The 72,089-nt window shown below is 43.3% G+C and overlaps 3 protein-coding genes and 2 long non-coding RNA genes across 6 annotated transcripts; 2 read left to right on the top strand and 3 right to left on the bottom strand.

The window, feature by feature from the left end:
- Positions 1-26,931: 26,931 nt before the first annotated feature.
- LOC133733090 (uncharacterized) lies at positions 26,932-30,142 on the top strand. Of its 2 annotated transcripts, XR_009857489.1 has the most exons (6): positions 26,932-27,522; positions 27,648-27,816; positions 28,106-28,182; positions 28,641-28,803; positions 28,942-29,020; positions 29,827-30,142. It is a non-coding gene; the product is annotated as an uncharacterized LOC133733090 (long non-coding RNA). The 2 variants fall into 2 exon arrangements; XR_009857488.1 differs by lacking the exon at positions 27,648-27,816.
- A 16,334-nt stretch (positions 30,143-46,476) lies between these two features.
- LOC133730656 (uncharacterized) lies at positions 46,477-47,256 on the bottom strand. The gene has a single exon (XM_062158208.1). The coding sequence runs from the start codon at positions 47,254-47,256 to the stop codon at positions 46,477-46,479; it is 780 nt and encodes a 259-aa protein (XP_062014192.1).
- A 9,741-nt stretch (positions 47,257-56,997) lies between these two features.
- Positions 56,998-59,757, top strand: LOC133734300 (uncharacterized). Its single transcript, XR_009858217.1, has 2 exons — positions 56,998-59,384; positions 59,548-59,757. It is a non-coding gene; the product is annotated as an uncharacterized LOC133734300 (long non-coding RNA).
- A 708-nt stretch (positions 59,758-60,465) lies between these two features.
- LOC133730655 (uncharacterized) lies at positions 60,466-62,997 on the bottom strand. Its single transcript, XM_062158207.1, has 3 exons — positions 61,206-62,997; positions 60,959-61,077; positions 60,466-60,864 (listed from the first exon to the last, which is right to left on the bottom strand). The coding sequence occupies exons 1-3, from the start codon at positions 62,995-62,997 to the stop codon at positions 60,466-60,468; spliced, it is 2,310 nt and encodes a 769-aa protein (XP_062014191.1).
- A 1,657-nt stretch (positions 62,998-64,654) lies between these two features.
- On the bottom strand, positions 64,655-66,210 carry LOC133732346 (carboxylesterase 15-like). The gene is made up of 2 exons (XM_062159881.1): positions 65,438-66,210; positions 64,655-65,155 (listed from the first exon to the last, which is right to left on the bottom strand). The coding sequence occupies exons 1-2, from the start codon at positions 66,100-66,102 to the stop codon at positions 64,849-64,851; spliced, it is 972 nt and encodes a 323-aa protein (XP_062015865.1). The 5' UTR covers positions 66,103-66,210; the 3' UTR covers positions 64,655-64,848.
- Positions 66,211-72,089: the final 5,879 nt, after the last annotated feature.

The raw sequence follows: 72,089 nt of genomic DNA, 5'->3' as shown, positions 1-72,089 counted from the left end.
ATTTCCGATTACCCAAGGATTGTAGGTTAGCCACTAATCCCCGTGGTACGATAACTTTGGGCACAATATTTCCCTATCTTGACAACGATACGTACGCTTGCGTAAATGTGTATCAAGTCACGAGCTATTATTTGAAAATTTTGCTTAATATATAAACAATTGTCATTCAGAAAAACTCAATTATTTGAGCTAACCTCAAAAGCTATAGAGATAATTTTATTACATTTCTACGCGATAAAGTATTGGATCCTCGAGAAAATCCTTTTCAATCAGCACTAAATAGTTACTCCTTAATATTACACCCACCCATTAATTATTTGTGAACAGAAAAAACAAAAAGGTAGCAAACATAAGAGAAAATTCACTCACTGGATCACTGGGTCAGAACATTGTTCACTGCTTTTTTATGTTTGTTTCCACTTGTTGGATCTGGGTCACTCGGTCAGGACATTGTTAATTCAATATTCTATTAATTTATTTATTGTAAATGAGAAATATATGATGTAAATAAATAGTAATGACGAACATTTCTTGAAATTGGTGTTTTGGTTGCACATGGCCTGGCCTCTGTCAAATTTAGGACTCGGTAATAAAATTTGCCATGCAATGAGTTCGTGAGAATTTTCAGAAAATTTTTCGGACATCCGAGCTGTTTACACTAGGCCAGAAATTCAATCAGACAACACATATTAGACGACAGCAAACATTTTATATGTGCAACTTATGCTAATGCTCGCCTTCCTATCAAATTGAGGTCCATTTAGTTTGAAGTAATGCGTAGTCAGTTTCTACATCAAACACAGTGGTAGTGCTAACTTACGTTCATCCAATCAATTAGAATCCGAAAAGTAGTCTAGTCCTGTCCAATGATGTGCATGCAAGTCCTCTTTTGAGGAGATGAAAGATGACCTAGGAGACAACAGGGTGTGGGATTCATTTTTCTATTTTTAATCTAGCCCTTCAGTAAAAGATTAAAATAATCTATCTTTTGACTCTTGGATAGAGCCTTGCCATATCGCCATTCCCTATCGTGTCATCTCCTTAGCAAAAGTGAGGAATTTTATTGTGACAACACAAAATTCGTCGCAAAAATTTGGCAAATTTGAGGAAATTTCAGTTGTCGATGATGATCCCATCAGTGACAACCAATTTGTCGCATAAAGTAAGTATATGCAACAAAATTTACAGTTGTTGCCCATTTGACATTATGAGACACCCAATTCCTCACAAAATGTCAATTAGACGACAATTTCTATCAAGTGTCGGTTAATGTTTGTGTGACAACTTTATCATCATTGCAAAAGATTAATTAGGTGACGACTTCTGCGAATTGTCACTTAATATTTATGTGACAACTAGATTTTTGTCGTTGAAGAATGATTTAGCGACAACTTTTGTCAGTTGTCGGTTAACATTATATGGCAACCATAACTTCCTCGCTGAAAATCAATTGGGCGACAACTTTAACGGGTTGTCGCTTAATGTTTATGTGACTACTTGAACTTCTTCACTAAAAACTAATTAGGCGACGAATTTGTGAAAATTATAATTGGTATATTGATGATCATTACAATTCAGAATATTACAAGATATATAGGAAAACAATCTACCTTCTATGGTATGGAATAATCTAGATCCTAAGTATTATCACAAAAATAAATTACAACGATTGACAAAATGTGAAGGGATACAATTAGCATTTACACCTAAATCTTTCCATATCATGAGAGATTCTCAATACTCCCCCTCAAGTTGGAGAGTGAATGTCATGAAGTGCCAACTTGGAAACTAAAGATTCAAAACTATCTCTTCCCAATGCCTTTGTGAAAATGTCTGCGATTTGTAGAGAAGAAGGAACATATCTAGTAGAAATCAATCCGGCTTGTAGCTTCTCTTGAACCACATGACAATCAATCTCTATATGTTTTGTTCTTTCATGAAAAATCGGGTTGGTGGCAATATGTAATGCAGCTTGGTTGTCACAATACAAAGAAGTAGGTTTATCATGAATGATCTGAAAATCTTGTAAAATGTACCTCAACCAAGTTAGTTCTCGACAAGTCATAGCCATAGCACGGTACTCGGCTTCTGCTGATGAACACGCCACATTACTTTGCTTCTTAGATTTCCACGAAATCAATGAATTACCAAGGAAAACAGAATATCCAGTTGTTGACTTTCTTGTTGTTGGACAACTTGCCCAATCTGAGTCACAATAAGCTTTTAAAGCCAAATTATTTTCTGATGGAAAGAAAATGCCTCTACCCGGATTTCCCTTAATAAAATGCAATACTCTCATGGCAGCTTCCGTATGAGGTTTCCTTGACTGATTCATGAATTGGCTAAGAATCCGAACAGAATACACAATATCTGGTCTTGTCACAATGAGATAAATGAGTTTCCCAATCAATCTCTGATAACGTGTGGGATCTTTAAGAATTTCCCCATTTGTAGGTGTGAGCTTTAAATTTTGTTCCATAGGAAAATGACATGGACGTGCTCCTATAAGACCTGCATCAAGTAGAATATCTAATGCATATTTTCTTTGAGAAGCGAAAATTCCTTTCTTGGACCGTGAGACTTCAATGCCCAAGAAATATTTAAGATTGCCAAGATCCTTTATGCGAAATTCCTTATGAAGGAATGCTTTTAATAATTCAATGGCTTTGGGATCATTTCCAGTGAGTTTAATATCGTCAACATAAATGAGCACAACAGTGAAAGAATTACCAACCACACGTGTAAATAATGAATAATCAGCCTTGGATTGCATGTAACTAGTCTTTTGAATAGCATTGAAAAATTTGGAGAACCAATTTCGGGAAGCTTGTTTGAGACCATACAATGACTTATTTAGTCGACATACCAGATTCTCCCCCTGTCGACTGAATCCAGGTGGAGGAAGCATATAAACCTCTTCATGAAGGTCACCATGAAGGAATGCATTTTGTACGTCCATTTGATGAAGCAATAGCGAGGAGACACCTAAATGTGGTGAGCTTGGCAGTGGGTGAGAAAGTCTCACAATAATCCACTCCTTCAACTTGGGTGTAACCCTTGGCAACAGACGGGCCTTGTAACGTTCAATCGTGCCATCTGAATTATACTTGATCTTGTACACCCATTTGCAGCCAATGGGTTCCTTGCCGGGAGGAAGAGGAGTAAGGCTCCAGGTGTTGTTAGCCTCCAAAGCTTGAATTTCAGACGTCATTGCTTCTTGCCATTGAGGATTTTTTATGGCCTCTGCAAAACTATTAGGTTCCACATTTCGAGTAATATTGGCAATAAAAGAACGGTGAGATGAAGAAAAACGGTGATAGGAAATGTAATTAGAAAGTGGATAACGCGTACCTTTATTAGGAAATGGCCACAAATTATGACGATGAATCCTCCTGGGTAGGCAACACAACATGAGAACAAACATAATCTTTTAGTTTGACATTTGGTTTTCTAACGCGTTCTGAGCGGCAAAGTGCAGGGACAATATCCTCATTTGGTACTGGAGGAGAAGAAAGAGGTGAAGATGGTGATGAAGGTGAAGAGTTGTCAAATGGAGGGGATGAATGATGTGAAGATGGTGATGGAGGTGTCTGATCATTGGGATGAGTCTTATGGTCAGACAAGACATCTGGAGATAAAGAATTGTCAACTTGAGGAAGGGTATGTTCAATGGGAGAAACCCTAGATGCAGACAAGGATTCCTGAGGAATATCATTTTCAGGAATCACATTAGGAAGCACTGCATCATGAGGCTGCAGAGAAAGATTAGGAGAATCTTGCTTATAAGGAAAGATATCCTCATGAAAAACAACATCCCTGCTAGTGAAATTTTTTTTGGTAGTTATATCATAAAGTTTATATGCCTTTTGACTGAAAGGATATCCAACAAATATGCATTTATGAGCACGAGGATCAAATTTGTGTTTGCGGTGAACATTAGTGGCATATGCAAGACAACCAAAAACACGAATATGAGAATATTGGGTAACACGTTGAAATATTTTTTCAAATGGAGATTTACCAGACAAAAGTGGTGTAGGCAGACGGTTGATAAGATAAATTGCTGTGAGAACACATTCCGCCCAAACTCTAATGGAAGATTAGCTTAAAAAAGTAAAGCATGGGCAATCGTGATTATATGGCGATGTTTTTGTTCCACAACTCCATTTTGTTGGGGTGTGTAAACGCAAGAGTGCTGATGAATGATGCCATTAACTTGAAAAAATGAACGCATAGATAAAAACTCACTTCCATTATCAAAACGAATATGTTGTACCTTTTGATTGAATTTCATCTTAGTAAAGGCAAAAAAAATTTCAAAAGATTTTGAGTTTCAGATTTGGCATGCATAAGATACAACCAGGTACATCTGCTAAAGTCATCCACAATTGTCAAGAAATACCTTGCACCGGGATGAGATGCAATTTTGTGAGGACCCCAAATATCACAATGAATGAGAGCAAATGGTTTTGTTGTGGAAATAGTACTCAAATTGAATGAGAGACGTGTTTGCTTGGCTAATGGACAGACATCACATACTTTATCTACACTACAAGAAACACTGGGAATTGTTTTGGTTAGCAATTGCAAGCGATTTGGAGAAGAATGACCAAGACGTCGATGTCATAAGGTGGAAAAAATGACTGAATGATTGGCAAAAGAAATATGTGAAGGTTTAGTGGCTAAATTTGGAGTGAGGTAATAGAGACCATTATGCTCCCTACCCAAGCCGATTATCTTCTTTGTAACCAAGTCCTGCAAAAGACACATATCAGGAAAAAAGGTGATGAAACATTTAAGAGATTTAGTAAGCTTGCTTACTGAGATAAGATTAACCTTAAAATTTGGAGAATAAAGCACGTCATTTAGACGAAGATTAGAATTAAAAGAAAAATCCCCAATTGAATGAATAGGAGCATGTTCACCGTTAGGTAATTTCACATGAGGAAATGAAGGTGTAGGAACAAGATTTGATAAAGAATTAGGAATTGACGTAATATGATCTGTTGCCCCGCTATCTATGATCCAATGATTAAGAATAGAAGAGGAATGTGGTAAACCTGTATCATTTGCTTGAGATGAAAAAATAGCCTTACTCTTTACCAGTGCCATAATTTGTAGGCATTGTTCAACGGTAAGATTGGGAGCAATTGCTTGAAGTTTATGGATGGTAGAATGAGCAGCAGCCATGATAAACAAAAGGAGAAGTTAAAAGCTTCTCAAAGAAATTCCAACACTAGTTGAAAATATTTTGAAATTTAGGTCCAAGAGCGTTTTGCTTTGATACCATGTGAAAATCATAATTGGTATATTGATGATCATTACAATTTAAAATATTACAAGATATATAGGAAAACAATCTACCTTCTATGGTATGGAATAATTTAGTCCTAAGTATTATCACAAAAATAAATTACAACGATTGACAAAATGTGAAGGGAAACAATTAGCATTTACACCTAAATCTTTCCATATCATAAGAGATTCTCAAAAGAATTCTACTAGTTGTCAGTTAATGTTTATGTGACAACTTTAATGTTCTCGCAAAAGACCAATTGGGCGACGAATTTTACAGGTAGTCGCTTGATGATTATGTGACAACTTGAACATCTTAACTGAAATCCAGTTAGGCGACGACTTCTACGAGTTGTCGGTTAATGTTTATGTGATAACTTTAATTTTCTCGCAAAAAGCCAATTAGGCAACGACCTCAACGGGTTGTCACTTAATGTTTATGTGACAACTTGAAATTCCTCGCTAAAAACCAATTAGGCGACGACTTTTATTAGTTGTCGGTTAAAGTTTATGTGATAACTGCAATTTTGTTGCAAAAGACGAATTAGGTGACGGCTTCTTTTGTTGTCACTAAACCTTTGTGTGACAACTTGAACTCTCTCGCTGAAAACCAATTGGATGACGACTTGTACGAGTTGTCGGTTAATATTTATGTAACAGCTTTAATTTTTTTAGAAAAGACCAATTAAGCAACGACTTTTACTGGTTGTCGCTTAATAATTATGTGACAACTTGAACTTTCTCACAACCTACCGATATATCATAGAGGAAAGTATCTTATCTTTCACCATTTCTGCGAAATTTCTCTAATATCGTGAAATATCTGTTCGAAGAGAAAAAAAATATTAGATATATCCCAAATATCTAATATATCTCCGAGGTGAATCCACTCATAGAGAGGCAGAAAATCGCCTAATAGAGAGAGGCAGCTCTATATGTGTGTGAAAAAAACCTCAAGGTGAAATCTCTTAAAGCCGATCTGGACGAGGTGAAATCACCTCAAGGTAAATCTAGATGAGGTAAAATCTCTCAATGTGGATTTGGGTGAGACGAATTCCCTCAAGGTGAATCCGTGTGAGGAGAAATCTCCTCAAGAAGAACATGGGGAATGAGTAATCCCCTCAAGGGGAATATAGGTGAAGAGAAATCCCCTCAAGAGGAATCCAAGTAAGGAGAAATCTCCTCAAGATGTCGTACGCAAGGAACTAATTGCGTCGGTTATTGAAAATGCAACAAACATCCAAGCCTCGCATATGGAATATGCGGCGTAAACAAAGCCTCGTATATTTAAAATATAACAAATATAAAGTCTCGCATATAGTTTTTGGCAACACACTTGTGAGTATCACAATTTGTGATATGCGAGGAACCAATTGCGTCGTATATTGAAAAAGCGACAACCATGTAATTTTGTCACTTTTGACAATCAGTAAAACACATAAGGCGACAACTGGTTGCGACAATCCAAAGTTGTCACATTTTCAATTCAGCGAGAAATTTAGACTTTTTAAGACAATTTTGAGTTGTCGCCGATGACATTTTCTCTTGTAGTGAGCAGTGCGCTGTGCACATAGAAATTTGGTCAAATAATGGAACATTTTGGTAGCAACCATCTAGGGGTACGTTGAGGGTTGTTTTCTCAAATGTAATATTGCTCTTTGTTCTTAATTTGCTGACTGTATGCTTTCAAATAACAGAGTCAATGCAACCATTAATTACCGGACTATCTCTCCAAAGGATTTAGCAAAGTCTCTGCTTTCAGAAGGGGGCTGGTCGAACACAATTTCTTCCATTTACAGTGGTAGTTTTTGAAGTTTTTTTGATGTCTTAGACTTTATAATGTCTCGTTTCAATGAACTGCTAGAAGAACAAATTCATCTCTCTGAGTTTATATATATTTTCTTTTTCACTCTATTTATAATTCCTCTTGTACTCTTGATTTGATCTTATAGACACACACACACATGGAGTCGTTCAGAAGGGGACGTCTGTAAAACAGAAAAAGTGCGGACGTCCATCCTCACAGCTGCATCAGGTGCCGACGACGGCGCTGCTCTTGCCCGACGGAGACCCTGGGCATCCTGGACGGCGTCACCATGAAGATGAAGGCAAAGGCGATCGAGGTTGAAGGTCTGGGCGGCTAGCCCTCACGCACCATCAAGGTCGACTGTAAACTCATAGCAGACGAGTCCACCGGCAAGAAGAAGCTGAAGATCGAAACCTGGTCTCTGTCCCGGAAGAGCAGCTTCATCGAGGCGAGATGATGGATGACGGATGGACATCCACACTTTTTCAGTTTTGCTGACGCCCGCTCTTGATCTATTCTATATATATATATATATATATATATATATATATATATATATGTTTGTATGTATGTATGTAATGTATGTATCTTTCTTCTTTTCCGTAGTGCCCTAGAAACAAAGTTCATCAGCCTTTGGACCTTGCTCTTGTCTTCGTTGGTACAGAGGTAAGAACACTGGATATCCTTCTGTTATCATGTGACATTCTTTATGTGTTCTAAATTCTAATGAAATCCTTTTTATATTTGCTACTTGTTACTATAGCTAGAGAAATATGCAATACTGAGTCAATAGTTTCATATGATTCATGACATCTTGTGCTAACTTAAATTATCTTGAATTGTTTGTAAGCTCGAATTTAATCTGGCAATTCGATAGCCTGTGATGAAGTTTGTCAACTCAAATCATCACGTCTGGAAGGACTTCTAGTTGTAAGTTTGTCTTTTGTTCTTCCTCTTTTAGTTATTCTATGGTTAAGTATTTGTAGACAATGCTTCTAGGGACACTAATGGACCAAATTGCTGCTATTGTTGCTAGTGCTGCATGACATTTTTTTTATTTTTTATTTTTTGGTCTCATCCATCTTTCTTACTTATAGACAAACTGTACCCTGTCATTTCTCAGGTATCTAGTTTAAGTTGGTGGAACCAAATGTCTGCTAAAAAGATTTTTTTTTTTTGGTCAAAAATCTCTGCTAAAAGTCTGTTTGTCCTCTACTAAATGTTTAATCTGTACATGCATAATTTGAACTAGTTCTTGTCCTTGGAATTATTTCGTTCGTGCTCCTTTGCGCCATAAATGCAAATATAATTGCACATGTGTGCATAGACCTTAATTTTTAGATTTGTATACGTAATGGTGAATATGCATGGTCCTATGATTTTTCTGGGGACAATTCATACGTTTACCTTGTTCACCCCCTTGTCATTACACAATTTTCACCTTAAACTTTGATACTCTTAACAGTTCTTTTGAGAACTTACCCTTTAAGGATCATCTCTGCCAAATATCAAACAAATCAAAGATCACTTCACTGTCCAATTATATCAAACAAATGGATGGTTTTGGCAACAATTAAGATCATCATGATGAATTGTTCATTTGTTTGACACACAGATGACTAAAAGATTTTATTAATGGTCTGTACCTACATGTGCATTTGCAAGCATAATTAGCTATAATGAGCCACACTCATGGTACCACCAGCGGTACCGACTCCTGCCAAGGGAGTGACCTACGGAAACACAGCCAGGCGGGCTACCGCCTGAGCCCCGGATTGGCCCCAGATCACCGCTGACGCGCCTCCACGCGTCGCGCCAAGATAGCATTAGAAGCTCCAGACGCTGGGAATTGAAGCACATCAATCCCACATCGAAAACAAAGAGAAGATCAGCTCTCTCCTCACCTATAAAAGGTTCTATCATCTCTCCTCATTAATTACGCATTTACTACTCATTTATTGTTATGCTGTCTATATGCATTGACTGACTTAGGCATCGGAGAAGAGAAGACCGCCCAATGCGGTCTCCCTCTGACACCCTGTCTTTCGTTTGACAGCTAGCGAAGATCACCAAGTCCTCAGAGTAGCGGTCCGCCCACCGGACCCGCGTTAAACGAAGGTTTGGCTACCGCCGAACTTTGAGAATTAACATTGGCGCCGTCTGTGGGAATCCTTGAACAAAAGGTCATCCCACCACAATTACCATGACTAACGGTAGCGGGGGAAACGCTGAAGAGCAGGCGGACCAATCTGCCATTCCCCAACCCACCAACCCAGCGGTAGGCATTAACCGCACACTATTCAGCACCCCAGCCAACCCCGGCGGTGAGGCAAATCCAAGTAGCAGCCGCCTACCGGCCCAAGATCTCACCGTTCTGTATGAGCTGGCACTGGCAGACCTTCACAAGGCGAACAGAGAGCGCGAACAAGAGCGCAAAGAAAAGGCCGAGGCCCAAAAGCAAGTGGCCACATTAATGTCGCGGTTCGATGAACTAAAGAGGACGCTTGAGGCAAACGCCAACCCAGCGCGAGGCGAACAATCACGGAGCACCAGACACAGCCGGCCTAATACCGGCATATTGGTACCGGCACCAATCGTGCAGATGCAGGTCCCGCTGGACCCACCAGAACTATTGGGAATGGGACTGCCCCCCGTGCCCCAGCTAATGGTGGAGCAGGAGGCAGAATAATTGTCACACACCTACCGCTCGGGGACTAGGGCTAGGACTGAGGGAAACCCACCTACCCCCAGGCGAGGACCAGTACAACGGAATATCCGGATAGGCCCCGCTGGCGACGCAACGGCCCAAATACTGGAAATGATGCAACAGTTGGAGCAAAGGTTAATCCTGGCGGAGTCGGGCTCCCCAACGCCAACTTCAAATCCGCTTTTCGCGTCCAGGCCAGGACCATTCACCGCTACGATCTTGCAGGCTGTCAGGCCGGCGCATGCAAAGACTCCAAAAATGTCACATTACAGCGGTAGGTCCGATCCCTTCGTCCATATGGACACCTTCAAGAAGGTCACCAACAATAAGGGATTTGATGACGCCACCCTGTGCCACTTATTCAGCGAAACGCTGGACAGTGAGGCAATGAGTTGGTTCTTTGAATGTCCGCCGGGATCTATCGACTCATTCCACGCATTATCGCACGCCTTCCTATCTCGGTTCATCCTACTGTCCGCCGGACACCACAACACAAGTCAGTTTTTCAACGTCAAGCAGGGTACGGAGGAAACACTGAAGGCATTTGTCACAAGGTGGCGGGCGGCAGCATCTCAATGCCGCGATCTTGATAAAACAATGGCTTCGGCGGCTTTCAAGCAGGGACTCCTCAAAGGGCCATTCCTCTATCACCTCAATTACAACCATCCAAATGCAGTGTACGACCACGTCATGAGTGAGGCGGTCATTCATGCCCAGGCAGAATTCATCACATATGGAGAAACCCCACCGCCACCACCAACACCGGCAAAGTCAACACAACCCTCCTCCAGTCATCAGGAGACCGCTAGCAAGACCCCCGCTGTCCCGCCAACTGATAAGAAGAGAGAGTGGCAACAGGGCCACTACCAGAACAAGCGGCAGAAAGACCAACATCATAACAAGGGCAACCGCCCACCACACGGGGATAACTGTAACAAACAGACAGAGTCCTCTCAGCGGTATGCAGTGTTTACAGTTCTCAAGGCCTCGTATGAGGAAATATATGATCAGTGCAAGGATCAGATCCCACCGCCACCCCCAGGAAGGTACCCAAAGACGGTAAAACCTAGAAACACCGACAGGTGGTGCAAATACCACGAGGACAGCGGTCACAACACCAACAACTGCAATGCTCTCAAAACGGCCATTGAGACCTTATACCGTGACGGAAAGATGGAGCAATTCAAGGTGCGCCAACTGCCACGAGTGATCGCCCACATTGAGCCCTTGGGCCGCATCAACACCATCGACGGCGGTGCTCCAATCACCAACATGTCTCATAGGGCAAGAAAGCGCTATACCCGCGCTAACCACCCCAAGGAAATCTGCAACATCCGCTATGAGAGATCCGCTAAACTCCCAAAGTCTGGCTGGGAGCCTATTACCTTCTCGGAAGAGGAGGAGCGCGGAGTGCATCTACCCCACGACGATCCATTCTTGATCGACGCAATTCTCGATAAATGGTCAGTGGGAAGAATCCTGGTAGATAGCGGATCCGCTGTCAACGTCATATTCAACGGTTGTTACAACCACCTCAAGCGGAACAGAAAACTACTCCAAGATCATGAGCCACTGCTCAGCTTCTCCGGTGACGTCACGCAACCGCTGGGGTCCGACTACATGCGGCTAATTATTGGCACTAGTCCATGTACGGCGGAGGTACATACAGAATTCATAGTTGTCGATTGTTTCAGCTCGTATAACGCCATCATTGGCCGACCGGCACTCAACAAGCTCAAATGCATCATCGCCGGGTACATGCTTCTCATGAAGTTCCCCACACCCAACGGCACGGGCTGTGTGAGGGGAAGTCAGCAATTGGCACGAGAATGTTATTCAACAACTATAGCACGGTCAACGCGCCGCCATGAAATCCTGACGGTGGGAAACCAGGCACCACCACCAAATATCTTCGAGGACCTTAGAGATGACGAGAAGAATATGTAAAGAAGGAGCCGGTCAACCCAGAAACGTCGTTGAAGGTTGTCTGCATCTCGGACGAGCACCCTGAGCGGACAGTCCGCATAGGCGCCCAATTAGACCCAGAGGTGGCGGCGGAACTCACTCAATTCCTATGTCTTTGCGTGGTCGTACGAAGACATGCCAGGTATCTCCCCTGAAATCATCACACACAAGTTGAGCATCAAACCATCCTTCTATCCTATCAAACAGAAGCGGAGGGCCTTTGATGAAGAAAACTACCGTGCAATAGGAGAGGAGGTTGCCAAGCTGCAGGGCATTGGGTTCATCCGCCAAGTCATCTATCCCCAGTGGATTTCCAACCTGGTTATGGTCAAGAAGCCCAGCGGAAAGTGGCGGATGTGTGTCGACTTCAAAAATCTTAACAAGGCATGCCCAAAGGATAGTTTCCCACTACCCCGCATTGATCAACTGGTTGATGCAACCGCCGGACATGAGCTCCTTAGCATGATGGACGCTTTCTCCGGCTATAATCAGATCAAGATGCATCCCGGTGACCAGGAATGTACCACTTTCACCACCGACAAGGGCCTATACTGCTACAATGTTATGCCTTTCGGTCTGAAGAACGCCGGCGCAACTTATCAACGACTGATGAATGCCATGTTCGCGGAACATCTCGGAAAAATAATCGAGGTCTACGTGGACGACATGTTGGTCAAGAGCATAAAGGCCAGCGGGCATGTGGCAAACCTTAGAATCATAGTAACCATTCTCTTGGCCTATGGTATGGGCCTCAACCCAGAAAAATGTTTCTTCGGCGTCACCGCCAGCAAGTTTCTGGGTTATATCGTCAGCAAGCAAGGCATAGAGGCTAACCCGGACAAGGTGCAAGCCATCCTCAACTTGATGGACCCTGAGTGGAAGGTGCACGTCCAGAGCCTCCAAGGCAAGCTAACCGCCCTTTCTCGAGTCATCTCCAGACTCACTGACAAATGTGCCCCATTCTTCGAAGTCCTGAAAATGACTCACAAGAAAGTCATCAACTGGAACCCAGAGTGCCAAGCAGCGTTCCAGAGCCTGAAAGAGTACCTGGCGGCAGTCCCACTTCTTTCCATTCCTGTGCAAGGAGAAACACTGTACATATACCTAGCGGTATCAGAGTCAGCGGTAAGCTGCGCCATTGTCTGGCGGAAAGGCCAGGAGGAGCTCCCAGTGTTCTACGCCGGCAGAGGCATGAACGGAGCAGAAACAAGATATCCTCCCTTGGAGCAACTCGCTCTGGCACTCATCGTTGCCGCCAGACGCCTCCGCCAGTACTTTCAGGCCCACACAATCCATGTGTTAACCAATCAACCGTTGAGACAGGTAATGCAGAACCCTGAGCATTCAGGGCGCCTCAGCAAGTGGGCCATTGAGCTCAGCGAGTTCGACATTGATTACAAACCAAGAACCGCCATGAAGGGCCAGGCGGTGGGAGACTTCATTGCTGAACTCACCGAGCGTCAACCCAGCACGGGGACAGAGCCTGGAACGGAAATGGTGACCGCTGAAGAGCCAGCTCTCCAGCAGTCAGACTGGAACCTGCACGTGGACGGCTCCACTAGCGCCAAGGCCAGTGGCGCCGGAGTCATCTTAACAAGATCAGGGGGGCTGAGCGTGGAATATGCGTTGAAGTTCAATTTCAAAGCCTCTAACAACATGGCGGAGTATGAAGCACTCATTGCCGGGCTACTCCTCGCCATCGACTCAGGGGCTGACAGTGTCAACATCTTCAGCGACTCTCAGTTAGTCGTTAACCAGGTCAACGACAGTTTCCAAACCAAGGACCAACAGTTAGCGGCATACTTGGGGTACGTCAAGACATTGCTCAAAAAATTCAAATTTCACACCATCACACAAATCCCCAGGGAAAAGAACACCAAGGCTGATTCTCTGGCGAGACTGGCAACCGCTCAGCCACACCAGAGCCCAGCGGAATCAAGGGTGGAATGTCTTGACAAGCCAAGTATCACAAAAACCCTGGCGGAGATCTTCAACATTGAGGTCAACCCCAGTTGGATGGACGAGATCATCGAATACAAGCGCAGTGGCACATTGCCAGAGGATAAAGTCAAGGCGCGACAGCTCAAGCGGAGAGCAACCCGCTACAACATCCAGAATGGCAAACTTTACCGCCAGGGGTTCACTCAACCCAACCTCCGCTGTCTTACCCCAGAGGAGGGAAACGTCGTGCTGGAGATGGTACATGGCGGAGAGTGTGGAAACCACTCGGGCGCCAGATCCCTAGAAAATCGCACAATGCGACAAGGTTACTTTTGGCCTACTCTCGGCGATGACGCCAGGAGGGTATCGAGATCTTGCCACAAATGTCAACAATATGCTGATCTCCCGCATGCCCCGGCGGAACCACTGTCGGTCATTATCGGTCCATGGATTCACTCAACGTGGGGCCTGGACTTGATGGGAAAGTTCCAAACCGCCAAAGGCCAGTTCAAGTACATCATTGTTGCCATCGACTACAACAGCAAGTGGATAGAGGCGGAGCCACTGACTTCACCCTCCAACCTCCTCACCTCGGCTAGTCTGGCGGCAGACTCCAGCTGAAGGATCTCAACCTTCTCATCCTTGGTAGCCACCCGATCTTGCAGCAGGGACATATCTTGCTCCAGCTTGGAGACATGACCATTCCGCTCCAGGTCCCGCTCAACGGCGACAGCCAGCTTGCCGCGGGCATCCGCTGCATCACAGTCAGCCTTGGTCAGGCGCCGCTGCACGTCCGCCAACCTGTCCTTGTCCTCCCCCAGCTCCCTCTGAAGACCCTTCACCTCCTCCCTGAGCTGCCGCTCGACCCGAGGCTATTTGGAAGCCGCCAAGAACATCTCGTGCAGTCCAACCGAGAGATGCCCAAAGGCCGTGCTGAAGGGCGATTGGTCAACGGCGGTTGAGCGTACAATCCCCTCTAGGCCGCCAAACCCGCCGCTCGCAGAGGTGGTAAAGAAATTCCCGCTCATCGTCATTCAAGAACTCTGCGTACGCGGCAAACGAGTCCAGGTCGCTCGCCGGCACCTCTCTCTCAGCGACCACGGGCGCCTTGAGAGGAGCCTGTCGTGCCCTCTTCTGCTGGCGGAACCCAATGGTTTCCACATCATCCCCTTCCTCTTCCCAGCCAGAGTCATTTTGGCGGCGCCTTCGCTGAAGAACCCGTGTGCTTCCAGCGGGAGCAGGCCTCGATCCCCTCAGCGGCGGCTCCAACCCCGCAATGGTGACAGTCTCCGCCGACGGCACCGTTTTCTCCTTGTGTGCCCCAAGCCGGTTGGCAGGCGCCCTCTCTTTCAGTGGCACAGTTGCAGAAGGGCCTTTACTCCCGCCGATAGCCCCACTAGCCATACCAGTCCCTGCCTGAACGACGGGCGAGCCGTCGCTACCAAGATGAGAGTGGTGCGGCATAGGTAGCACCACGGGAATCTCGGATTGACTTAGCACCAGCGTTTCCGCCAACCCGGAGGCGTACATACTCTCCAGAAAATTATCGATCTCAGCACGATCCATAGCCTTAGCAAAAGCGTCGCGGCTCGCTTTGTTACCTGGCGGAGATTCTAAAAAAAAAAAAAAAAAAAAAAAACGACTTAGCCTGGGGCAAACTTAACTAAGGCACACTATGGCGGAGATTGCTTACCAACGGCACGAGTCAGTTGTTGATCGACCAACACTTCCCAACCAGTGAGAAGGCGAAGGTCCAGAAGGTTGCGATTCCGCCAACAGCCTCTGATATGTGCCACACGACACTCTTCTTCACGAGTCAGGTTATAGCGCAGGCCCGCTACAAAAAAAAGTAACCATTAGTACAAACTACAAGGAACACAAGAAAAATCTCCAACTTTGGTCAGCGGAGACCGACACAACCTCAGATAGGCTGAAACTCTGACTTAATCCTAAACGTCGGCTCCCCCTCATTGGATCCCGGTATTCCCACCCCGCCGTGGCAATACAGAAGGTACCCCACCAATAGGACATGGAATCCTTCATGTTCTCAACAAGCTTGGGCGCCCCCTGGCGGCGACTCAAGTTCACCTGCCCTCGGCAACCTTGGCGCTTCACGTACACTAGCTCGTAGAAGTGTAGCACCTCCGCCACAGTTGGCCCCTCACAACCGGACAACCGCCATAACGAGTTCAGCGCCATCATCAACCGCCACATGTTGGGACAAATCTGCCCAAGGGCGAGGCCAAACTCGCACACCAGGATTTGGTGATTTGGCAATAACAGAAAAGACACTCCTTGGCAGAAGATCGCCTCATGCACGGTAGCATACCCCGCTGGCAGGATCGAAGCCTTTTCGTCCGTCGTCGGCGGGCGCAACTTCACTACGCCCTGGCCACCAAAAAATCCTCTTCAACCGGTTGACGGCAGCAACGGTCATCGACCCTCCCGCTTCGTCAATAGGGGTGCCGTCACGGAGGACCCACGCTGACTCAGTATCCTCCCCATCCACCTCTCCCCCATCAGCGGAGCAGCTAGCAGCACTATTACTCGCCAACCGCTCTTCACGCCTATTTCGGGCAGCGGCAGCCTCCCCCGCCCTAGAACTCTCTGGACGCGAAGCACGACCCATAGCTACTTCCCAGGGTATGGTTTGTAGGGGCTCGATCTCTAGCGGTTCTGGCAGTGAGGTTCCTGCATGGGCAGACGGACGCAACGAGTCAATAAAAAGTCTATCCGCCACGCTGAACGACATGTCAGACCCGGAGTCCTCACTGCTTGAAATTTCTACGACGTTAGCCATCCCAAACCCTAAAACCCAAATCAGTAAGTTCACACAAGATCTAACCTATCCCTATATCAGTTGCATCAAAAAACATCAAGAACAATTACCCAGAAAATTTCAAAACAAGAACAAAACGCACACTCAACCCAGATTCGACCATCTAGCAAATCCCTAAACACCAACCCTCTGCCAAACACCATAAACCTACCCCCAAAGTTCACTTTACACCCTCGGAACACACCGGGGGAGAACAAATCATACCCCAAAATAAAAACAACAAAACCCAGAAACTAGCAGTAGACAACACAGATCCAATGAAACAGGAGTGGGATTCGAGATACCAACCTCAAGGAAAACTCTGTTGTGATCGAGAGCGCTTGTCTTCACCGCTGAAGATTTCGTCCCCCCAGGTTCGATAACTCCACAAATCGCAGACGAACAGAGCTTGAAGACGACGACTCAGGTTTGAAGTTTTCGCAGAAGTGTCAAATCTCGCTAAGTTCCCCCCTTTTATGTCAACGTCAAAGAATTCTAGGCCGTCCACTGAAAAACGACATTACGCACCAGCCGTACACGTGTCCCACGTCTGCACTTACTCTCCGGATTAACCGAGGCGACGCCTCGGTTACAAAATCCATAATTACTCGCATTAATGGCGAGAAGACGGGCAGCCTGAGGAGGCACGCCTCCAAACGCTAACCCTTTAGAAGCCGGCCACGTGTCGACCACCATCAGACGAAGCGTCTAATGGAAGTAACCACTTAGGAAGAGACTACCAATCGTCGGAAGTCTCCGCTAAGCGAAACTCCGCTAGCGGAACTTCTCCCTTGTCACCTCCCAAGGGATAAAGTCTCCGCTAAGCGAAACTCCGCTAGCGGAACTTATTCCTTGTCACCTTCCAAGGGACGAAGTCTCCGCTAAGCAAAACCCCGCTAGCGGAATTTCTCCCTTGTCACCTTCTAAGTGACGAAGTCTCCGCTAAGCGAAACTCCGCTGGCAGAACTTATCCCTTGTCACCTTCCAAGGGACGAAGTCTCCGCTGCGAAACTCCGCTAGCGGAACTTCTCCCTTGCCACCTTCCAAGGGACGAAGTCTCCGCTAAGCGAAACTCCGCTAGCGGAACTTCTCCCTTGTCACCTTCCAAGGGACGAAGTCTCCGCTAAGCGAAACTCCTTAGCAGAACTTTTCCCTTGTCACCTTCAAAGTGACGAAGTCTCCGCTAAGCGAAACTCCGCTAGCGGAACTTCTCCCTTGTTGTTTCTGGTGGCTTTCTCCGGGTACTTCACACAGAATGCTATACCGTCTGGGGTACCGATCCAACTCCTAGATCCTGAATCAAGAACACAGCGTTAGAGGGGTAAACCGTACCGGACGGTTTACACCTCTCCGATGCCTAAGTGAGAAACTAATAAATGTATAAAGTAAATAGTGGATGAAGGAGTTATTACCCGTAAAAGGTAGTTGTACTGATGCTTTAATACTCGAGCATGGGAAAGGAGTTTCCCCTATCTTCGATGTGGGACGCAGGTTGTTCTCCTGATGCCTCATCACCCTTCTGCCGTGTAACCAGATGAGCTGTGCTGGCCTTGCCCCGGGCCTTGGGTGCCCGGGGTGACATCCCATATGAGCCCCGCCACGGTGGGTCGTGAACCCGGCCCATGGCATAGTAGCTGGGAGTACCGATGAGGCCCAGCCGATAGTGCCAAACCTAGTTAAGACTTCCCTAGTATGTACAAGTCCCCCAAGTTCCCGTTCAAGATGTTTCTTGGGTGGGGACTTATTATTTTTAGTCACAAGGTTTGGCACTAGTGTGCATGTAGGGAGTCCTCCAAGTTCCCGTGCAAGAGATGTTTTGAGCGGGTTACGCTGTAGGTAGCTAATCTACAGTGCTCCCAATTTAACCTGTAAAGGTTAAAGGAAGATCTCTGGGTACCTCTGGAGGACTTGAGCCTTTGATACCCGATGGGATAGGATGAGGACTTGAGCCTCCGGTACCCTGAAGGGTGAATGAGGGCTTGAGCTTCCGGTACCCGGAAGGGTGAATGAAGGCTTGAGCCTCTGATACCCGATGGGGTAGAATGAGGACTTGAGCCTCCGATACCGGAAGGGGTAGAATGAGGACTTGAGCCTCCGGTACCCGGAAGGGTGAATGAGGGCATGAGCCTCCGGTACCCGGAAGGGTGAATGAGGGCTTGAGCCTCCGGTACCCGGAAGGGTGAATGAGGGCATGAGCCTCCGGTACCCGGAAGGGTGAATGAGGGCTTGAGCCTCCGGTACCCGGAAGGGTGAATGAAGGCTTAAGCCTCTGATACCCGATGGGGTAGAATGAGGACTTGAGCCTCCGATACCCGATGGGGTAGAATGAGGACTTGAGCCTCCGATACCCGATGGGTTAGAAAGAGGACTTGAGCCTCCGATACCCGATGGGGTAGAAAGAAGACTTGAGCCTCCGATACCCGATGGGGTAGAAAGAGGACTTGATCCTCCGGTACCCGATGGGGTAGAGTGAGGACTTGAGCCTCCGATACCCGATGGGGTAGAGTGAGGACTTGAGCCTCGGATACCCGATGGGGTAGAAAGAGGACTTGAGCCTCCGATACCCGATGGGGTAGAAAGAGGACTTGAGCCTCGGATACCCGATGGGGTAGAAAGAGGACTTGGGCCTTTGATACCCGGAAGGGTTGGTGGTGCATGTCAGCCACGTGGGGCAGACTGGGCTGTGCAATAAATGCCCGTCTCATCAACTGACGGTTTTCGAGATGTGGGACACGTGTAGTGATCCTGTGGTTGAAGGCTTTTCGGCTTCAAGGGCCATGATGCTTTGGAGATTGAATTTAAGAGGGAAACTGAATGTTTCCCTTCTCACTATTTGTGAATTTCTGAAAAACGCTATGTTTCTGTGCTTTGCTTCTTTCTTTCTGCCTGCTTCTGTTGCTATCTCTATGAGGAGGAGAGACGAAGGCTTTGAGGCTCAATCTTGGGGAAAACTTTGGCCAGCAGAGCGACTGTAGAGAGAAAAAGGTAAGAGAATGTGGTTTGGGTTTTTGCAGTTTGCTATGTTGTTTGCTTTGTTTTTGGGTTTGCATTTTTCTGGGTTTTGCTTGATTTGTGTGGGATTTGCGTTTCTTCGCTTTTGCTTGTGTTTCTGGGTCTATTCCGAATGAGTAGTGTGTGAAAATCGCTACAGCCGATTGGGTGTTCTGGGTTTGTAGGTGTTTCTGGGGTTTTGCTTGAATTTCTGGGTTTTTGCTTTGAATTTCTGGGTTTTTCTTTGAATTTCTGGGTTTTGCTTGAAGTGGGGAGTGATCCGCGCTTCAACATGGTCTTAGATCTGGTTAGGGTAACCCTTGTGTTTCTGATTCCAGATATAGCGAATCTTGAGGTCCCGGTTGTCATAGTTCTAGGATGGAATCAGAAACCAAGGCCGGAGATGTGGGATCGTCATATCAGTCTTCTGGAAGGCAAGCGGAAGCGGATATCGACCGGTACCTGGCTCGAAGTAGAGCTGGGAAGGAATTAGAGGAGAATACCGGGTCCTCGACTGGGGTGTTCTCGGAGAGTAGTGAGGAGTCTGATGAAGGTGAGAGCGAGGATGGATCTGCGGAGGCACCGGTAGTCACGGTGGCAATTCCAGAGGGCATCCCGAAACCTAGGTACACATTAGTGGACGGGACCGTATGCGACGAACCCGGGAGAAGCATGACAATGAAGGAGATCATCGCCATGAGACTGAAGTGGGGAATACCGAACGAGGTAGAGCTTAGGCCTCTCAAGGCTGGAGAAATGGCTGCGAATCCTCCCCCGGGATGGGTGGCGCTGCACGAGAACCAGCTCCACCAAGGGCTATCGTTACCGCTGCCCCGGTGCCTACAGTATCTGTTGCGGATGCTGAATCTGTCACCGGGGCAGTTGACTCCGAATGCAGTTCGCCAAATCTACAGTATGATGGCCATGTGGGACTTGTGCCAGCAAGGGTGGCCTTCCATAAATGAATTTCGCGCGGTATACAGGGTTCTGTATTCAAGGAAGCTGTCATGTATGGGTACCGTGACGTTTGCCGCCAGGGACTACGAGTCGTTAGTTACCGATATGCCTACCTCAATGAGCAAAAGGTGGAGGAATAAAGTATTTCTAGCTGCGGGGCGGTGGCAAATTAAGAATAAGAAGTGACACCTGACCGGTACCTTTCAAGCTATCGGGGACCAGGCGTACGCATTATCCGAGGTGGAAAGGAAGAGGATAGCCCGGGTATACACTGTTTGGAGTGAGGATGAGAGAAGCTCTTATAGATTCATCCGGTACTCTGTACTTTATAGGCTAGGGCTAGGGAGACTTCTCGGTGAGGCCTATATATCTGTTAAATATGTGTCATTCTTGTCTTTTTACCTTAGTGACTGTAGATACCTCTACTAGCAAGACTAGTTTGCTATCTCACCAAGCATAAGTAACACGCTCTTTGGGACACCCACAAGCCGTGGTGAGGCCCAACCGCTACTTGCATCTTGTAGCCCTATGTTCAAGCTACGCTACGGTATCCGGAAGTCGCAAATCCGTCGCCGGGAAGCCACCTTTCCGGCCTTGCCAAGTTGCCTTCACAAACATGCTTTTTAGACTAGAATAGTGATTTCTACATCCCACATCTAAGAAAATCTAAATGAGGGAGCCTCCTTCCCCTATAAAAGGAGACTCCTTCTCACTTATTCGATATCCAATACTCCATTACATCTTTTGTAATCCCCTTGGGCCGCAAGGCTCAACACACTAATGTAACATTCAAGTGGACGTAGTTTCCCGCTAAGGCGGGAAACGAACCACTATACATCTCGTGTCACTCTCTCTCTCTCTCTCTCTCTCTAAAGCTAACTAGAGATCCCACGGATCACTAACGTTAACATTGGCACAATCTGTGGGAAGCCAACACAAAGGCTTCGTCACCTACCACGAACTTTGACCCATCGGGGCCGGTCAATGCTTGGTCAACGCCCATCTAAGCCGGTCAACGCTGAACCACAAAAAAAAAAAAAAAAAAAAATTCTATTTTACTCTCGACACCCAAGAATTTGCTCTTGGTACCCAGCCTTCTTCTTCGATTACATCCAACAGCCAAGCATCCGCTAAGCTTCATCAGCGGCAAAATTCCTCCGCTAAGCTTCATCAGCGGCACCGACAAACTTTCGCCTAGAATCGGCGTTCAAATCACCCTGCTTCGTCGTTGATCACCACTCTTTGGTGTTCACCTCCCCCACTGCTCCACTTTGGCTACTTCATCGTTGTCAGCCTTTACCAATGGCAAAACCAAGCTTCTTCAACAAAGCACCATCAACGGCAAACTTCTTCCGCTAAGCTTCAACGGCGGAGCCGCCAAGCTTCCTCCGCTAGCCTGGCTTAGCCGAGTTTCAATTTTCTGAACTGTACACCGCTGACCCCAAGCTCCTCGGTGATGGCAGCAGCGTTGCAATTCGGCGATCATCAACAATATATCATCGAGCAAAATTCCAGTCCGGTCCAAGTCTCCGCTGACTCTCCGCTGAACACCAAATCCTCAGCTAGCTACAACACCGCTAGGATACACCGGCGGCAAAACCTCGGCCAGCCGCAAAACCGACGGCCAAAGCTGCTCCACCGTCGAGCACCTCTGCTCCATTCAGTTCCAAATCTCCGCCCAACTCCGAGGCTCCGCTCCGTTGGACAACGGCTCCGCCGTCCATGATCTCCTGATGGCCCAAAGCTCCACTCTGCTGGCCGGATAGCTTCACATCCGAGCTTCACCGCCGAGAGATTCACCGCTGAGCTTCACCGTGAAGTTTCACCGCTGGTCAAAGGCTCCGCTCCGCTAGACAAAGGCTCCGCCGGCCAAGAGCTCCGCCGTCCATGATCCGCTCATGTCCCAAAGCTCCGCTCCGCTAGGAGCCACCGCCGACCAAAGCTGCCACCGCTAGCCATCCTCCTTCAGCAACCTCCGCTGGCCAAAGCACCACCACCGCTGGCCAAAGTTTCAAACTACTTGACTGGGTACCCGTCAATCATTCGATCTGGGTATATGGCTGCTTGCTCAGGCACTGATCGACAACTCATCTGCTCCAAGCACCTACTTCGCAACACATCCTCATCTTGTTCCAGTACCCGCAAGGAGAGTGGGTCGTTTTCCTTTTACTTGTCAGCCCAATTGCTAAGGGCAGCCGGAAAACTGGATTTGGATATTCTCCCAGCCATGTCAGTCAACTGAACTGAGATAAGTGTTTCAAAGCTCTCCCTCGCATAAAGCCAAAGCATGTTTACATGCCTCTTATTATAATGGTTTGAAACATGTTCACAATGCATATAGCTTCTAACAGCTGTAATATGCTATGCTTTGTTTATTAAGTGTGATACTGTAATTTGCTATGCTCTGGTGTAGTGCCACATATCAAGGTGCATGCTATACTTGTCTTCTTATGCGCATAGTCATGATGCCTCCTCACACATGAATTTATCAACTACCACATCTATAGGATAATCACATGACCGGCATGATTTCACTCTTGGTTCACACCTCTATATATATATATATGCTAGTGCACACTTGGCTCTCCATGCTAATATATTACTGTAGCTTCACATGACTCTAGCTTACAGAACACATACATTATTCTAGGTTCAAACCTTTACAATAATCTTGCCTATATTTCCAAGGTACATGCACTGACATGTCAATTACTTTAAGTCTATAACCATTCACACGTGCAATTATCCTCTTCAATCACAATGACTACATATTTTCAAGAGCATAATAGGCACAATTCACATGGCAACATCAGGACATATCTGCCTTACCCCATATTAATCATTTCCTTTCTTTATTATGAGGGAAACTCGAATTAAATAAACCATGCCAGGTAGTGGTGCTAGCCAAAATTATCAAAGTCCTACTATATGATCAATGTACAATTACATTGTACCCTTTTGTTATATATACGTGATCATTTCCCTTTTTTATATGGTCAATTTAATCACACTCCTGTCACTTGAAGTACAACATTTCTCATGCTTTTCCCCGCCCAAGTGCAAACAAATAATCCATTTTGTTACTTGGTCAGTTTATTGATATGGATAAAATGCTAATCATTTACCTTATGTTAAGGAGACGCAGTCACCGAGTACCGCTTCAATTAACGAGGCTTCTACTAAGGAACTTCGTCGGAGCAATGGAGCGTCATGCTTGGATAACTCCAACAGGATTTGAGGTACCTATACCAATTTCTCCTCCAACTCGCTCCAAATCGGCATAAGATAAGTAACTATATCTTCTCTTTTACACTCTTTCAATTAGAGCCTTTGCCATGACTATACATGTCTCCATGACCCTTAAGCATGCCTACACAATGTTATTAGCAACTTTACTACAAGTACATGCTACACACATACATGCTTAAATTCACTTTCATGTGACGTTCATCTAGAAGCTTGTGTCACTTACGACTTAATTAAACATGCTCGGATAAACGACTAGCTGGCTCGGGTTATGACTCGCTTGGGTATCGAGTATGGCCACGACTTGTGCTTGGGCCACGCCCCGCATGCTCGCACAACGCCTACACACTCAACTACACCCAACTTGCTCGATCATGTCCAACATGCTTTACTTAAGCCCCAAGTTCACAAACGCTTCATACCCTCACCGGGACTCCTCCCACAATTTTATATGGACACCCATTACACTTGCCACTATCTATTGTGCGTGTTATATGGCCATAAGATCCACATATACAACTACCAACATTTTACATGTTCATACACATTAATGGAATATTGAATTCTTCTACCATTTGTTGCTCACTACAAATCGAATTCTTTTCGCATTCCATTAATACGGACGGTAACCAATACAACAAGCATTCTACATATGCGCGTTTCTTTTTGTCTCATTGTGCAGGATTAAACGAGTCCCTTCTTGCTTAAGGAGTTCGGGGACTTGTAGGGGCTCCGTGTCGCCCGGTCACTTATGCTTGATGACTTCATGCTTATAACTCCCTAACCAAGAAGCTCCTCTTGCTTGCGGACTTCGGAGACTTGTAGATACCTCTACTAGCAAGACTAGTTTGCTATCTCACCAAGCATAAGTAACACGCTCTTTGGGACACCCACAAGCCATGGTGAGGCCCAACCGCTACTTGCATCTTGTAGCCCTATGTTCAAGCTACGCTACGGTATCCGGAAGTCGCAAATCCGTCGCCGGGAAGCCACCTTTCCGGCCTTGCCAAGTTGCCTTCACAAACATGCTTTTTAGACTAGAATAGTGATTTCTACATCCCACATCTAAGAAAATCTAAATGAGGGAGCCTCCTTCCCCTATAAAAGGAGACTCCTTCTCACTTATTCCATATCCAATACTCCATTACATCTTTTGTAATCCCCTTGGGCCGCAAGGCTCAACTCACTAGTGTAACATTCAAGTGGACGTAGTTTCCCACTAAGGCGGGAAACGAACCACTATACATCTCGTGTCACTCTCTCTCTCTCTCTCTCTCTCTAAAGCTAACTAGAGATCCCACGGATCACAAACGTTAACAGTGACTAACTTTCGGACTGATTGTAGTAAAAGCGCCGAGAAGGAAGCCCCGGAAAGGTAAGGAGGACGACAGAATGGACGACAACCAGCTGATGGAAATGTTGATGGGCCAAGGAGAAGACGCCCTTCACATTGAAGTCGACCTGGGGTCGAAGGCTACGGGTCGGTCCGTTGAAGAAACCCTGCTGGAGATCGCTGATGCAGGATACGGGGAACCTGACCCTGATGCTCCTGTGACCCAGGTCGAGCATCCTTCTGTTGGGGATGTCATCACTATAGCCGATTCCGGAAGGGAGAAGGTACCGCCCTCCGTATCTCTTTCTTCTCGGTCCACTGGAAGCGATGAAGCCTTGCTTCCCGGTGAGAAGAACAGATCACATAGGCACCGGCACCGGAGCGGGGATAAGCAGGAGGTGACGTATACCTGCCGGGATGTTAAGGTATCCAGGGTGAAGAGGCAAAAGAAAAATCATCCGGGACCAGAGTCGTCGATCTCGCTTGGCATGCTGTCTCCCGCCATACCGGTAATCCCCAAGAAGCCCATCAAGCAACTGTTGAGTGAGTACAGGGTTGCTGACAAAAAGTTTGTGCGGTCCATGCTCGGCGACCTGAAGGACATAGACCTCGACCGGGTGCGGGCCAAAGATAATACCCCTTAAGAGAATCGCCGCCTTGCCCGGGAGTCAATGATGCGGGTATGGGTTAGCTTTACCCTTTAGTTGTAACTCTATATATATATATTTTTTTTTGTGGTGTAGCTAACGGTGTGCTTGCAGGCACTTTACAATGTGTACGCGATTGACGCCAGTGAGGAAGATACGCACCTGAAGGAGGAGGTCAGCAGTCTCTTCGGGCAGGTGAAGTATCTGCATGGGGAGAAAGCCAAGCTGGAGAAGGAGCGGGATTCCTTGAAGAAGAAGATTGAGTCCTTGACTATGATGGTTACCGAGCTGGATGCGGCAAAGCAACGAATCGCGGAGCTTAAGGACGAAATGTCTGAGGCGAGGGATGAGGTGAAGAGTGCTCGGGACTCTGAAAAAGAAGCTGCAGAATCTGCCACGTCATGGAAGGCGAGGGCAGATCACTTGGAGGAGCGCCTTCCCTTGGAGAGGCATGAGGCCGTGGAGGAGTACAAGGGCTCCCAAGAGCTTATGGATATGCTGATTGCTGCTCAAGACAAGGCCGTGATTATGAAGTTCAAGGAGTGGGTGGCAGCCGGGTATCTAGATGAAGCCAAATTCCGGTGGGGGCTTCTTGAGAAGAAGAAGAAAGATCAGGAGGCGGCAGCCAAGTCTGGTGCCGGTGGATCCCAGAGTGCCAGCCGCGACCAGTAGTCCTTGCATTTCCCCTTCTTCTTTTTTATTTTTTTTATTTTTTATTTTTTAGTAGAAATTATCCTTGCCCTGAACAATGGCTTAATTCCTTTGCCTGGTAGTCCAGGCTTTTTGTGAATGGAAATTTTTTGAACTTGAATGGGAATTGGAAAGGAATTAAAATTTCTAGGATTTTATACCTTGCTTTAAGCATTTACTTGCATCACTTATTATCGGAATAGAGTAATTGACAATAGCTATGTCCGGAAATGCCCGGTGTAGGTAAAAAAAATGCTAGAAATGGTCTGAATAATTCATTTTTCCATTCAAGTACCACATGGTGGTTAATACAGAATGAGTACCCGATGGGTAGCTTGCCATAGCTGTATGGTCAAAAAGCAAAAGCTAGGACAAGATGCTCCGGGAGCTACTTGTAATAGTACCGTAGGCGCTGGGTATTCCATGGATGCCGGGAAACAACTCCGTCCATGTCCCGGATGTAAAAGGTTGCGGGGCCTACTTCTTCAATCACTACAAAAAAGAATTGTTTTAGCTTCACCAATTTGCGTCGGCCTTCAATTGCCGTCGCCAATGCCTCCTCTTTTGCGACGGCAAAAACTGAGGGGTCGCGATTGTGCAAAATATTTGCGACGGTAACAACTGCCGTCGCCACTGGGCGTGGCAAACCCAATGGTTTACTTTGGCAAGAGTTAGCCGTAGTAAAATACTAAGACGTTTTGCGACTGTAAAAGACATGCCGTCGCATTTCTTCAATTCTCCCGTGGTATGAAAACCACGACAGTCGCCCTCTGCTCAAAAAGAAAAGAAAAAACTCTCTCAAAACGGAGGCCGATCTCTTCGTCTCTCTTGTCCTCCCTCTCTCTCCGTCATCGCAAATCCCATCTTCCGCCAATACTTCTGTCTAAGCTCTTCCTTATCGGCAAACCAGATTGGGGAAATCTTTTGGGGGTATCGTTCAGATCTAGATCCCTCACCTGCAAAAGAGTCAATTGGGTCGCATATCGTAAACGACGTCGGTGAGTCAGTTTCCGGGGAGCTCTAGCTGGCTGGAGACCAGAGCTAAGATGGGTTTCAGTTTAGGATTCTTGGTCGGCATCTTTGGAGTTCTAATTCTCTCTCATGCCGCTTAATCAACTGTTCAGTGTAAGCCCCTAAACTCCCAATATATACAAATAGATATATGAAATTGAATTTCAGAACAATAATTGTAGGGTTTCATTGTGATTGATAGTCAGATTGTTTTTTAGATTGGTTTCATTTGGTTACAGATAAGTTGATAGTTGAAGATTATGGAGGAAGAGTTTTCAGGACCTCCAATCACTGTAAGATTAGGAATGCAGATTTAATTAGCTAAAATGGGTCTGGTTTGGTTTTAATTGTTGACCTATCTGAAAGTGAATTACTGGGAATACAGGTGGTGGCAAAATTGGTTCTAGGGTAAGTGTTGAGTTTGCGGGCACGACTCACTTTTATGGGTCTGGTTTCTGTTTTCGCAGGTTTCTGTCCTCTGTTTTCTTTTAATTAATTAGCATAGCAAATGATCTCCAAAATCCCTAAAAATTTACCGGTATCCAGTTTAGTATGTTAGCTTAGTGTCTATAAAATTTCATTGATATCTGAGTAGTTTAGGTTATGTTTTTTTTATCGTTTTGGTTTCTGGTCAGAGTAGTTAATCTGTTTTATGTTCATTAGTTTAGTTGTTATTCAATCTTCGTTTTGGTTTCAGAACTTGTTGTAGCAGTGTAAGAGAAAGTCATGATTGACCAATGTGAAGGATTGCTGGCTTCAGCAGTAGCTATGCAGGTATAATAATGTGGCCATATGTATTAACAAACTGTGAAAATACTTTTCTTTCTTTAGTAACTCAGTCTTTAATTAGTTTTTGAATTCTAGCTTGTATATATATTCATCAGTTGAAACTATGAATGACTAATGGGATCAATAATAAGATGAATAGATAGCACAATCTCGACATGCATAATACATGAATTGTTAGTCCAAAGGGCTCATTACAGCATACATTGAATTGAATTGTCAATGCTTTTGTTAGTTCATTTATGATTGGTCAATAATTCATTTATGGCGTAGGAAAAGATCTTACTTACATTGGATATTTGTCGAATAGGCTGATATGTTCTCATCAGTTGAATGGCATATTAGGTAGTAGTTGCTTTAGAGCATAGTCTGTTTCAAGAGTGATTTAGAAGCCTTGCCAGATTTAGAGCATGGTCTGTTTTTGATTATATACATGATATTTCCAGATTAGGTTTTGGCTTAGAACATATCACTCTGGTTGGCTTAGAACCTACAAAAGAGTATCAATAAATTTTTTGTCGCTGGGTATCAAGAAAATGATAAAGAAATATGTCTGGTACCAGGTTTTAGAGACTAGCTCAACTCCTTCCTAGACACTTATTTTTCTGAGTAAGTTCTACTCTGGTTTATATGCGGTTAATTGTGTTTCTGTTTATGTGCATTAGCAACTCTTATCGTCAGTGATTTATAGGCTTCTATTGTCTCTATTTTTGACTTTATTACCTTGATGTTTTATGTACATCACAGATATGGCATGGGTCCCATCTACTTTGATGAAGGTGCAAGGAACTCAAGACGACACCAACTGGAAACAAGAGCATTGGATGTATGACTACTCTCTCTATGTTTCTAATATAACAAATTTTGGTTAAGTTTTTCCAGTTTGAAACAGCTCCTGGAAATCAGTTTACATTTTTTGTTTCATTACCATGCGTATTGTAGTTTAAATGTTGCTTTTGTTTGAACCTTCCAATTTTTGTTTCCTGCTAATACTACCATGCTCAAGCATTGAAAATCTTTAAATTGACATTGGAGCAGTCATTAAACAAAGGAGAAGGATTTGCCTCATCTGTTCAAACCTGTAAGGAATGATGCATGCTTCAGTTTGACCATGGATATGCAAGTAGTGTTTGTATAATTGAAATTATGAGATTTTGTTGCTTATAATTGAAAGAATAAATGCCTGAGATTTTGGTTTTTTTGCTGGTGATGGTCACATATTTGCAAAACACATTGTTTTTGTTATTTCTTAACATGCATTTGAATCACCTTGATGATTCTCCCCTTTTCCTTCCTTACATTATACACTTGCACTGTCGATTCCTTATATTCTTTGGAAGAGTCAGTTTTAGCTGTGTGACTACTGTGGTTTGATACTTGCTGGATGCACTAGAAACTTTTAGTTCCATTGCAGCTCTGGGCATTGATTTTCTTCTAATGATTAGCCTTTGGTGTAGGTTTTGATAGAGCTCTTTATAACCTGAATTTCTTGAAGTTACTAATATGGCTCTCTTAAGAACTATTTGTTTTCTCAGTTTATCTGCAAACTTGCTGCTACTTGCTACATATTCAACTACTGGTATCCATTCTTATTCCCTTCTGCTGCATTCTTACTTTGTCTTGACTAATTAGGTGACCTTCTGTGAGGAGTCGAAAGCAGTTAATTAAAGGATCTGCAGACTCAAAACCAACAAATGCTGTGAACAAGGAACTAGCTAAAGATGCGGAGTCTGAACTGCAATCATAGACAAGTTTTTTGCCAAGTTTAACCATTTTTTGAAATATGCACATATACACCTACTTGGTTAGCATATTTTGAAATCTGGCTAAAGTACCAGATTTTGGATCATGTAAAACAATGTCTAATGTAATATATAACGCACTTATATAGTGTACCTATTTCGCTAGTTTAATTATCGTTTGAGACTTTGTTGGCTCTGTACTTATAGATTATCTTGTTTGCATAATTAAGTAATTAAACAGAATGTCAATTGTATGTGTTTTGTAACAAAAAAAAATAATATTTTTTTATTTATTAATAATTCATATTTTGCGACGGCATTGTTTCCGTCGCAAAAATTCAGTTGCGGTAGGTGGCGTCGCTATTGACCTTTGCGATGGCGTAGTTGCCGTCGTCAAACCTCAAGCTACGGCGTAATTGCCGTCGCAAATAGCAATGGCGACGCCCTCAACGACAGCGGAAAAATTGCCGTCGCCATTGGTCTTTTGCGACGGCAATTTGACTTTCCGCGACGGCATTGTGCCGTGGCCATTTGAATTCTTTTTTGTAGTGAATGATCTCGTAAGGGCCTGTCCAGGATGGATCCAGTCCCCGGGGCTCTGGGTAGACCTGCTTCATGACCCAGTCCCCCAACTTCAGTGTCCGGGATTGTACCTTGGCATCATAATAACGAGCTATCCTCCGCTTGTTTGCCAAGTTATGCATGTGCGCCACATCCCGCCGTTCCTCGAGTAAATCAGCATCGAGCTGTAGGCCCTCTGAGTTGGTACCCGCATCGAAGTATTCGATCCTGGGACTCTGTACTTGTGTTTCAATAGGGAGAACCGCTTCAGATCCGAAAGCCATGCAGAATGGGGTCTCTCCAGTGGCCTCCGTTGTTGTGGTCCTAATAGCCCACAAAACTTCCGGGAGTTTAGCAGCCCAAAGACCCTTGGCTTCGTCGAGCTTCTTTTTTAGTATCTTCTTGATTATCTTGTTGACAACCTCGACCTGACCGTTGGTATGGGGGTGAGCCGGGGATGCATAGAGGATCCTAGTGCCCAGGTTTTTTGTGTAAGCCCTCAACTCATCATTGTCGAACTAGGTACCATTGTCCGTGACTATGGTGTCCGGGACTCCAAACCTGCAATAGATGTTCTTCCATAGGAAGTTCTTCACTTTTTCCGTGGTGATAGCGACAAGAGGTTCTGCTTCTACCCACTTTGTTTGGTAGTCCACAGCGACAATGGCGTATTTGAAATGTCCCACTGCTGTGGGAAGTTTACCGATTAAGTCCAGGCCCCACTAACAGAACGGCCAAGGTGCAAGGAGGATGGAAAGGGCAATGGGCGGTGCCCTTGGGATATTTGCATACATTTGGCACTTGTGGCAAGAACTAGATATTGTTTGAGCTAGGGCCGACATGGTTGGCCAGAAATATCTTGCCCTTAGGGTCTTGTGTGCTAAAGACCGGGCTCCAGCATGATTACCGCATACACCAGCGTGTGGTGTATGTCCTTCATTATTTTGTGACCGTCCTCCGGTGTTACATACTTCAGGTTGGGGAAACAATGACCTCTTCTGTATAATTTACCATTCATGATCGTGTATCGAGCTGATCTTAACTGGAGTCTCCTGGCCTCGACCTTATTGTCCGGTGCTAGACTGTCGACCATGTATTTCAAAATTGGGTCCATCCAGGAGGCTGTGTGATCCACCGTAAATATTTCTGACACCGTTTTAGAAGTGCTAGGCCTCTCTAGTATTTCGACCTTAGTGGCCCCGTAGGTAGGACTTGGAGAAGTTGCCGCGATCTTAGCAAGGGCGTCTGCCTTGTCGTTCTCTGCTCTCGGTATTTGGGTGAAAATGTAGAAGGTAAATCTCTGAACCAATGCCCGGGCTAGGGCCTGGTAAGAGGACATGTGTGGCTCCTTTGCCTCAAAGTTACCGCTGACCAGGTTCACGACTAACTGAGAATCACTGAAGATACTAAGGTGCTGCACACCTAGTTCCCGGGCGATCTGCAGACCTTCAATGAGCGCCTCGTATTCTGCGGCATTGTTGGATGCCTTGAAGGCAAATTTGAGGGCGTACTCGTAGACTTGATCGTCCGGGCTAATTAACAGGATACCGGCACCACTTGTCTTTTTGTTAGATGCTCCATCAACATACAGTCGCCAAGTGCTTGGTGGAGGTGGGTCTGGGGCTGGTGGTTAAGGTGATCCCAGGGGTGGGTTATGAGAGGGAATTAACTCAGAAATAAAATCTGCCGCGGCCTGGCCTTTAATAGCTGTCCGGGGCTGGTACTTGATATCGAACTCCCCCAGTTCAATGGCCCACTTAATTAACCTGCCCGATGTCTCTGGCTTCTGCAAAACCTGCCTCAATGGGTGATTAGTGAAAACGGTGATCGAGTGTGCCTGGAAGTAATGTCTAAGCTTCCGGGCCGATACCAGGAGGGCCAATGCTATTTTTTCAATGTCCGGGTATCTGGATTCTGCACCCGTGTAACCCTTTCCAGCGTAGTACACCGGGTACTCGCAATCGGAGTCCTTCCTAATCAGAGCTGAGCTCACGGCTGTCGAAGATGCCGCGAGATATATGTAGAGCATTTCTCCTTGAACAGGTTTGTAAAGTAGAGGTACCTCTGACAAGTATGCCTTCAGGCCAAGAAAAGCAGCCTCGTGCTCAGCGGTCCAAGCTATTACCTTGACGTGCTGGGTTTTTAGCAGTCTGAAGAAAGGAGTACATTTGTTCGTCAGCCTGGAGATGAATCTTGACAGGGCGGCTACCTTACCTATAAGAGATTGGACCTCGTTCCGGTAGGTTGGGGATACCATGTCTAATATAGCCTGCACCTTCTCTGGATTGGCCTCAATTCCCCTGTGGCTAATGATGTACCCGAGGAACTTTCCTACCTCGACCCCAAAGATGCACTTCTGTGGGTTAAGCCGCATACCATTGCGTAATATGATGGTGAAGACAATTGACAAGTTAGTTATATGATCCTCTGAGGTTAAACTTTTTACCAGCATATCGTCCACGTATACCTCCATGATAGTACCGATCACTTCTTCAAACATGGAGTTGACAAGTCGCTGATAGGTGGCACCTGCATTCTTCAATCCAAAAGGCATGACCTGGTAGCGATAGAGACCTTTGTCTGTGGTAAAGGCAGTGTGCTCCTCGTCTGCCGGGTTCATTCGAATCTGGTTGTACCCACTAAACGCATCCATGAAACTGAGTAACTGGTACCCAGCGGTGGAGACGATTAGTTGGTCAATTCGCGGGAGTGGAAAGCTATCCTTAGGGCATGCTTGGTTGAGATTTGTGTAGTCCACACACATGCGCCATGATCCCGAAGATTTCTTTGGTACCATGACCACGTTGGCTAACCACCGGGGGTATGTCACTTCCCTGACAAAGTTGATGGCCATCAACTTCTTCACCTCAACCTGGATAGCCCGGTACTTATCGTGTGTGAATGCTCTTCGCTTTTGTCTTACCGGTGCCGAGAAAGGAATAATGCTAAGATTGTGCGTGGCGATCTCGGTTGGTATACCGGGCATGTCCTCGTATGACCAGGAGAAAGCGGATGCGTTAGAGCGGAGGAACGAGATCAACTTTTCCCTGATAACCGGAGACAGCCTGGTACCAATTTTGACAGTCCTGTCCGGGAACTGTTCTGATAGTACTACCTCTTCAATGTCTTCCACGGTACCGGGCCGCTCTTCGTCAGAGTCGGTATCATCTCTAGGATCCTCGTTCCTGTTCGTCAGAGGGTTAGTAGCTACGGGCAACATCTCAGACTTTCCCTTTCCGCGAGATACAATCAAAGAATAGCATTGCCTCGCCGCAGCCTGATCACCCCGGATGGTGGCGATACTGACCGGGGTTGGCACCTTCATCATCAGCATGTGACCTGCAATGAAGGTTTTCAGTCGCGAGAGTGCCGGTCGACCCAGGATAGCATTATAGGATGAGGCGCAGTCAACTACAATGAACTCTGTTTTGATGGTTGAACAATTCGGACTCTCCCCCACCGTGATCGATAGGTAATCTGATCCAAGTGGCTAGACGATGTCTCCTGAAAAGCTAATGAGGGGCTCATTATCTTGTGACAGCTTGGCTCTTCCTCTGTTCAAAGCTTTGTATGCGTCGCGGAATAATACGCTAACCGAGGCCCCAGTATCTACGAGTACCCGGGACACTATGTAATGGTCCATTTGGAGCGTGATCAGGAAGGGATCATCATGCGGAATCTTCAGATCATCTTCCTCCTCCTGCAGGAATGTGATAGATTTCCATCCGGTACCTGTATCTTGTTGCGGGGCTTTGTGGAAATTGAAAACTTCCGGATGACCGAAACTAGAATTTCGCTTCTTCCTCTGGGGAGGTAACTCTTTCGGGCCCCCACCGTGGATCGTGAAGATCTGGCCGTACAGGTCTATAGCTCTTATCTCCTTAGCAGGCAGGTACCGCTGAAGCTTGCCCCTCTAGACAAGGGACTCGATAGTATTTTTTAAAGCCACGCATAGATTGGTATTGTGTCCGCATCCTCATGATATGTGCAGAACCTTCCGGTATCCTGCTGGGTAAGTTTACTCTTTGGGAACTTCCTCGGGGGTGGTCCAGGTATCTCATCCTTGTTCTCGTTCCAAATAGTCTCGTATGAAGCGTTGAGGATAGTGAACACCTCGTATCGGGGTGGTGGTGGTGTCCGCGGGGCTTGCTATGTCCTTTGCTCCCGGTGAGGCTGGGTGGTCCCGTAACTGTTGGACCTGGACGAGGATTCTTTGCTTCTCTTGCTCGAGGTATGGGGTGACCGGTCCTGACTATGGACCCACTCCCTCTTTCGTGGCTCATCCTGACCGCCGGGGCCGGGGTGGAAACCCTTAGTTCTGGTCTGGGGGTGTCCCCATACGTTTCGAATTCAGCCTGGGCATGTCTGATGGCCGTAGCCATCAGCTCGTCGTAGCTAGCCGGAGGGTTATGGTTAATCCCGTAGAGAAATTCTCCGCGCCTTAAGCCCCTCCTAAAAGCCAGCTCAGCCAGTTCCTTATTAAGGTCCCGGCACCTAGCGGTAGCCGCCTGCCATCGATTTACAAAAGACTTCAAAGTTTCATTTTCCCCCTACTGGACCTTTAGCAGGCCTTTTGGTGTGTGTATCCCATCGGTACGTAAGATGAATCGAGCTACAAACTTGTCAGCTAGCTCCTTGAAATTCCCTACAGAACCGGCCGGCAGTTCGTAGAACCAACTCAAAGCTTCCCCTGATAAGGTCTCCTAGAACATATTACAACACACCTCATCTGTATATCCCTTGGCGCTTGTTTGTCATCGGAAAGCCTGTAGGTGCTGGTATGGGTCCCCAACTCCCGTATAGTCAATCTTAAGTGGTTTTGATATATTCGCTCGAATGGCGCCCCTAACTTGTTGGGTAAAAGGACCCGGGCGGTCCTCGTAAATGGTCAGGGCTCTCCAGGTGTCCCTATTCTCTGTGTCCTCTACCCTTGCCTGCAGGGCATGCAAAGAGTTGCTCATTTACACAAGCAATGTTGTGTTTGCATCGGTTACCGGTGAGTCACTTTGAACTGGTTGTGGTAACAGTGGTGGTGGCAGATGCCTCAGGTTTTCCGGGAATATGTCTGTCGGTATCTGGATAATTCGGTGGCCGCCTTCCGTTACCGGGGCAGCATTTATGCCTGTCGCTACTTGGGATGCTCTGGCCAGGGCCTGGGTAAGTGCCTCATTGTGCTGGTGTCTCCTATCCAGTGCTCGGGCCAGCGCAGTGTTTTCATCTTCCAGCTCCTGCAGTCTCTGTTGCGAAAGGCGGTTTGTTTCCCTATCGGTACTCTGTTGTTCCCGATCAATCCAGGACTGTTCCCTGAAGGTTGCGATCTCTGCTCGCATAGACTCCAACTCTGATACCGGGGCCTCTTAATCTGGGGCCTGCGGTTGCTGGATGATTGGTGGATTGCCCGTACTCTGCGGGTCCAAGAATCCGAGACCATGCGTTTCTCCTCCGACACCTGGCGTTTCTGCTGATGACGTACCCGGAGAGAATATCAGTCCCCGGGCGACACTTCTGCCCACTTTTGCTGCTCCTTCCGGCTCGGTCATGATTCAGGCCCCTATCTGGCGCGCCAATGTTTCTGGTGGCTTTCTCCGGGTACTTCACACAGAATGCTATACCGTCTAGGGTACCGATCCAACTCCTAGATCCTGAATCAAGAACACAGCGTTAGAGGGGTAAACCGTACCGGACGGTTTACACCTCTCCGATGCCTGAGTGAGAAACTAATAAATGTATAAAGTAAATAGTGGATGAAGGAGTTATTACCCGTAAAAGGTAGTTGTACTGATGCTTTAATACTCGAGCATGGGAAAGGAGTTTCCCCTATCTTCGATGTGGGACGCATGTTGTTCTCCTGATGCCTCATCACCCTTCTGCCGTGTAACCAGATGGGTTGTGCTGGCCTTGCCCCGGGCCCTAGGTGCCCGGGGTGACATCCCATATGAGCCCCGCCATGGTGGGTCGTGAACTTCTCCGATGCGAAACTCCGCTACCGGAACTTCTCCCTTATCACCCTGCAAGTGAGGCAGCTTCCGCCACACGACATACCTCTAGCGGAACTCCCTTTCCATCTTGCAAACTGCGTACTTTGCTGAGCACAACACCGCTCACTAAGATACCGCCAAGCACGTCCCCGCGACGCTGCTTCCTGCTTACTACCAGCGGGGGGATTTCCGCCAATGGCGGCTCCGGAGGCAACGCCTCATTCTGATGACGACCGCCACCCGGCGTTGCGGTCAGATTACGTCCCTCCGGGACACGGGGACTAGTCAACAGTCTACGACGGCCCTGATCAGGCACATTGACCCCTGTCACTTGGGTACCAAAGATTGGGCTCGCTACCCAACACCCTCTGCTCCGCGCAGCTCCCCTCAACAAACAATATACCGACCATCCGGAGGTCTATCTTAGCCGGGGAGTGGGGGACTCCCTGGGGGGCCTAGCAGGGGCCCACCCGAAAGGGTACAAAGCGTTCGCTCAGTAAATCCATGGTTGACAACGCACTAACGCTAATTATGCTGTTTCAAGTCTAGCGGAGGCAACGCTTCAAACCGCTGAGCAACTCCCCAACCAAGATTCCCCCACACTTAGCTTTTGCTAGTCCCTTAGCAAAATCAACATAACAAACCAAAAAGACTAAGAAACAAAACAAAGAAACTAACGACAATAAACTAAGTATTGAAAACGAAAAAACACAAGGACTCAAAGACAAAAGAAACACGTCAACAATACTTAGACAAAATCAAGACTCCAACGAAAATCAAAACCAAAAACAAAGACAAAAACGTTGACACACACAATGACTTCTAAGCCCTTTAACATATTGTCTCAGCAATCTCATACTTTCAAGTCACCAAGATTAGCAATTAACCAAGCATCACATCTTCAAGATATTCGAGAGCTAATTACAAAATATAATCCACATATAAGCATGTAAGACTTGGGAGTAAACAGTGGTGATGGTTTAGCTCAACATATTTCAAACAAGTCATGATTCAACCTCACATAGATATATCACTCTTTCTTCTCTCAGATTCAAGGCTCATGCTTAAAAGCTTATCACTCAAGTATATGTGAAAGATTACGAAGTAGATCACATACATAAGAAACGAAAGCACATATATATTTTCTTCTTTTAAAGATCTCATGAAAGATATCAACCACATGCACGAATGAACCCAAGCCATAAGTTCAACAGTTATAACTCATCTCCACATCAAAGGCTGTCCCATCTTAAGGATCAAAGAGGTCTTACAATCAAGGGTGTAATGGGGCCAAGGCTTAAGGTTTAAAGAAACGAAGGGATAAGAAAATCACAAAGTATCCTAAAAACCTAGTAGAGCACTTGTTGATGTTGAGAGACCACTTCGAAATCCACCAAGTATTGCGAAACGTCATGTAAACTTCTTGGGCTTATAAAAGGGCCAAGTGTCATCATATTGGGCCCAAACTTCATTCTAACCTTCTTTTGAACAAGTGTGAATTGGACAAAGACCAAATTTTTCAACAATGGGCCTTCAATTTAAAACAAACTCCAAATCCACTAAGTATAGGGAACTAAAATCCATAAACACTTAAACAATAATACACATTTTTTTTTCTTTAATTGCCGAAAATTCTTTCTTTTTTTCTTTTTCGATTTCAAAATTTTTTTTTCTTTTTTTTCTTTTCGGCAATTACATACAATTTTTCTTATGGACAAGTCTACCCCCACACTTGAACTTCTTCATGCCTTCAAAAATGCATCCTTCACGCCAAAACTCCAAGCAAGGTCTCGAAAATATGCTCCACTAAGTCTTTAGAACAAAGGGTATGGATATAACTATACTAGGGTTAAGGTTAAGGAATTTTGAGGGTGATGAAAGAAAATGCTTAATGTAGGCTCCAAATGGTTAAACTAGGGGGGTCCCACGACGGGCACAAATGGGGACACATGCTTTATTTGGCAATGGTGGTGAAAATCCTAAGTAAGTACCTTTATCCTTTCCAGAATCAGGGCCATATATTGATTATAAACGTCTCAACAAGCATAACAGTGAATTCTAGCATTCTCTAGTCCATTAAACTTAATCTATGGCATGTAATCAATCAAGATGAAACAATAATGAGATCAACAAAATCATCGCCAAGAAAATAAGAGTATAATTCATTTTTTTTTCATTAATCACTCAACAAAGAAAGGGCACATGGCTCAAATTCTCACAAGGGTTATTATGAATCATAACTTATCTTCCACATGTTCATATTCTGTACCAAAGTTACGCATGCACCATATCTACTACACATTCATATGCTTTTCATAAATCATAATTAACCAAAGAATATCATCAAACATTATCCCAATCTTGTGATCCTCTTTTAGCCTTAATTTCAGAGATATAAGCACATCCTAGACAGTTAAAAGGCATCCTAAGACTCAATCACAAAACAAAAACAAACATATAAAGAAATAAATTGACGAAAATATTTCTTTATTATTTATTTTTCTAACATTTTCCAATTTTTTTGTATTTTTGTATTTTTTTTTTAGACCACAAAAACTAGCTATCTAAAAATAAAGTGAAACGTTAAACCCTTCCCCCACACTTAAATTATGCATTGTCCTCAATGTATAAACAAGTATAAAGCATACAAAGCATCAATCAAGCATATAAGAAAAGTTAACGCAAGAACCTAAAAACAAAACAAAATTTACGAAAATTGAAGAGAAGGAAGAGTTCAAGAAAGCAAATCTGCGTTGATGGCTCTTCCACAGCTACGGTTGAAATGGGTTGCCTCCCATGCAGCGCTTAATGTTTAAAGTCTTTCAGCCTAGACTTGTAGCTCCATTTATTCCAAAGTATACACACAACAAAACATCACAAGTATGAATATATACAAGACCAACGAAATTTTATGTATATATTTACAAGTTTTACAATTTTTACAATCTTTAAGTAGTTAACTCCAATAAGGAATCGTGAATCAAGATTTAGACACACGGCCCAAATATTCTAATTTTAATACAAGTCTCCCTTCCCTTTATCTTTTGGTAACTCTTTTCACACAAAGCCAGGTAGTAGAGGAACGATTTTGGTGGAGCTCAGCTCACTTGATTAGCAGGGGACGAGACCCTTTGCTAGCACTTCTCGTATCCAATCAACCTAGACACCCTATGCTAATAAGGTGCGCCTACTTGATAAAGAAAACTTTGACAAGTATTAACAAGAGAATATTTCACCTAGTCATTATGACTCACAACTTCTTACCAAACCCAACTATTTTAGAAAATTGTCTAAGTATATGACTTCAACAAGACATCATGAACTATTGTTGTGGACGTGCGGCCCAAGTCCTTGCCTCCACACAAATTTCTTTTCAAATCTTTTGGGCAACCTTACTGAAATGGCCAGGTGGGGGAGGACGAGCACGAGAGGTAGAATCCATTTTGGCACAAGCTACTCCCACATAGTGGTTTAGGCTCGTTTGAATGCACTTCTGGAAAAAAAACCTGTCATGAACGTTGTCCCCTTCCTAGTCACCATCTCACATAGGCTATACTTACTTAGATAAGAAAAGTCTTAAGTGCAAGACATTTTTTTCAAGTGTTAATAAAAGCCGCCCTCAACCTTAAGAGACCTGAATCAGGCACTAATAAGGGGTTAAGGCTAATATCAACAAAAGAGACTTCACCTATTCCATAATAGTTCATAATCCCTTACCAAAATCATACCTTAGTGGCGTTTTCATCACATGAAGACTTTTCAATCCCCGGCAACGGCGCCAAAAATTGATACGTGCAAAAGCAATCGTCAATTTAACCCTGAAAAATGTAGTTGTTAGTATAGAATAAGTAGGGATCGTTCAAGCCGGGGATTGAGGGTACTTACATGTGAAACAAAAATAACAATAATGTACAAGTATAAGTCACAAAATTAAAGTATATATATAAACAACAAATTCGAAATAAACAAAGAAATACAAGTTATAATTAGTTTAGGAATCCTAATCCTACATAAATACATTTTACAAGTCAAAGTCAAATTAGAAATCCAAGTCAACATAGGAATACAAGTTTAAAACTAACACTAACTACTTTTCCTAAAAAACACCAAAGAATCCCTAAAAAATAGGAACTCCTAAAAACCACCAAATTAATTCCTAGAAAACACCAACACATATTTACTATTCACGGAGACACTAAAAACTCTAAAAACTCTAAGTTAATTTTATTTTATTTTATTATTTACATGAACATGCTACCTAAAAACTCTAAGTTAATTTTATTTATTTACACAAACAAGAAAAAGTAAAGATAGGGGGGTTTTGAAGATTGAAATATAAATTTCAGAAAACAAATAAAAAAACAAAAATCATTTCTATACAAAGGTGGGAAAAGAAGAATTTTTGGAAAACAATTTATCAAGAACCTTTCAAGAACAACATATTCATGCATCCCTTAATCTTGTTAATTACCATGGAAAGATATCAACCAAGAAACAAAGTTACAAGCGCCCAATGTCCCTTATATGACTTCCCTTTACACAATTGATCGACGAAGCGCCAAACCAACATATTTCAAATGCAAGTATCACACAATCGAAGCGACTCATAATCTCATGCATTCAAATCATTAAGAGCAAGTGAAAGTTTAGTCAATAAACATGCAAATTCAAGTACTCGAAGCGAATCTTTTCATTACATGCATAATCTGATCTCGACCTTTGTACAAAGCCTTTACTACTATATCGAATTACGGTCACGAAGCGTACGTTTAACCTAATTACTAGCTCCAATTACATGCAATCATCCTAAGTTTGCAACCAAAGAACAAGAACATGCAAAAGTTATCTATAAAACAAAACCAGATTATCAATCCATATTTCGGCAATCAACAAGCATCAAGAACACACAAACACATCAAACATAGAAAAGCATATCAAAATCGCATCCAAAAATCAGAAAGTTAACTCATGGTTTCGGTTTTACACAAAGAAAAACAAAAACAGAATTTCTATCTAACAAGTCACAAAACCGAGAAGAAAACATGATGAAGATGGTAAGAACAACCCTTGACTACGTCCCAAGGTCCAAAGCAGATCCAAGGCAGCAACACAAGGTGAAGATCACGGCAAAGGATGGAGGATGGCACGGCAAGAACTTGCAAGATGCGAAAACCTGAAACTGAAGAGAAAACCGGTGAGAATCGAAATTGTGGAGAATATGTGTCTACCTTGAGACGTCTAATACACTAGGTATATATAGGAGAACGTCTCAAGGCACTCCCAATTCGTTTCTACTTGGTTTCTCCAAAGTTGTGTTGATTTAGGACTTGTTTGGCACAAAACAGATTTCCGGCAGTCTTGACCTCAGTGCACTAAAATGTCCATAAATTCCTCTAGAAAATAGATATCACCAAGATGTAAAAATTTCTGGAAACTAGACATCTGTAGCTTTCCAACCATATAAAGATCATAATTTTCTGAGCTCTGAACGATTTATGACACTCCGTTGAAGTTGACTTATCTGCACAGGCAATAATCCGAATATGTAATGGATTTGACTTTTAAAGCACAACTTAAGTCCAACTTGGTTTTCCTTCACATCACATGCCTCTCACATGTCTTCCATGCCTTGTTGAAGAATAAACGTCAAGAACTCCCTAGAACCTTCAAGAATCTCACGGCAATTCCAATCCATACTCAACTAGAAATCCAAACTCCACATTGCTTTGAAATCCGAATTCCTTGTTGCTTCTTTCTCCATGTGCACGGCATATGATCTTCTTGAGACTTCTAGATTCTTCATGAACGTTCCAAGGCTCTCCTAGTATGAGTAGAACTCCATATGCAAGTAGGTTTCCTAGTTGAATACTGCTTCCTTTTTCGAGATATTCTGGACTCTTCCGGAACCTTCTTGAGTAATCCCTTTTCCAACAGGGACTCCTTGTCACACTAGTATTCCTTATCTCAGTAGAATTGGGTTTCCTTGTCCAAGTAGAACTCCTAGTCCAAGTCAGTTTCAGACTCCTACTCCAACTGGGATTCCTTCTTCTAGTCAAACTGGGAAAACTTCCATTTCTTCATTTCTTTCCATTTCTGCGCCACTTGTGCCTTCCTTAGCCATTTTTGGACTTTGAGACTCCATTTACACCTGTAAAACACTAACTAAGTTAAATTGATCAAGATAAAGGAAATAACTTAGCAAAATATAGGGTTTAAACATTATAAACGTCGCATTTTATGCTCCTATCAGGCCTAGCAGGGGCCCACCCGAAAGGGTACAAAGCGTTCGCTCAGTAAATCCATGGTTGACAACGCACTGACGCTAATTATGCTGTTTCAAGTCTAGCGGAGGCAACGCTTCAAACCGCTGAGCAACTCCCCAACCAAGATTGCCCTCCTTGACTGGGGACTTGGGGGACTTGTACCTACATGTGCATTTGCAAGCATAATTAGCTATAATGAGCCACACTCATGGTACCGCCAGCGGTACCGACTCCTGCCAAGGGAGTGACCTACGGAAACACAGCCAGGCGGGCTACCGCCTGAGCCCCGGATTGGCCCCAGATCACCGCTGACGCGCCTCCACGCGCCGCGCCAAGATAGCATCAAACGCTCCAGACGCTGGGAATTGAAGCACATCAATCCCACATCGAAAACAAAGAGAAGATCAGCTCTCTCCTCACCCATAAAAGGTTCTATCATCTCTCCTCATTAATTACGCATTTACTACTCATTTATTGTTATGCTGTCTATATGCATTGACTGACTTAGGCATCGGAGAAGAGAAGACCGCCCAATGCGGTCTCCCTCTGACACCCTGTCTTTCGTTTGACAGCTAGCGAAGATCACCAAGTCCTCAGAGTAGCGGTCCGCCCACCGGACCCGCGTTAAACGAAGGTTCGGCTACCGCCGAACTTTGAGCATTAACATGGTCTTTTGTAGAGACAATCTTTACAATATGCTTTTAAACATGAAAGGTTTGGATTATGAAATTCTAAAGTGAGACTACATTAATTACTAGTGTGTGAGCAGGTTAACCTCTGCGGTGAACTTAAGAATCATCCTTTTTTCGAGATCTTTACAGTGCATAGTATGACTGTGGAGTTCCGATATTGTTTCTTTTTGCAATGGATCAGGCAATTGTTCTGCTTATAATCTTATCAGGCATTTGCTGTATGATGGGCATTGATACTCCAACGAGATTTGAGGCACTCCAAGAGTCTTAACTTATTCATCATGCGGCATATTCATCATGCGGTACATGAAGGAAATAGTTGAGGATAAGAACCTGGGTTTTGCTTCAAAGGTAAAGACTTAAATTTTAGTTCAACAGCTTTATAGCTTCATGTTCTTGTTGCTGCATGATTTTGTGATGCTGAGATTGTACTATGCTATTTGTTTCAGTGCAGCTATGATCGGAACTGTTTACACCTAAAAGGATATTGATGATGTGAGGTCGGAAATTTTTTAACAATGGTACGCAACAAATAGGTAACTCCGAACTTCGGTACATTAAGTTTCAAAACAATCATTTCGGTATATGAACTTGAAATCCCGACCCAAAATATATACACGCCATTACTTCCCCCGTTATTTAATGTGCTTTCTGTCAATTTTGTAGGGGCAATTAAGTCAGACCGTGTTTTCCCTCCAACTGACCAGTCTAACATGGCCACCTCATAATTTCCCTCCAATTGACGAGTCAAACCTGGCCAACTAATGAGATTTCCCTCCAAATCTTGGTCCCCTCCAAGATTGTAACAACCAATTGTTTTATTTCCCTCCAAAAAAAACCAATGAGGTGCTTATCTGTTGTATACTTGAACAACAATAACTGAAACAAACTGAAATTGACATTCAAGCTGGTAACAAAAATGGGAAAACCAACTCTGAGAATCAACATAGTCTCCATTCAATTGCCATATCACATTGTTCAAAAATAAACTATAAGAACCATCTGTTACACAAAAGCTTAAAAAAAGCATGGCATTTGCAGATTTTCAAGTTCCAAAACAGGACAAATGCCACCATAACAGATAGTACATGCCAAAATTAAACCCAATTGTTTTCCAGAAACAACTATTTAAGTTAAGATACCATTCATGGCTTCCATAATCTCCTCTGCAGTTGGTTCTTTGGACTTGGAACATTCTGACTGCTTTTATCAGCTGCTGCAGCAAGTCTTGGTGATTTTCTTGGCCTAATCCTTCTTGCTTTCATCTTGTATCTCTTTCTTGAAGCTGTAGGTGCATCAGAGGCATCCTGTGACATTGCAAAAGTACATATACAGATCACTAACAACACTCACAATATATCAGGTCAATATTACATTGTTTTTTCACGAACAAAAGAGGAAGCTACTTGAAAATTTGGATTCACCACATTGCTCTGTTGAGATGGCATATCAGTGTCATTTCTTGCTCCAGATTCTTCATTCACAGAGACTTGCACATTGAGATTGACATTGAAATTCACATTCACATTGTCAGTCCTATTGTGGCTGTCATTGTTCAGGTTTGGCACAAATGATGCCTGAGTTCCAACATGGGCTGTAGGTGGAAGGTTTGATTATTAAGTTGCTTGTGGTACTTCAGTTAGAGTTTGTGGTTGTGGTGGGTTATTCAGAGGCATAGGTGGGTGAACAATAACTTCCTCCACATCTTCATTTTGATGGGGAGCCTGCAAATGCATAAGGAACAGACAATCCAATATGAGAAAAATTTGGAGAAGTTGACAAAAACCTCTAAAAATTTCAGCAAAATAACCTGGTTCCTCAGTAGACAAGTTCTTCTATTGTGCCATTTCTGGTGACAAATCCCACAGTTTGCTTGTGAGTAATAGCTCCTTGGCAGCTTTTTAATTCCTGGAAGTGGTGGTTCCCCACCTAAAGTTTAGGGAATTAATGAGAACTATGAGTAAGTAATACACAGAAACTGCATTAACAAGTAACCTAATACTTGGTTCCTTTGTCCTCCTTGTCTTGGGCCTCCCAGGTTGCCTCCTGTACAGTGGAGGTGCAATTTTTCTCTCTATACGATCCCACTCAGCAACATTAGCTATTGGATTGATTAACACCTCATAAGCATCCATATACTTCTTCTGTGTATACCATTCAGCCACAGAGTCATCTAGAGACCATCCTTTGGAGTAGATTGCTGAAATGGCCTGGCCATATGGCAATCCACAAAGATCCCACCTTCTGCAGGTGCAGGACTTTGTGTCCAATTGCACAGAGTGTTTTGCAATTACTCCAGACTCACAGGCAACACCTCTGCCATGCAACTCAAACCTCATGCTGCTAGACTCCACTGGCATGTAGTCAGAGGCCCATGATGCATTTTTTTTCAGAAGTTTCTCTATCCTTGGCCCAACCTTGCATCTCCACTTAGCAGTAGAGTTTCTCCTATTAGCTAATCTCACCATACATGCCACTCTAATATCCTCCAGACATGGTATGATTGGCTTCTTCCTTGCATCAAGTGTGCTCTTGTTAAAGGACTCACTATGATTGTTTAGCAAGATGTCACATTGAAACTTTGTATCAAAGTGAGATTTGCTCCAATGCTTAGCAGGCCTGTGAAGGCACCATTGCCAAGCTTTGAAAGATGCCTTCTGCATATCTTCCATTGCCTTCTCATAGTTGTTCATGGTTGTTGCTCTTGCAATTGCCCAAAACCTCTGCTTCAGCTCCAATCCAACATTCCCATCACCTTTAAAGTTATTATGCATATGCCTTACCCAAAAACGATGCTCTGCCTCAGGAAACAGGTCTTTCGCAGCTTGTTCAAGCCCTTTTTTCTTGTCTGACATAAAGCAAAAGTGCCTTGAGTGATGGATTTGTAAGTCTTCTTTGAGGAAAGACAAAAACCAGGTCCAAGATTCCCTACTTTCTTTCTCCACAATGGCCCAAGCAACAGGGTACATGCCATTATTGCCATCTATGCCTACAACACTTAGTAACTGGCCCTTGTGAAAACATTTGAGATGACAGCCATCCAAACCTATGAAGGTCCTGTAATCCAACCTTCCTTCAAAGCTGCTATGCATATGTAGATTCTCTTGAAACGTGCCACATCCCCGTCAAGCTCAGTTTGAATCCAAACACTGGTCCCAGGGTTTCTTTTCTTCAATTCATGAGCATAAGACTCTAGGAGATTGTATTGTTCCTCAAGGCTACCCTGTGCTCTCTTAGCAGCCCTAGCCTTAGCTCTATATGCCATTTGATCGCCAATCTCCATACCAAAATCTCTATTCACAGCACTCTGAATACCCTCTCTAGTCCATTTATCATCAGCAAGGAACACATCTTTGTATTCTTCAGCCAAAAATGGAGCATGACAATGGTATACTCTCTTTGCTATTAAACTGCATGTGTGATCTGGTCTGAATGTTTTTATTTGGAGGGTGGGATTATCAGCTGATGGACTGCTAGCATACATCCAGTAAGGGCAATCTGGGGAAGTCATGCATCTCACCAACACCTGATGTTTTGTATTCCTAGGAAATCTCAACTCTTTCTTGGTCACCACGGCATGCTTCCTAACTACATGCTTGAACACTTCTGCATTTGGGAACACCATTCCAAGACAGAACCTTGGATTCTTCATATAAGTTTTCTCATTAAACTCCACCCAGTCAGTAAACCTCTTCTTACCCTTCACCCTAAAGGGACCAACATCATTTCCATCATTATCAGATTCATGTGCACTGACAAAACCATCTGAACCTCCATCTGCTTCCTCATCTTCACTAATGCATGTTTCCCTCATATCCCATTTCATCTTACTCTGCCACCCCATGTGTCTCCCCATCAACATGGGAATAAAACATTGCATCATCATCTTCTTCACCCAAGTCATAGTCACTGTCCACAATTCTGTCATAGTCCTCATCACTTGATTCCTCCCACGCTGTTGCAGGCATAGACCTAGAACACTCACCCCCACTCCTGGTGTTATATGGCCCATGCTTCTTTGATCACCTTTCTCTTTGGTTTCTCCACTACCTTCTGCTTCCTTTTCCCTTTATCCTTTGTCACTTGCGAAGATGGACTTGGTTGAGCTGGCCCATCACTTGCCTCATTAATGCATATTCCAGCCCTTGACCTTGTCCTTGGGCCAGTTTGTGGGTCTGACCTTCGATTCCTCCCATCACCATAAGGCCCATTTCTTCCACAAAAAATTTGGTCCATCAAGTCATCATTATCCAAGACACCATCCATAGTAACTGTAGGCTGTGCTACAGGCATAGACTGCTCCCTCCCTATTAGGTCTTCAGACTGGATGGGCTCTTGTTCTGGAATTGGCATTTGTTCAACCACTAGTTCCTCCACTTGCACATCCTCATCATCTGTTAGAGGGAGGTCCTCAATAAAATGTCCAAAAAAACCTATATGGTCTACCACATCATCAAACTGTTCCAACTCCCACTCTTGGATCTCTCTCCTTGGCGCCGAACAGACAATGTAGACATCCAGGATCCTCCCATTTGCAGGAATAGACTGGATCATATCCAGTGTATCTGCATCAGTTGTCACTGGCAAGTATCCAGTGCCTTCCTCCGAGCCAGGGATCCTAAACCAATAGCCAATTGGGCCTCCAATGTAGCCCAGATCATTGGCCAAGTAATTAAACCCAGTTAGTGACAGCTTATCCGGGTCTACACCATCCACATATACAACTGGGAAACCACCCCTATACACCCTATTCATGCCACCATTATTGTGAAACCTACCACCATGATGGATGGCTACTGTAAAAACGCCTAGTCCTGCAAAGATGGATACAAAAATTGAATGTCAACAAAGCATCCAACCCCAACTTCCATATCAATCCAAAAAGGGAAAAAACAATTCTCCTACTTTCTATGTCAGTTACTAATCTTTCATCCCTTTTTCATTCAATTCTTCTGATTTCACTTCACCTACCTCTTTCTGGTAGATAAATAGCAAATGCTCTGCATCCTACTTATTAACCCCCAAACCTCCATACCAACCAAACTATACACCTACCCCATCACCAATAGCAGGTTCTAAAACCCTAATCACATTCAATTTTATTTCCCAACCAACCCTCATAGTATGAAATTGGGGTTTATTTGAAAAAGAAGAAAGCGACAATAGAGAAAAGTATTGATTATACACAGTACCCCCAAACCCTAGACAGTGCGATATTGACTTCCATAAATAAATGTGGAATTTTTGGACCACAATCATTCAAAAATACCATAAATAGAGACAAACCCCTAAAAGGAAAAAAGATCGGTAAAGGCAATCACGTTTTCCATACCTCCGAAATTGGGTGGATCTCCATCGAGCCTAAAGTACCTCCAATACTTCGCCATACTTCGAAAACCCTAAGATTCCCGAATAAAATCTCCTGCCACAGATATCCTCTCCTCCCAAACTTCGGCAAATATTCTCTGCACTCTCTGTTTCTACAGGTTTTTCTGAAGAAGACAACGACAAAGCAAAGCTTTCGGGAAGAAGAAAGGACTTTGACTGTCACTGACCCCATGTGGACTTCGATATATACACGAATAGGGTTTACAAATGTGCTAATACTATTTTACCCTTCAATTTTTTCACAATGGCATATGTCGTTATGGGGGAAGTAACGGCGTGTATATATTTTGGGTCAGGATTCCAAGTTCATGTACCGAAATGATTGTTTTGAAACTTAATGTACCGAAGTTCGGAGTCACCTATTTGTCGTGTACTGTTGTTAAAAATTTCCCTGTGAGCTCAGAGTGGGCTAAGTTTGTGATGAAGTATCATATTTCATAGTTATATGGTTGGTAAAGGTAGGGCTATTGTTTTGGTATTTTGATCACCCTCCTGCTAGCTGGTTTTAGTTTTTGCTTTAGTTATAGGCATGGTTAATGTGCATTGGACGCGTTTTATGGACAAGTTTATGTTTTTCAGCTTTATGTATATACAGGCACTTAGGCAAGGTTAATTCATGTGTAAATGTTGGGATGACTATTGATGATGGAATGAAATAGTTTTTGGAATCAAGGATGTGTTCTTCAATTGTACAAAATGTATGTCTTCTCTTCTATCTTAGACAATCAATACCAACAGCAAACCATTGTCTAACAAATGAACATAAAGAAAAAAGAAAGAAAGAACTGTTACCTGAATCATCCATCTCCAATAGTTATTAAACATATTTAATTGTCTAACTAGATATAACACAGTGTTGATATCACTTATATTACATACCGCCAAGCATAAGCAACGACCTCATAGGTGGGCCCCACAACATGGCTAGCCCCGCCTAGGGCATGCATCCTGTAGACCGACACCCGAGCTACGTTGCCATGGTGGAGGTCGGCCGGTATCTTGCCAGAAGGCCACCCTCCCATGCTCTCCAAGAGGCTTCAAGAGAAGCAAATATGTGTATTATTGTCCCACATCGGAAATGTAGAATAGAATGGGACTTCCTTTAGCTATATAAGGAAGTCCTCCCCTTCTTAGAATGGGATGGGATCCATGATCCCCATACTTGTATACTACAAAGGCTACATGGACTCACTCATATTGAATTCTCTAAGTGGACGTAGCCTTGCCTCAAGGGCAAGGTGAACCACTATACATGCTTGTGTCTCTCTCTCTCTCCCCATCATGATCCATACTTAGTTCCCGTTCCGTATTCTCACACAGAAATATTGGCGCTAGAAGGAGGGTCCCTAAGTTTGGGTATGAGCTAGCCTCCGACCTTGAGCAAGGGTCATGTACGGGAACCACCAATCATGTACGCACAAGACACCCCGTACCTTGAGCAAGGGTCATGCACGGGTACCACGAGTCAACGGGTACACACAGGACACCCCTCACCCTCAACCTCACCCAAGCCTCCGAGGAGCCATCGGGTACCATGAGCCATCAGGTACGCACCCTCAACTCTACTCCCAAGCTTCATTCTTCTCCGGGACTTATGAATCAGCAGGTACGTGCACACCTCGCACCCTTAGACGAATAGCCTTGTTAACTCTTCCCACTCATATTGATCTCGCCCATGATAGCCACCAAACCAAGGCCCAAATCAGCGAGGTCATACATACACCACCGTTGCTTGCTTATGCATGCAGCCACTCTCATACATCACGAAGAGTCAAGGTCCACTTGCATATAGACCCGCCCGGGTAGCTAGTCTCGCACATCAACTTACGTCGGAGACTCCTGGCCTACTGCACTAGCGCCCTATTTATCTACGGGCACTTGCACGAATTAGTCACACTTTGGTCAGTCTAAATTTTCTTCATGAGTAGGGGAAGCAAATTTTGCGTACCGCACCTCAAGACTATGTGAATACTCGTTCGGGCCCAACAACCCCATCCTCTCTTTGCTTGGAATCAACCTTGAAGCCCAATAGTCTTTCTTCATACTCTGTCAGGCCGATCATCAGAGTCCATCCAGCACCCGCTGCCATCACCGGTACCCGCTGCCATCACCTATCCAACCCAGAGATAGGTACCGGCACCCGCTAGTCCCCTTCACTCCGGGCAACAGACACTAAATCTTCTCTGGGCACCCATACGTGCTTGAGAAACCATCTCCATGGCCGGGGCTTTCACTCAACTCGCTCGACAGGCAAGACCCGGATCAAGACCCGGATGCTATCTGGACCCCGGCCGGCATCGGCAGTTCCCGAACTCAATTGCAATCCCGGTACCGCTATCAACACCGAGAGCTACCACTGCCAGTCTTGAGAGTTCATGCCAGCACCTCACCTCCTCCCGCTGCCACCATCCCGGTGGGCTTCGAGTTTACCTCCCGGTACCCCCTCCACGGTGTATCCCTACCCGGCACCCAAACCTAATCCCCTCCCAGTCTCTCCAACACGTCCCGGCAACACCCCAGCGGGACACCAACAGCTTGACATCTTCTCCTCTCACGGTACCGGCAGCCTCAATTAATTTGACTGGGCTTGAGAGAGTTTCTGCTTGGTGGTGCCGGTACAGTGTTCTAAGTCAACACATAATCCCAGCTTTGCTTACTGAGCGGTATCTCTCACCGAGTCAAAAAAAAAAAAAAAATTATAAGAAGAAGCTGTTCTTGACACCCATCAGCCCCAAGTGTGATTTCTAGCTGCAGCCTGGGACAGATTATCCCAAGTAATTGATCAACCATAGAATCACCTCATCATCACCAGCCACTGCTCAATCCTCGCTGCACGGCCTGCACCTCACTGAGTACAATTATCATCCTAGCATTCAGGAAGAAGAGCTCCAGCCACGGACCAATTTCTAGTGAAACCCAGGCATATGCTCTCAGCTTAGACCGTCATATGCAGACGCTGGCTTCAAACCTTTGCTTGACCAATTAAAAGCTAAGCTTCTCTCATTTAATACTTATACACACGATACACGAACACCACATATGCCTCCGTTTTAGACTTTGAGCTATTATAAATTGAAAACAGCAGCATGACTATTAGTTTAATGCTACCTGTCAATAGCATGATGTACGTACTTGTCTGCTGGGCTCTTCTTGCCATCTATTTCTGGAAGTATATATGCATGCATGCCACATAGCTGAGTTATTGTTCGTGTACAATGCACCCTTGGTCAGCCAAGGCACTTGTCACAAATACTTTTAGTTACGCATGCTATTCATGCACAATTCATTATAATTGTAGGTATAATTAGCTTGCTTTGCTTGGACCCACTCATATATACACATATACCTTGATTATTCATCTCAAGTGCATAATTAACCTTGCAGTGCACAGGCTCCCACAGCAAATGCTTGTGATTATAATGAATCACATGTGAAATTTCATTTTTGGGTTATTTGATTCAAATGTATGTGAAGCTCTTCACATTATAGTTTCTGTGCGTATATGTCAATTAAGGCCATGCATGTATGTAAAGTAATACTAGCACTATGATAACCACTGTAGCATTTCTCAAACATGCACACATACACTCAGCCTATTATAACTTATAAATAGCATAGTTGTTGCTAAGGCGCACTTGTCATAATTTAAATTAGGGCTGTCACTCGGTCGGTTCGAATCGGTTATAGGTATTACCAACTTCAAAACCAAAGCTTTCGGTTTCAAAATTGAGCTACCAATTACCAACCAAAATTTTCGGTTTTTAATCATATCTACCAATTTCGGTATTTCGGTTTTCGGTATTACCAACTTTAGAACAACTAATTCTTTGTAATATAAATTAGAATGAACAAAATTAGGTTTTTCAATTTTATAACCGTAAACTTCGTATTCATCTACTGATCATAGCTTTCTTTTGTATATATGACATCAAATTTTAGCCATTTTCAATAAAACTAGTTTATTTAACCATCTTGGACTAGGTTACTCAAAATACATGTACTATTAATTATGTAGTATATTGAGTAATGTTCATACTATTATGAAAAGTTTTATGTTTATTTCTTAATATACATGTATGTGTATTGAAAACCATAGTATATTAGTATATAAAGCTAATATTTAGATAATCGGTAGATTCGGTATTTACCAAAACCAAACCAACTTTTTCGGTAATTTTCGATTTCGGTTTTATCGGTCTCGGTTACCAAAAAGTCGGTTTACCAAACCTAAAGTATCGGTTGGTATTCGGTCGGTTTGGTAATTACCAAACCAAGTGGCAGCCCTAATTTAAAAATCCTCGCCCCGAGCGAGGTACCCCAACGGGATTAGGAGGTACAAGCCCTCATGTGATCCCATTAGGTCACGAGGCTCAAGACCCTCATTCTACCCGGGGCCACGCCACAGGGTAAAGGAGTCCTACCGGCCCTCATCCGACCCCATTGGGTTAAGGAGGCTCAAGCCCTCATGTGGCCCTACCGGGTCACGAAGCTCACGCCCTCATTCTACCCGGAGCCACGCCACTGGGTAAAGGTGGCCTACCGGCCCTCATTCAACCCCATTGGGTTAAGGAGCCCCAGGCCATGTGACCTCACCGGGCCACGGGGCTCGAGCCCTCATTCGACCCCACCGGGTCAAGGAGGTTTACTCCCTTACAAATCCTCTACTCGAGCGAGGTACCCCCAAGGGGTAAGCCAAGGTCCAGTCCCTTGCTTTTAAGTCATCTCACCTCCCAAGCGTTCTATATACTCGGGGACTTATTCATACCACTTATCACAAGTGGAGGTAGTACCCGACCGGGACTATCATTGAACTTCACGCTCATACTTTTTGTGCTATGGTCTATTAATGGAAATATTGAAATTTTTCACCTATTGTTGATCGCAACAATTAAATTCCTTTTACATCCCATTAATAAGACCATAGGACAAAACTCATACAACCTATCACCCGCTCGACACGAGCGAACTCCCGATCCTCACATGTGCATCATATGCATACAACATATACATATCATTATGTACGCGTCATCGCGTTCATCACACATCTATGCATCATATGCACTTCGTTATACTTTCACAACCACATACATTCTAGACTTATACGTTGTATGTCAAACACTACATAATACGTGCATACACACAATGTATAACATACATCTCATACAAACATTCATGCACCTCAATGCATTTGACTCAAATGTCACCTAGACTGCCCTAGCGCAATCAATATGCTCTTTGTACACTCTTATCTTATTTGCAGGTACTAGCGCGATGATGAGCCCCCGTGGCACCAACCTACCATGGAACACTTTACAAGACCCGGAAGAGTCCCTTCTCACTTACGGAGTTGGGGGACTAGTATGGGTTTGGCATTCAACAAGGTCGTCACTCATACTTGGCGGCATCATATTTAAACTCTCCAACCAAGAAGCGACTCTTACTAGGGGACTTGGAGGACTTGTTGATATCACTTATATTACATACCGCCAAGCATAAGCAACGACCTCATAGGTGGGCCCCACGACATGGCTAGCCCCGCCTAGGGCATGCATCCCGTAGACCGACACCCGAGCTACGTTGCCATGGTGGAGGTCGGCCGGTATCTTGCCAGGAGGCCACCCTCCCATGCTCTCCAAGAGGCTTCAAGAGAAGCAAATATGTGTATTATTGTCCCACATCGGAAATGTAGAATAGAATGGGACTTCCTTTAGCTATATAAGGAAGTCCTCCCCTTCTTAGAATGGGATGGGATCTATGATCCCCATACTTGTATACTACAAAGGCTACATGGCCTCACTCATATTGAATTCTCTAAGTGGACGTAGCCTTGCCTCAAGGGCAAGGTGAAACACTATACATGCTTGTGTGTCTCTCTCTCTCTCCCCATCATGATCCATAGTTCCCGTTCCGTATTCTCACACAAAAACACACAGAAAAAAAATAATATGTTCTGTTGTCTGATGAAAAGGAAGACCACAGAGAATTGAAAAGCTACAATTATACGACTTGATCAACTAGTACAGCATCTTGGAAAGCCATATGGTTGAAAAAAGACTTTAAGGAGCCATAAAGCAAGAAAGCTATAGTTCAAGAAAATCTCAGACAACAGTTTATTTTAGGATGCAATACTATGAAGCAATGAGACACAATGACTTTAGTAGTTTTCCTATTGTCTCATTCGAAGTCAGTCAATAGTATTCAATTACTTTGCTGATGTACAAGCTCTCTTCAGAGAATAGTTTGTTTACAAAACAATGTTATCTAACTATTCTTTACATGTCACATTCTTCCAGGATCTGCCAACTGAAATTTCTTTGCACAAGAGTTAAGGTAGTAATTTCTGTTGATCTTCTTGGTATTCAGACAACAAACAGGATAGTAGCTGCTGCGTACTAAACTTTATCAAACGATAGTTTCATGGTATTGTCTGATTCACGTATCAGATGACATTGAGATAGACAACAGCAACCCCCTATACCAAACGACAGTGAAAAACTGTCGTCTGATTGAATTATTGGCCTTGTGTTATTACGATTTTTGGAAGTTTCAGAATTAGAGAAGGTTATTATAAAAAAACAATGACGCGGTGCGATCTGGGCCTTTCATTTCTTCATCGCTTGATCTCAGTTGTCAAATTAAAAAAAATAAAATAATAAATTTAGGTATATATACCCAAGATTGGAACAGAAACTCCAATACAATTTAGAACCTCTGATTTGATTTCACAACCGGGCGACGCCATGATCCAACCCGACCCTTGCTTCTCTAGCCACCTCAGGTCGACTGACTGGCGGCCTCTAAACCAATTTGGAGGTGTGGGGCAAGTCGTAGTCTCGGTTTCTTCATCCGGCGGCGAGAGGTGATGAAACGGAGCCTGAAAACTCTGGCTTTTCAGGCGGCTTTTCTTGCAAATTTCGGCGAATCCGGCCGAATTCGAGCGAATGACCATTTTTCTCTATTCACACACCCCCTCTATTTTTCTATTACTTTAATTCAATTTTCTTTTAAAAATTACCCTAACTACCCTTCCTTATAATTATGTTTCTTTTTTGTTTTTTCAATTTGGCAAGTCAATCTTCCTCAAATTCTAAACCTTTATTTTCCCGCAGACACAGAAGACTTCAAAACTCTTTTTGATTCCCTCTCTTCTTTTTCATCAAAAACTTCTCTAGCATAGTCATTCTATCTCTCTAATATGATGCTTTGAAGTTTAATCATGGTAAAACAAGAAACTTTAGACCCATCTTTTAAGAAAATTTTACATTTGATTTGCAATGGAGACATGAAAAAAAAAAGTGAGTTCAGTGATCATTCGAGCCCCTTTGAATCCATTATTTCTGGTAAGATTCTAATTGAAATTATTTGGTGTATTTGAATCCTTGAGCAACTATAGAACTTTACAACAGCCTAATAATGATGGCCTTATGATTATAAACATGATTTGTTATACTATATTATTTTAGTAGAACATAATTTTGTCCCTTCACGAAGATTGCAACTCATTGCATTCAATATTATGTAGAGCATCTCCAAATTTTGTGTACATCAACAGCTGCAGTATGGAAGCTTGTGGCTGAACCGCTGAAGTGGATAAAACGCTGATTCCATATTTTTTTATTTTTTTATTTGAGGATGATGCACCTGGATTAAGAGTCATAAACAAACAAGCATTGAGTTTCGTACTTTGCAAAGTATGAGGACAAACTTTACAATTTGGATTCAGTTGGGTGAAGACTTGGGAAACATATTCTTTGTCTAATAATACAGATCATTTCACTTAATAAACGTATTATTTTTCTTTCATTTATAGGTAAAAAAAATTAATTTATTTTATAATGATGTTTGATTCATGATTGAATTGCCAAATAGAAAAAAGAAAAAGAAACATATTTACACGGGAAGGTAGTTAGGGTAATTTATAAAAAAAAAAATTGAATTAAAGTAACAAAAAATTAGAAGGGGTGTGTGAATAGAGAAAAAATGTGTGTGAATAACACCACCCTTAAACTATTAGAAAAATAGAGAGGGTGTATGAAGAGAGAAAATTGGTGTGTGAATAGCACCACCTTTTTTTTTTTTTTTTTTTTTTTTTTCATTTTCATTTTCTTTTCTTTTTTATTTATCTTCTTACCCATCCCACTTATCGTCTAGTCGTCTTTGCTGGTTTGGCACCGATACGGTCCCTATTGGGCCAACCCACAAATCTTTAGCATATAACCTTGGGCACTAATCATCAGTGTGATGGGACAAAATTCACACTGATCTTTTGATTGGTTGCTCCCAAAATCACAAGACAATGGCTATGTTGGGGTGGGGGGGGGGGGGGGGGGGCTTTTTAGCTCCCCTGCTTATAAGCAGAAGACCTATAAGTGTTTGGTAAGCCAACTTCTCATCAGCTTTCTCCAGAAGCTGCTGTGGCTTCTGCCCAAAAGCAGAAGCAGCCGGACCCTTGCTTTTAAAAGCCAGAAGCGAGGAAATCACTGTGGCGGGTGTTACTGTAGATTAATGAAATTTTGATAATACCGGTCTCTATCCTCCATTGGTTGAGGCAATTACTTGATTGCCATGAAACCCGTCTTGATAGATGATGCCGCAGCAATCTCTCTCCCTCTGATCACAGACGCCCGGCCCCATCAATCTCTCTCCCTCTGACGCCGCCTCATCTAGCCTTTCATCACGATTTTGGGTTGGAAATCGAAGCCTCACTCAAGCAAGGCTGCTTGGCGATTTGATTCAGGTTAGTTTTTTATCTATTTCAGTTTCAAATTTCTATGATTTTGATGAAGGCCTATGATTTGAGTACTGCCATCATTTGATATCAGTGGGTTGAGTTCGATTTTGTTTAATTTGGTGAATTTTCTGGACCCTTTTCACTTGTGTTGATTGGTGTTGATCCCCATTTGTTTCTACTTCTAGCACAGACACAAAAGACTGTTGTGATGCTTTTAAATGTTTGAGATGTTGATATTCTGCAATTGGTATAGACCCATGTAAGTAGATATTTAAGTTGGAACTGTGATTTTGGAACAGAGGAGTGTTAATTTTGGGAACTGTTGCCTTCTGGTTTTGGATACTGATCTCAACATCATGGTTATGCAACAATTATAGATTGGGATTATACACTCTGTGATGCAAGATTAGATGAAAATTGGAATTTACTCTCTGTTCTCACTCTCTGTACTGGTTGCTTCTTGTTTTTATTTCACTTGATTAGATAGAGTTATAGATTGATGATAATTTACACTCTTGTGTGCTGCAAGATTAGGATTTGCTCCTGCTAGTTACTTTGTTTGTTACTGGTCTTGATGATAATTTACACACTGCTGCAAGATTAGGATTTGCTCCTGCCAGTTGCTTAGTTTGTTATTGGTCATGATTTGCTCAAACCTTAGTTTCTCTGCTACCTTTGCTCCATTTGCAGAACCTGATAGATCAGATGCTCCTAACTGCTTTCTTACGAGATCATGAAACCCATTCTGGTCCCATATCTTTTTTTTTTTTTTTTTTTTTGGATAGAGTTCTGGTCCCATATCTTTTCATGAGCTAGAAGCATATCTTTCCATTCTTTATCCAATTTTTTAGCATGGTCTGTTGGCAGCCAGTGGAATTTTACCTTTTAATATACTAGTCTAACATGTATGTATATGATAATATGAAGAAGCACCCAGAGTATTTTAATAACAATAGTACCCGTAAGGGGTAGACTCCATTTAATACTAATAGTTTTTGTAATATTTGATTCTACAAAAAAATGAATTTTATACTACATATATAAATTCCAGAATGTAAATAGCTATGTAACATGTATGGTTATGCTTGTTCCTTCATTCTGCAGTTCCGTTTTTGCTTGTTCCTTCATTCTGCATTCTTCATTCTCTTCTGTCTATTCCCCCTGTCCACCATCACAGATTCACAGGTCAGGATGTCGTCCATTTTGCTAAAAATATCTGGGACAATATGTTTAAAATACCATTGGGTACCCTTTCCTCAACTCTCTCAAGGAGAAATTTGTTTAAAATGCATTTAATATTTATCTGCTGGCGCTTATTAATATCAGTATGGAAGTTCTGGCAAGTATATGTTAGGAAAGCCTGGTTAAATGAATGACACAGGTTTCAAGCAGGTTGTGTGGAAGTTGAATCCGTTTCTGTATATGTTGCTGTCACTGCACTACTATTTATTGCTCGTTTCTGGTGTTAAAAAGGTTTTCTGGATGTCATCATTCAAGGCAGTGATTAAACTTAGAAATTGATAAAATTATTTTATAGGGAAAGTGATATTCAGAATCTCATCATATATTCATATCTCACTGTTCTGTGGGAACATGTCCATGTGTTTTTCAACTTTTTGGTTACATACTTTGTATAGATAGAGCATCTCTATATGCTTGTATTCCTTTCAAATATGCTTCCTGGTTTGAAGAATGTGGATACGGCATCCTTTCACATGTTACAGTTTTTACTCTGTCTGCACTTTGGAGATGACAAATGGATAATATCAATGGAGCTCCATCGCATAATTTTGTAACATATTTTGTCTGGATAAGTGGTTTAAAGAGATACATGGGTATGCTTGTTGCCATCCCCTGCTTTTATTTTTCATCATTATCCTTCATTTTCCGTTGTTTTATACTAAAAGTCTCTTGGTCTCTTTTCCTACTGGATAAGTGACCTTGGAGTTCTTGGAACTGGAATACCAATAGGAAAACTTGATATGTATGTTGCTGCAGCTGGTATTAATTCAGAGTCATTGGGAGATCAAGCGGAATACCAAGCAACGCAGCAAGTTATATTATCATTCATCATGCAAAACTTAGCTAGGAAATTTGAAAATTGAAATGTATAAATGCAATAATTATGTTCCTTAAATTCAGTATTTGATAAATTGATGTATCACACAAGGCTTTTTGGTACAAATATTGATCATGGTTTGCATTCAATTTGATTTCCAATTGATTATTATTGTGCATTAGGTAAAATGAACGAAAAAACTAGAATTTGGTTATCTAATATTAATCATATGGTCACTATGATTTATAAAAATTAAAAGTTAACAAAAATTTATCACGCCATAATAAAGATTAAAATGATAATAAGAGCATTTGAACAACATTGTATTACCAAACAATCAAGGCAAAATAATCTCTTATGTCCAATTTGGTCATTTCACAAACAAAAAGCACAAGCCAGTTTGAGTTTACCAAATACTCAAGGTTCGAAAAATCGCTAGGCGCTAGTCGGGCGGTGGGCTGGGGAGGAGCGCCCAGGCGGCTAGGCGGGTGCCTAGGCGGCGCCTAGGCGGTTTTGTATTTTTTTATTTTTATTTAATTTTTATAGCTTTTATTTATGTAATTAAAAATATATAAATTTATAAAGACTCAAAGAGTAATAAAATTGCACCTAAAAATCTAGAATATTCAAATTTTAAGAGAGTCCTAAATAAGCATACATAAAGATTAAAGACTAAAGTGATAAAATTGCACCTAGAATGTTCAAATTTTAAGAGAGTCCTAAATAAACATCCATAAAGATTAAATACTAAAGTGATAAAATTGCACCTAGAATGTTCAAATTTTAAGAGAGTCCTAAATAAGCATACATAAAGAGTTAAAGACACATATGCACAAAACAATTGCAAGCCTAAATGGCTAAATCTCTAACTCTTCCTCTCCATATCCATCCAAGACTCCTTCGGTATCGGACTCAAACTCAACATCCTCTTCTTCTCCCTCCTCTTCCGTGTCCTCATCCGATACAAAATCTTCATCATGAAGCTCTCTTACCTCTACATTTCTAGAACTTCTCCTAAGCCCACTATCCACTCCCGAGGACTCTCCCTCCATTTCACTAATAATATCCGAGTCATCTTCTTCATCACCACCATCCACAATCCACCCTTGAGCCTTGCTAGCTTCATTACCAAGTAGCACATCTACACCCAACTCTTGAGCCCTTCTCTTTTTGTAGATAATCTTGGCATTGAATTGGACATAGACTAAATTATTCAATCTTGAAGCATCTAGTCTATTCCTTTTCTTTGTATGGATCTACATAAAAAAAAATTATATATATTGATAAGTTAGTAACAAATCAACCATTATGAGAGAGTATTCTTCTAGGCATTTGAGAGAAAACACTTACTCCCTCAAAAGTACTCCAATTCCTCTCGCACCCGGATGAACTTGTAGTTAAAGAGAGTATTCTTCTAGCCATTTTTTGCAATTTGGGTGTTGCATTTCCATAATTGGACCACCATCCAACTACATATGCACAAAGCCACAAACAAAACAATAACAATAAGTAAACAAAATAAATATCATGAGTTAAACAAAATAAATATCATGCCTTGTAATTTTCACAAAATAATGAAATAGTCTTAGTTTCTTACCCGGATCATACTTGTCATCATTCTTTGCACATCCCAACTTAGCTAATGCTCTTCCAAATCCTCCCCCTTTGCTCTTATACAACAACAATTCTTCATTTGTCACCACACTTTGGGTCTCAAGGTCATCGGGAAAGAACTTCTCCACACAAATAAAGAACCCTTCCATGACAACATGATCATATTGAATGTTTTCATCCTTGTAGAAGTAATAGGGGTTCAAGAGGTAAGCCACCAAATGTAATGGACTATCAAGACGACCACGGCCTTTCTCATCAATAATCTCTATAATTGGCCGATAATTGGCCTCTTGATGTTTGAATGCCTCCTTAATGTCTTCCTTTGCCTTGAGTAATTCTCCATACAAAAAGCCCATTGATGGCTTTTTATCCTCATCCACAAGGCGAAGCACCTTAAACAAAGGAGCAAACACTTTCAAGCAAAGTGTTACCCCATTCCAAAAAGAGGTGCTCAATACGGTATTATATGCCGCTTTCCCCTTGGCACTCTTAGAATGTTTGCAAGCGGTCCAATCATCACAAGCAACCATACACCTCAACTCACTCTTCTTCTCCATCAAGCTTTGCAAAGTTAGGAAGGAAGTGGCAAATCTAGTGACTCCCGGCCTCACTATGTCTCTTTTCTTTGTATGCTTCCTCATCAAAGCCAATGTCTTGTGATGTGCATAGATAAAGATAGTGAATAGCTTTGCCTTCTCAATCACTCCTTTGAATCTTGGTTGGTTACCAATCCCTTGAAGCATGAGATTCAATGTATGAGTGGCACATGAAGTCCAAAATATATTTGGCCTCTTTATCTTCAACAAATTCCCCGCCGCCATATTGTTAGTAGCATTATCCGTCACTACTTGAACTACATTTTGTGCCCCAACTTCTTCAATGCATTTGTCAACATATTCAAAGATATAGGCCCCGGTGTGTGATTGATCCGAATCTTCCCTTGAAGAAAGAAAAGTAGTGCCTTCCTTGCAATTGACACACAAGTTCATAATGCTTCTTCTTTTTCGGTCACTCCAAGCATCGGTCATAATGGAACAACCATTCTTTGCCCACTCTTCTTCATGCTTCTTGAGTGAATTTTTAGTCCTCTCAACTTCTTCCTTCAACAATGGCTCTCTTAGTTGGTATTGAGTTGGAGGTCGGTAACCCGGGCCAAATTGACCAACCGCTTCTACAAATCTTTTGAAGCTATCATTATCAATGGCATGAAATGGAATGCCGGCTTCATACACCCACCTAGCCAACCATTGATGCACATTATGTGTTCTTTCCTTCCAAATGGCATCATTAATGTTTTGTTGACGCATCTTCTTGCTTCCATCAATTGAAGAATCGGGAGTGATTGAAGATGCAAACTTGTCTATAGGCCCAAGAAAGTGCGGCCTTTTTCTTGACAAACTTGGCCCTTCAATTTCTACATCTTCTACATCATGTGATTGAGAAACTTCAACTTCTTCCCTCACTTCCTTCTCATGCATATCCTTTTGCTTTCTCTTAATTTTTGCTCCCTCTATTGCGGCTATACATTTGGCTTTATCGGCATCCGTAGAATTCTTGCATGAGGAAACATTCCCCTTGATGTTGGCAATGTGTTGCTTCATTCTATGTATTCCACCACTAATTACCTTCCCACACAACTTACACTTCAACTTATCTAAGTTGTGTGGATCCGCCAACACCGCAAAGTCCCATCCAACATCGTTTGACCCACGCCTCAATGATCTATCCGCTTCATTAGTAGCATTAGTAGCATTAGATCCTCCGGAAGATGCCATCAAGGAAGCCCTATTAATAAACAAACAATGATTTGACAATAGTGGCACTGTGGCAGAATGTATAATTGTACATGCATTAACTAATTTAACTCATTAATTCATTATATATTTATATGCATTAAGCCATTAACTAATTGTCTAATTTAACTATTTAAGTCATTATAATTTAACTCAATGATACAACAGAAACATTGAGATTATGAATTTCCAAAACAACAAGCCTACTGCCTACAAGGCCACAACAGAAACATCCAGATTATCAATTTCTAAAACAAATGCATTATCAATTTTCACTTTCCCAGCAAGGCAGCAACAAGAAGAAGATTATCACTTTCGCAACAACTTAACTCAACAAGAAGTCAAGAACATTATCAATTCCAGGCTCCAGCAACAAGAACAATAGCATTATCAATTTCGGAATTTCCAGCAACAAGCCAACAACTCAACGTCTCAACAAGATGATTATCACTTATTCACTTTCCACTTCCAGCAACAACTTAACTCAACAACAAGATTATCAATTCCAGCAACAAGAACAATAATATTATCAATTTCGGAATTTCCATTTTCCAGTAACAAGCCAACAACTCAACAAGAACAAAGATTATCAATCCCCATACAAAAATATTATCAATTTCTCAGAACTTACCGTGGAGAAGCTGGAAAATGGAGGAGCGGAGGGGCGAAGAAGCTGCCGGTTGAGATGGTGGAGGAAGAGTCGATACTGGAGCGGAGGGGCGAAGAAGATTCCGATTTGGTTTCAGAGCTCAGCCGCGCGTAGAGCCGCAGAGAAAAGAGAGAGCGACGAAGAAGCTGACGGTTCCGAACTTCCGATGATCCGATCTGGTTCCGATAATCCGATCTGGTTCCAGAGTGAGCCGCGCGCAGAGAGAAAGAGAGAGCGACAAAGAGAGAGAGAGCGACAGCACGGAGGAGAGGCTCACCAGCGACGGAGAAGAGATCGAGCACGGAGGAGACTGAGCTAGATTTGCTGCGTTTTGGATTTTTGGCCTTTGGGACGAACTAACCCTATTTTTTGCGGCGTTTAGGCCTTTGGACGAACTGACCCTATGAGTTTGGGTCTTTAGGTCGATATCTCACGAATTAAAAAAAAAAAAAAAAAAAAGAAACGCCCGGCGCCCGCCCAGCCGCCCAGCCCGCCTAGGCGCCCGCCTAACTCACATCCGCCCAGAAGCTCCGATTTGCCATTCCTCGAGGCGGAGAGGCGCCGCCTAGGCGGGCTGGGCGGCCGCGTTTTAGAACATTGCAAATACTTTGACACTGTTTTTGTCACTGACAGCACTTATAAAAAGCCAGTTTACCAAACACTCAGCTGCTTATTCTCAGAAATAAGCAAAAGCCAGCTTTTCTGAGAAGCACAGCCATACCAAACATAGCCAATACCATTCCATCCCTTTTGACACCATTAACAGTGCAATAGAGATTAAACAAGTGATATGTTTTACTGTTCATAATACACACTGATGATTAGTGGAAGGGAAAAAAAAAACCACCAATTTTTCAGATCAGTGTAATACTATTCACTACTGGCACTAATAGATGTGTAGTGGCTAATGATGGGGTGCTAATGGGGAAATTTGTAGTAGTGGCACCGGCTGCATTGATTCAAATGAAACAATGTCATAGTTCATTAGGACTCCTTTAACAGATATCTTGTAGGTAACTTCTGAATAATCGTTACAAGTTATTATTTAATATAATTTCCATTCAAATAAAACTAATGTTTAATAAACAAATATTTAAATTTCTAACAATAAGCACACCAAACATAACACGTACGCCTTAATTTCCAATACATGCAGTCATATCAAGCAATAATTGCAGGTTTTTTCAGCTGGAATTTTCAGTAATGAACCGTTTGACAATTAGCATGAGTTCTTTTGCAGCTTCCGAATTAGGATCAATAGTGAAGAAGCCATGCTGCTTTCCTTCAAATTCGACATACTCAATCTTGTTCCCCCAAGCTTTTAGCCTTTTTGCATAGTCCTCAGCTCTATCTTTTAAGAGATCACTTCCCCCAACTACCACTAAGATTGGATCAAAGGGCACTTCTTCAAGGCTCCGGCTATATGGCCCGAACGGGTTCACAAGTGGGTGATCAGTATTCTCTCCGATTGGTATCGATAGCCTCCAAAACCTGCGCAAATTTATGTCACACATACTCGTTCAGAATTCCAGATCATATATATTATATTTTACAAAGAAAAAGGAAAAACAAGAATGGAATTCTCGATTATAAGACATATGTTTTTTCTTTGCGTTTTACATTTACTGTTATTAATATATATATGGAGGTTTTTTAGTGTTTGATTGCCTATGTAGTATACTAATGAATTTAACACATTATTTCAACCAAAATCAAGTAGTAGTATACTAATATCAATTATCAAAGACCAGAAAATGAGGGGGATGTTAAAACCTGTCAATCAGCTCCCAATTGAGGAATGCTTCTTTGGATCCTTCAGCTTCTGACTTACTCAGAACGGTTCCACCAAAGAAAGGAGCCAAAAAAACATAACCCTTGACCTGAACCGGAGCCAGCTCAGGTGAACCGGCCCCCATTTGAACCGCCAAATTGTGAGCAATGTTGCCGCCAGCCGAGTCACCAGAAATGAAGACGTTGCCAAAGTCAGCCACGTCAGTCAGCCACATGTCGGGCTCCTCCGACACGGCTTGGGCTTGGAGCCACTTGACGGCCGTGAAGCCGTCGTCAATAGCAGCCGGGAGCCGGTGTTCGGGAGCCAGCCGATAGTCCGGAGAGACTATGACGGCTTGGAGGCTCAGAGCGAGCTGGAAGCAGTAGTTTTGGCAGTTGGGCCAGGCGCGTGAGCCGATGCAGAAGCCGCCGCCGTGGATGTAGTAGAATATTGGTAGCTTGGAGTTTGCAGCCGCCGGCTTGTAGAGGCGGAGCTGAAGCTGGTGAGTGTGGTCGAAAACTACGTCCTTCCACGCGACGGAGCCGTCGTCGTGGACAGGGACGTCGAAGCTTGGCTTGGGGGAACGGACGATGGAGCCGTCGCTGTAGACGCGAAGAACGCCCCGGCATTCTTCGTAGGGTAAAGTAGTTTCAGCAGTGTTCGACATATATATGTATATATGAGATCGATGTTAGGTTTGGACTTTGGAGGTTTGGATATTTGGATCAGGTAGCAAATTAAGCTTAATTGGTTGCAGTGTGATAAGTTGTGATGGTGCTGGTGATATATATAGTGACATATGGAATAGACGGAGTAGGTGGGTGTTTGGCTATTTGCATGTAGGTTTTGTCGTTATGAATGGATAGATTATGAGGTTGTTAGCAGTGTTTTAGTGGCTCGTCCTGTGTTTTTGTCACAATATGGTTGTATTGTCTATTGATAATGGTCTATATAAAAGTATGCATATGTAAAACGCTCTATGTATATTACAACCTGCTGGTACTAACGTGCATCTTAAAGAAATATAGATCTTGATCTACGTTTTTTTTATAAGGGTGCGTCTATTTCCATCCTTCTAAATACTTTGTTCAGCCTATAACAAAAAAATTTATTTAAAATTCTAAAATTGTCCTTAAACAACAATTATTAACAGAAAACAATGAAAATGAGAAATCAATTTTGTTTTAATTAAAACTTTACCCAACAGACTTCCTAATTATGAATTATCATAACAGCTTTCTATACCAAAATAAAATAATTATCATCTTAGCTTCTTCATCGCTAGCTGACCAAACAAATAATTAGACGAAATTTTCAAGCTATAGCAACAAGTGAAAAGCATTGTTGGTTAATATTATTTTGTTCTGCTTCATGTGACTCGTGTTTGATTCTATGTCATAGTAGTTGATGAAGGGAGAAAATAGAGAAGAGGAAAAAAAAAAGAATAAAAAGAAACTAGAAGGCATGAGGTTGATGGTGTGCTAATTTTTTTTTTCTTTTTCCTTTTCCAATTTCACATTTTCAATGGTAATATCATTTTTTCTTTTTAAAATTATTTGAGGGTGAAATTGGAAATTTCATGATAAAAATTTAATTGTAGGGTGAATAAAACATTTGGTAGAGTGGAAATAGCCTCACCTTTTTATAATTGTTTGTTTAGAGATAAATCTTTCTTCCTGAAATGCCCTAACTTTTGGTTCTTATTTTTTACTCTGTGTCTTCTCCTCACTTCAGCCATGTCTTTTCTGCATCTTCATCATTTCTATCCCATATCTGCTTCTTCTCCTCATACCTTCATGGCTTTATTATTCCATCCCCAGTTCATGCATCTACCATATATAATCCCCAAATTAGTAGTTAAGAGCCATCCAAGCTTAGGGACAGTTCAGGACCAAGCCTCTGATAATGGTTTACAACTCAATGATCAACCTAGCAAATTAACCATATCTACCAGAGGCCCAAATCAAAGAGAGGATCATTTAATTACATTAATCACGTACACAAGTATTCAACACTAAAGCTTCCTCGAATGTACTTTCAGCTTAATTTTGAAATGATACAAGTGATATGGTCATACAATATTTCTTGAACGGACGAATGGTAGTCAGCTGAAGAGAATGAGACAAGTTATAGTATTGTGATGTTTATCATACACTCATTTTACATTTATTTGAACAAAAATTACAATTTATATGGATCAAAATTACAACATTCAGAACAAAGTTACCATATTCGTGTACACTATTTACATATAATTAAAACAAAATTACAACATTGACAACAAATTTGTTCAAAAACTTGTAACAATGTTGTAGGTGGTATAATTACCATTAATAGAACTAAGATTACACAAAATGTGACTCAAGTTACTATTTTGACAACAAATTTGTTGTCACATTTATAAATGTGTGTATGATATACGAGTATGTATTATAGAATTTTCCGTCAGCTGAATACCCAGGTGACCAGTACTTCAGCTCTAGCGAAGAAATTGCAGCAGTATGGTCATACCGGCAATTACGCTAGCATCCTTAGTGGGTTGACGTTGAAAAACATTGAAGTATGCTGGACAGTTGCAACAACATTTTTTATAACCGATCCAATGTAAGCTTCTGCTATTTCACGCATCTTAATTAGAACCATTGAAGAGATCTCCTCACCGGTAAACTTTTTCTCTACATTCTTGTAATTGACCACAATCATGGGTCTGTTCCCAACACCACAAATTTTGAAAAACCATAACTTCATGTCACTTATAATAGAGGCATCACTGAATCTCCTACCGATTAACCGCTTTGCATCTAAAATAGTTTAAAGAGAAAGTATTAGAAATTATCTAATATCAAAATTATCTGTGAATAAAGCAATTATAGCTTACTAAATTGTCAATGGACAAAGTAAAAGTATTTGTAAACAGAGGAATTCTACAAAACAACATTTATGCGCGTCTAAACTAATGCTGCAAATGGATATATGTAACTGGATAAAATAAGGTCAGGTATTCGAACAAGAGTAGAACAAGAACAGTAAGTGTTTGAGCCCAGAAGTATTTTTGGCAATATCCTTTAAGAGGATTCAGCATAGCGGGCCGATACCTGCGGCCCAAAAATAAGTCTACTTGGGTTTGGGCTATAGCTTCGCCCATTCAACAGTCCATAAAGAAAACGAGCCCATAGGATTTGAGTAGCAGAGACCGATTAGGAATCTTCAATCAATAATCCTTATATGGCAAGGAACCGTCGAAACCCTGGGTATAAATACAGGTTTCAAGGACAGAAAACAACACACAACTCTTCAATCAACTAATCGCACAGATTATCAAACCCTCTCCGGAGCAACCTTCAACCTAGTTGAAACCAGCGAAGCAAGGGTAACGTCCTTGCAACCCAGTGAAGCTAAAGTCATGCTTTAGCAAAACCCGTGCTTTCTCCTACTTCCAGGTGATTGCTCTGCTTAGTCTACAACACTATGTATCGACTCAGTGACGCAAGAGATCACACCACAAGTCCTTATCCGTAAGGCAAGAAGTTCTTTTCAGAAAGGCAGAGAAAAGAACCCGGTGACAAGGTTGGTGTTCTCCTCGTCCACAACGTTTGATTCAAAAGTCAGGTCAAGGGACGCCCCGACGACTACACCGCACAGAAGTCAGGTCAACCGGTCGCACAGAAAAGCAAGACCCTGAAAATCTGTGAAGGTACTCTTCCTGATCCTGTCGTGTTTGCCCAATATGACAGCGATGGAAAGGAGAACACTTATCAGGAACTCCCAGAGAACTATTATGGCATTGACCAGGCCGGAAACCCGGTCAGAATTATGGCCTTGGCGAAGGATCTGTCTACGCCAACTCCTACTCTTCAGCAGTCGCACATCCCCCATATCGTCCGCCTGGGAGAAGGGACAGCGGCTGCTAGTCAACCTGCGCCTACTTTGCAGACTAACCGCCAGAATGTGGCAACGCTTCCTCCTCCTGGACCAGACTATGTAAGACGTGAAGAGGTAGAAGAGATGATCAGATTGGCGAATCCGAGGGCCAATCTTGATGAGATATATGAAGGACCCTTTCCGCCGCATATAATGCTCGCACCTTTTCCCAGAGGCTACAAAAATATCATATTCTCTACCTTTTCAGGAGAGGATATAGAGAATGTGGCGACTCACTTGGCCAGGTTCAAAGTACAATGCGGCCAGTATCAAAACGATGACAGTCTCAAGTGCAAGATCTTTGGCACTTCTCTATCAGGAGCCACTTTCACCTGGTTCTCTAAGCTCAGGCCAGGGTCAGTAGCCAACTGGCCCGTGATGGAAAATCTTTTCCGGGAAACCTTCGGAGATATACAGCCTGAAGTTGACTTGGCCTCTCTTACCCAGATGGCTCAGCAGCCTACTAAGTCTACTGTTGCTTATCTTCAACGATTCCAAATCCAAAAGGCTAAGCTGAACATGATACTGCCAGAAAAAGAATTGGTTAAGTTGGCAATCAAGGGCTTGAAGCCACGCCAACGAAAGAAGCAACATGGCAGTATGTTCAAGTCCATGGGAGAGATGATCACAGAGGTAGGCATCTTTGAGCACCTCCACAGGGAAACGGATGCTATGAAGAATGCATCCAAGGGAACATATGTTCCTGGGAAGCACCAGACAGTGGCTGCTCTAAACTATCAACCAACCACATATGATCCCTATTATCAGGGCGAAAAGGTGTTTCTGGAGGAAGATGAAGAGGATGAGAACGACGTTTCTGTCTTTGAGCTAACTGGTAGGAAGATTTCTACTCTGAAACAGTTGAAGTTGTCCAAAGAACCAGTCAAACTTAAGTCTGTGGCTTTCACCAAACCTGAATTCGCGACCTATATATATGATGCGAACAAAGCGCATGAAATTTTAGATGAGATGATAGCAGTGAAGATGGTGAAGACTGATTTTGAGCCCTTCCCCAGATCAGAGCAGCTAAAAGGAAAGAAGTATTGTAAGTTTCACAATCTGTGGAACCATAACACAGCTGAATGTGTCAAGCTGAAGAACCAAATCCAGGTTTGGCTAAATAATGGGAGTCTCAAGTTGAATCCCCGGCCACTGCGGCTGCATTAGTAGATCTGAACCCTTTCCCTAATATAGGGGTGAACATGGTTGATGTGGCTTGGAATAAAAATGGCCAACAGAAGCCAACTCTCGACTTGATTAATGAGGGCAAAAAGGATGAAGAGGAAGAGGCACCAACGAAGAAGAAACTTAAGCCCGTCAGTGAAGCCTCACTAGTTGTCCTGTGCTCACGGCGCAAAGAGGAGTGTGGCATCCAAGTGTCACACGAAGAGGTCGAGCAAACATTTCACTTTGGCTCTTTCCCGCCGATCAAGTGGACTTCGCCCTCGCGAAACTTTCAGCCTTCCAGCCCCAGAGCAAGAAATAAAGCTGAGGCTCCGTCATCTCTAAAAGATTACAACCTGTTCAGGAAGTTGAGAGCAACGGCAGAGGAAAAGAAACAAGGTGAGAAGGAGAAGGGCAAAGGTGAGCGCAAGCATATCCTGACTAAGCCATACATCCCACCTGCCTCAACCTCCGCCATCAAGGAAGGAAAGTGGTACTCCAGAGAGAAAGGTAAGGCTGTAGAGATCAGCCCCTCCAAAAAGAGAATGCTACAGCGCAGGTTTGGAGAAGCCAAGCGAACATTAGAGGCTTTGGATCAAGGCCTAGTTAAGCCCTCGCAATTGGTTAAATCTCTAGAGCAGTACCAGAAAGAGATGGAGGCGTTGGCCATCAAGCCTAAAGTGGCTCCCCGTAGTTTCCAGAAACAGGCGAGTTCAGCGTCTGGTGCTCCCAAGCCTAGTGTCTTCTGCAGGATTACCAAAGAAAAGACGCCGCCACCTACAAGGAAAGAAAACTCACCAACCAAGAGACCCAGCGTCAGGCGCAAGCTGTTTCGCGAAGAGCCCGAAGCAAAACCCTCAGTGTTTGAGAGACTGGGGGGCAAAGGACATAGCACGGAGAGCTTGCAATGGAGACCTAAGAAGATTCAGAGTATAGGGTTGCAGCTTCAGAAGATGCTCCAGAAGAGAAGCAGAAGCAGGACCCACCAAAGCAGGCTCCCGTTCTCCAGGAACAAAAACAAGATCAGAAGTTAGTCCCCGCAGAGGAGTCAGTGGTCGCGTTCGTCGCTAAGCAGTTCAACACAGAAATCCCCGCTGATCAGCCCAATCTCAATCTTGACGACGATATGGACGGGACAGACGCAGTGGACACCACTTGCAACATGGTCTACGTATTACCCGCTAAGTATGCTTTGCCGGTCGTGGCGCAGGAATGTGTAGAAGCTGAAGAAGTCGGCGAACAGCCGCTGCAGATCACCTCAGTAGCCACGACCCCAGTGGAAGAAGCAGTGTTCCTAGAAACTGAGGACGCTAACAGGAAAGGCTTCTTCATGAGTTTCACAAGACCAACACCTGCCATAGTACAGCACATGAGACCTTTATACATCACGGCAGAGGTTAATGGCTTCAAGGTCAGCAAGATCATGGTTGATACAGGGGCAGTTGTGAACGTCATTACTATAAGGACCATGCATCTGCTAGGAATCAAGAAGGAGAAAATCCAGTCCACCTCCCTTACGCTCAAGAACTTTGCAAGCACTGTAACTAAAACTTTGGGCTTGCTTTTCTT

This window comes from Rosa rugosa, chromosome 2, assembly GCF_958449725.1.
Source record: "Rosa rugosa chromosome 2, drRosRugo1.1, whole genome shotgun sequence".
Classification (NCBI taxonomy): domain Eukaryota; kingdom Viridiplantae; phylum Streptophyta; class Magnoliopsida; order Rosales; family Rosaceae; genus Rosa; species Rosa rugosa.
This window is presented reverse-complemented; position numbering and strand designations above follow the sequence as displayed.

Excerpts from the sequence above, each read along its gene's own strand:
- LOC133730656 (XM_062158208.1), bottom strand. The coding sequence starts at position 47,256 with ATGAAATGGGATATGAGGGAAACATGCATTAGTGAAGATGAGGAAGCA.
- LOC133730655 (XM_062158207.1), bottom strand. The coding sequence starts at position 62,997 with ATGGCATCTTCCGGAGGATCTAATGCTACTAATGCTACTAATGAAGCG. Across the intron at positions 61,078-61,205 it reads TGATGACAAGTATGATCCGG|TTGGATGGTGGTCCAATTAT; the intron begins GTAAGAAACTAA and ends GTGCATATGTAG. Across the intron at positions 60,865-60,958 it reads ATTGGAGTACTTTTGAGGGA|ATCCATACAAAGAAAAGGAA; the intron begins GTAAGTGTTTTC and ends TTTTTTATGTAG.
- LOC133732346 (XM_062159881.1), bottom strand. The coding sequence starts at position 66,102 with ATGTCGAACACTGCTGAAACTACTTTACCCTACGAAGAATGCCGGGGC. Across the intron at positions 65,156-65,437 it reads AATTGGGAGCTGATTGACAG|GTTTTGGAGGCTATCGATAC; the intron begins GTTTTAACATCC and ends AAATTTGCGCAG.